Source organism: Oncorhynchus tshawytscha, linkage group LG09, assembly GCF_018296145.1.
Source record: "Oncorhynchus tshawytscha isolate Ot180627B linkage group LG09, Otsh_v2.0, whole genome shotgun sequence".
NCBI lineage: Eukaryota > Metazoa > Chordata > Actinopteri > Salmoniformes > Salmonidae > Oncorhynchus > Oncorhynchus tshawytscha.
This window is the reverse complement of record NC_056437.1, coordinates 49,784,246-49,856,334: the sequence shown is the minus strand read 5'-3', so window position 1 is coordinate 49,856,334 and position 72,089 is coordinate 49,784,246. Positions and strand designations below refer to the sequence as shown.

Here is a 72,089-nt window from a genome sequence, read left to right as displayed (position 1 = left end):
TCACACGCATGAAGAAACTCACGCAGGGGCGACGGTTAGAGATATTTGAAACTCACGGGTGAATAGGTTAAGAATTTCTTTAAAGTATTTTTACTAAAGTAGTTTACACTACTGCCTAATTGTAGCCTAACCAATATCGAAATGGAGATTCAGTGAAAAGAAAAATCTGACAAATATTGATTCATCAAGAGACCCCACGCTTGTCTCAAAGCAGTGCGAAATGATGCTTCAATAGTTGACCACACGCGTGTAGGCTATTGCTTCAAACGTTTTAGAATAATTGAATGGCTTTGGGAGTTTCAATAAGCAATAGTTTTGGCCGTTCAATTGCATTAGCCTACTTTATTTCAAAATCATTCAGAGATATTCATTGTTTATGGATCGATTAACAAAAATGCATGTGGTGGCTGGGCTATGCAAAGAGATGGGTGATTCAAGTGGCATGCCTGGCAGAGTATTAGAACTGCCGAAGTATAGTGGTACCTGTCGCTGACTAGCAACCATCAAGAATCAGATGTTTTAGGCTTAGTTGTAGTTCATATAAGAACGTCAGTCAATTGAAATCAATTCATTAGGCCCAAAACTATGGATTTCACATGACTGGGAATACAGATATGCATCTGTTGGTCACCAATCAAATCAAATCAAATTTATTTATATAGCCCTTTGTACATCAGCTGATATCTCAAAGTGCTGTACAGAAACCCAGCCTAAAACCCCAAACAGCAAGCAATGCAGGTGTAGAAGCACGGTGGCTAGGAAAAACTCCCTAGAAAGGCCAAAACCTAGGAAGAAACCTAGAGAGGAACCAGGCTATGTGGGGTGGCCAGTCCTCTTCTGGCTGTGCCGGGTGGAGATTATAACAGAACATGGCCAAGATGTTCAAATGTTCATAAATGACCAGCATGGTCGTATAATAATAAGGCAGAACAGTTGAAACTGGAGCAGCAGTACGGTCAGATGGACTGGGGACAGCAAGGAGTCATCATGTCAGGTAGTCCTGGGGCATGCTCCTAGGGCTCAGGTCCTCCGAGAGAGAGAAAAAAAGAGAGAATTAGAGAGAGCATATGTGGGGTGGCCAGTCCTCTTCTGGCTGTGCCGGGTGGAAATTATAACAGAACATGGCCAAGATGTTCAAATGTTCATAAATGATCAGCATGTTCGAATAATAAGAAGGCAGAACAGTTGAAACTGGAGCAGCAGCACGGCCAGGTGGACTGGGGACAGCAAGGAGTCATCATGTCAGGTAATCCTGGGGCATGGTCCTAGGGCTCAGGTCCTCCGAGAGAGAGAAGGAGAGAATTAGAGAACGCACACTTAGATTTACACAGGACACCGAATAGGACAGGAGAAGTACTCCAGATATAACAAACTGACCCTAGCCCCCCGACACATAAACTACTGCAGCATAAATACTGGAGGCTGAGACAGGAGGGGTCAGGAGATACCAATACCTTTAAAAAAAAGGTAGGGGCGTGAAACAGAAAACCAGTCAGTATCTACGCTTTATGTTGGTTATTTCCTTTATTTTGGAAGTCACCTGTTGATTAGAAATATGATTTCTTTCTGTGTGATATACTGTAAAAGGAGAGTACGCAACTTACAACTTATGTGAAGAGTTTTAGAGTTATCATGCTTGATTTAATGTGTCCAAGGTCCCCTACGGTACATTGAAGCAGAGGCAGTGTCTGTGTCATAACTTCCAAGTCCCTTTCTTCTCTCTCTCAGCCCCGGCCACGTGTCCCCCTCAGCTCGGGTGACTTCATGTGTTCGGAATGTGACAAGGTGTTCCCCCTGCAGTGCATGTTGACGCGCCACCTCAAGTGCCACAGCATGGTGAAGAGACACCCCTGCCACTGCTGTGGCAAGGGCTTCAACGACACCTTTGACCTAAAGAGGCACATGCGCACTCACACAGGTGAGGCATGCAATACTCACAGACACACACAGGTGAGAGGTGTGAAAACAAACATCTACACACACACACACACACACATGCGTGCGCACACACACACACACACACACAGCTGAGGAACTTGCAAACACGCACACACACAGGTGACAAGCATGCAAACATATACAGTGCTGTGAAAAAGTATTTGCCCCCTTCCTAATTTCTTATTCTTTTGCACATTTGTCACACTTAAATGTTTCAGATCATCAAACAAATTTTAATATTACACAAAGATAACCCAAGTAAACACAAAATGCAGTTTTTAAGTGATCATTTTATTTATTATGGGAATAAAGCTATCCGAACCTTCATGGCCCTATGTGACAGTAATTACCCCTCCTTGTTAAATCATGAATTTACTGTGGTTAATCACATTGTTTGGAAAGCTGAGTTCAATTTCACTAGCCACACCCAGGCTTGATTACTGCCAGACCTGTTGAATCAAGAAATCACTTAAATATAACCTGTCTGACAAAGTGAAGTAGGCCAAAAGATCTCAAAAAGCAAGACATCATGCCACGATGCAAAGAAGTTCAGGAACAGATCAGAAACAAAGTAATTGACATCTATCAGTCTGGAAGGGGTTACAAAGCCATTTCTAAAGCTTTGGGACTCCAGCGAACCACGGTGAGAGCCATTATCCACAAATTGAGAAAATTTGGAACAATGGTGAACCTTCCCAGGAGTGGCCGGCCTACCAAAATTACCCCAAGAGCGCAGCGACGACTCATCGAAGAGGTCACAAAAGAACCCACAACAACATCTAAAGAACTGCAGGCCTCACTTGCCTCAGTTAAGGTCAGTGTTCATGACTCAACCATAAGAAAGAGACTGGGCAAAAATGGCTTCCATGGCAGAGTTTCAAGGCAAAAACCACTGCTGACCAAAAAGAACATAAAGGCTCGTCTCACTTTTGCCAAAAAACATCTAGATGATCCACAAGACTTTTGGGAAAATATTCTGTGGACTGACGAGACACAACTTTTTGGAAGGTGTGCGTCCCGTTACATCTGGCGTAAAAGTAACACAGCATTTTTTTTAAAGAACATCATATGGTGGTGGTAGTCACAGTCAAATATGGTGGTGCTAATGTGATGGTCTGGAGCTGCTTTGCTGCTTCAGGACCTGGACGAGTTGCTGTGATTGATGCAACCATGGATTCTACTCTCTACCAAAAAATCCTGAAGGAGAATGTCCTGCCATCAGTTCGTGACCTCAAGTTGAAGCGCACGCAGGTTCTACAGCAGGACAATGATCCAAAACGCAAGTCCACCTCCGAATGGCTTGAAGAAAACAAAATGAAGGTTTTGGAGTGGCCTAGCCAAAGTCCGGACTTGAATCCGATTGAGATGCTGTGGCGTGACCTTAAAAAGGTGGTTCATGCTCGAAAACCCTCCAATGTGGCTGAATTAAAACAATTCTGCAAAGAAGAGTGGGCCAAAATTCCTCCACAGCGATGTGAAAGACTCATTGCCAGTTATCGCAAACGCTTGATTGCAGTTGTTGCTGCTGAGGGTGGCACAACTAGCTATTAGGTTTAGGGGGCAATTACCTTTTCACATAGGGCCATGAACGTCCGGATAGCTTTTTCCCTTAATAAATAAAATCATCACTTAACTGCATTTTGTGTTTACTTGGGTTATCTTTGTGTAATATTTACATTTATGTGATGCTCTGAAACATTTAAGTGTGACGTGCAAAAAACTAAGAAATCAGGAAGGGGCAAATACGTTTTTCACAGCACTGTACACACACGCACACACTAGTGGAGGCTCCTCAGAGGAGGAAGGTGAGGACCATCCTCCTCTGTGAATTTAAATTTTAAAACATTTAGATAAAACTATACTAAATACAGTGCCTTGCGAAAGTATTCGGCCCCCTTGAACTTTGCGACCTTTTTCCACATTTCAGGCTTCAAACATAAAGATATAAAACTGTATTTTTTTGTGAAGAATCAACAACAAGTGGGACACAATCATGAAGTGGAACGACATGTATTGGATATTTCAAACATTTTTAACAAATCAAAAACTGAAAAATTGGGCGTGCAAAATTATTCAGCCCCTTTACTTTCAGAAGTTCTGTGAGGATCTCTGAATGATCCAATGTTGACCTAAATGACTAATGATGATAAATACAATCCACCTGTGTGTAATCAAGTCTCCGTATAAATGCACCTGCACTGTGATAGTCTCAGAGGTCCGTTAAAGCGCAGAGAGCATCATGAAGAACAAGGAACACACCAGGCAGGTCCGAGATACTGTTGTGAAGAAGTTTAAAGCCGGATTTGGATACAAAAAGATTTCCCAAACTTTAAACATCCCAAGGAGCACTGTGCAAGCGATAATATTGAAATGGAAGGAGTATCAGACCACTGCAAATCTACCAAGACCTGGCTGTCCCTCTAAACTTTCAGCTCATACAAGGAGAAGACTGATCAGAGATGCAGCCAAGAGGCCCATGATCACTCTGGATGAACTGCAGAGATCTACAGATGAGGTGGGAGACTCTGTCCATAGGACAACAATCAGTCGTATATTGCACAAATCTGGCATTTATGGAAGAGTGGCAAGAAGAAAGCCATTTCTTAAAGATATCCATAAAAAGTGTCGTTTAAAGTTTGCCACAAGCCACCTGGGAGACACACCAAACATGTGGAAGAAGGTGCTCTGGTCAGATGAAACCAAAATTGAACTTTTTGGCAACAATGCAAAACATTATGTTTGGCGTAAAAGCAACACAGCTCATCACCCTGAACACACCATCCCCACTGTCAAACATGGTGGTGGCAGCATCATGGTTTGGGCCTGCTTTTCTTCAGCAGGGACAGGGAAGATGGTTAAAATTGATGGGAAGATGGATGGAGCCAAATACAGGACCATTCTGGAAGAAAACCTGATGGAGTCTGCAAAAGACCTGAGACTGGGACGGAGATTTGTCTTCCAAGTCTTACAAGACAATGATCCAAAACATAAAGCAAAATCTACAATGGAATGGTTCAAAAATAAACATATCCAGGTGTTAGAATGGCCAAGTCAAAGTCCAGACCTGAATCCAATCGAGAATCTGTGGAAAGAACTGAAAACTGCTGTTCACAAATGCTCTCCATCCAACCTCACTGAGCTCGAGCTGTTTTGCAAGGAGGAATGGGAAAAAATGTCAGTCTCTCGATGTGCAAAACTGATAGAGACATACCCCAAGCAACTTACAGCTGCAATCGCAGCAAAAGGTGGCGCTACAAAGTATTAACTTAAGGGGGCTGAATAATTTTGCACGCCCAATTTTTCAGTTTTTGATTTGTTAAAAAAGTTTGAAATATCCAATAAATGTCGTTCCACTTCATGATTGTGTCCCACTTGTTGTTGATTCTTCACAAAAAAATACAGTTTTATATTTTTATGTTTGAAGCCTGAAATGTGGCAAAAGGTCGCAAAGTTCAAGGGGGCCGAATACTTTCGTAAGGCACTGTATATTCACGTCACCCAAAAATGGATTAAAACACACACACTATTTTGCAAAGAAGGTCTACAGAAGCCTTGACAGCACTCTGGAGGGTAGCACAGTGGTGTAGCTGGAGGACAGCTAGCTTCCACCCTCCTCTGGATGCATTGACTTAAATACAAAAGAGCTCTTGCAGCATGAACTTTAATGTTGTCCACCCAATCAAAGGACCAGATAATGAATCTAGCACTGAAAGGAGTAGCTACAGCTAGCTAGCACTGCAGTGCATAAAATAGAGTAGATGACTCATAGAGAAAGACAATAGTTGAACAGTTTTGAACAAATTCATTTCTTCCAAAATGAAGGGAGAGAGAGAGAGAGAGAGAGAGAGAGAGAGAGAGAGAGAGAGAGAGAGAGAAGAGTGGAAAAAAAGACACGTTTGGACACACTCATTCCAGGGTTTTTCTTTATTTGCACTATTTTCTACATTGTAGAATAATAGTGAAGACATCAAAACTATGAAATAACACATATGGAATAATGTAGTAACCAAAAAAAGTGTTAAACAAGCATATAAAAATGGATTATTAAAACAAGTATTGCATTAGAACAACATAGCTAGATCTAAAACAATTGGATTGTATTTGAAAATCACTATTAGTTCAAGATTAGTAACACTAATCAGGCATTTTATGATAAACAGCCCAACTCATTTTGCTCCTAACAATTCTGGGCTCATGGTTCAAGCTTACTAAAATGGTTATTCAAAAAGTTTTAAACAGCATTTATAAAATATGTCATACATATAAGGATATGTGAACCGTTAAAAAGTGCCACCCCCTCCCCTTATTTCCTCTCACCTCCTTGCCTCTCCTCCACTTCACTCCCTTCCAAAACTCTTCCCACTCCACTCCTCTCTCACCTTTTCAAATCAAATCAAATCTAAATGTATTTGTCACATACACATGGTTAGCAGATGTTAATGCGAGTGTAGCGAAATGCTTGTGCTTCTAGTTCCGACAATACAGTAATAACCAACAAGTAATCTAGCTAACAATTCCAAAACTACTTTTCTTCACTCCCCTTCACATACTGCAAGTCCCATTGCTCCAGTGGTAGCTCAATGGTTTCCAAAGTGCTATTTTATGTACCTCCAAGTAGACAGAAGGGTTCTTCTAATGGTTGGATGAACTGGATGATGTCTCAACATGGCATTCACTTTTGAGCGAGGAGATTTGGAATTTCCAATGTTGGAATCTTTTATTTTTACATTTTCCTTTTCTCTTTTTCCAAGGTGGCTTGATGTTTCTTGATCTCTGTCTTTGTATTGTTGGTCTTTCTTTCAAATCAAATCAAATCAAATTTATTTATATAGCCCTTCATACATCAGCTGATATCTCAAAGTGCTGTACAGAAACCCAGCCTAAAACCCCAAACAGCAAGCAATGCAGGTGTAGAAGCACGGTGGCTAGGAAAAACTCCCTAGAAAGGCCAAAACCTAGGAAGAAACCTAGAGAGGAACCAGGCTATGTGGGGTGGCCAGTCCACCTTGACGTCTTTGCCTAAAACACAGTAAGCACTATAAGTATTGTAATCACTGTTAGTATTGTAATCAATCGACCAATCAGTTAATCAATCAGTAATTCTACTCATTCCAGGGTTTTTCTTTATTTTTACTATTTTCTACATTGTAGAATAATAGTGAAGACATCAAAATGGAATCACATATGAATCATGTAGGAACCAAAAAAGTGTTAAGCAAATCAAAATATATTTAAGCAATAAGGCCCGAGGTGGTGTGGTATACTGGCCATGTATCACAAACTGAGGTGCCTTATTGCTATTATAAACTGGATTTCCAATTTAATTAGAGCAGTAAAAATACATGTTTTGTCATACACGTGGTATACGGTCTGATATACCACGGCTGTCAGCAAATCAGCATTCAGGGCTCGAACCACCCAGTTTATAATTTATATTTGAAATTGGTAACTCTAATGAACTTATCCTCTACAGCAGAGGTAACACTGGGTCTTCCTTTCCTGTGGCGGTCCTCACGAGAGCTAGTTTCATCATAGCGCTTGATGGTTTTTGCGACTACACTTGAAAAAACATGACTGCCCACCTTGTCTTAACGTAATGATGGACTGTCGTTTCTCTTTGCTTATTTGAGCTGTTCTTGCCATAATATGGACTTGGTCCTTTACCAAATAGGGCTATCTTCAAAACTGTCATCAAGGCAAAGGGTTGTTACTTTGAAGAATCTCAAATATAAAACATATTTTGATTTGTTTATCACTTTTTTGGTTACTACATGATTCCATGTGTTATTTCATAGTTTTAATGTCTTCACTATTATTCTACAATGTAGGAAACAAAGAAAAACCCTGGAATGAGTAGAAATCAGGGACACAGAAAATAGAAAATACAGTAACAATAAATACAGTAATCATGGAAAAAAAGGATGACAGATATTTAAAAAGTAGGACTATAAAATAATGAATACATATGTTGAATATTTTATGACTTAGAAATATTGTAGAAGTGGATAAATAGCACGCAGGGACATGGCAAAAACACCTACATCCACTGAAATCAAAATGCATAAAATCCCCTTTTGAGAGTCATATCTTTCTTTTTTTATGGTAAAGGACACCTAACTTGATATTTTAAGCCCTTTGGAACGAAACATTTTAATCTAAATGAGAGGTGTTATTTCCTGGGGACAGAAAAGGCACCGCATAACAGGAATGACCCAGCCTGCCCATGGAAGAAAATTTAAAAAATGTTCGCAACAGAGGCATTTGGAATGTTATGAATTTCGAGATATGCATTATGAAATAAAACATGTTCAAACAGGGGTGAGTTCATTTTGAGCACCTGTCCCCACACACACCCTCCTCACCCTCTCTCCCCTCCCGCCAGGTATCCGTCCGTACCGCTGTGAGCTGTGTGACAAGGCCTTCACCCAGCGCTGCTCCCTCGAATCCCACCTGAGGAAGATCCATGGTGTTTTCCAGCAGTATGCCTACCGCCAGCGTCGCTCCAAGATCTTCGTGTGCGAGGACTGCGGCTACACATCCAACCGGCCCGACGAGTACTTCCTCCACATGTGCCAGTGCCACCCGAGCAGCCAAGCCCTGCGCCGCTACTACCGCCACCAGGCACATGAGGGCGCCAACAACATGCTCTCTCAACACAAACCCAGCCCCTTTTTTATTTATACTACAGCTGGGTATTATATGGGTTGATTAATACTCCGGAGTGAAGTTTCACCTAGGTACAGATATAGGATCAGCTTCCCATTCCCCAGCCCACATCTTAACCATTAGTAGGGAAGATGCAACATTTAGATTAGCGTCTACAGGCAACTTTACTTGTTTCTGCCTTAGCCAATTCCTTTGTTGTTAACTTGTCACAAAGTAGAGAAAGTCTAGCACCAAGGCTAAATGCATCACAAGCATTTCGCTACCCCGCAATAACATCGACTACACCCGCAATATCATCTGCTAAATATGTATATGTGGGCCTCCCGGATTTCGCAGTGGTCTAGGGCACTGGTAGCTGTGCTACCAGAGACTCTGGGTTCGCGCCCAGGCTCTGTCGCAGCTGGCTGCGACCGGGACGTCCGTGGGGAGACGCACAATTGGCCTAGCGTCGTCCGGGTTAGGGAGGGTCTGGCCGGATAGGGATATCCTCGTCTCATCGCGCACCAGCGTCTCCTGTGGCGGGCCGGCCGCAGTGCGCGCCAACCAGGTTGCCAGGTGCACGGTGTTTCCTCCGACACATTGGTGCGGCTGGCTTCCGGGTTGGATGCGCGCTGTGTCAAGAAGCAGTGTGGCTTGGTTGGATTGTATTTCGGAGGACGTATGGCTTTCGACCTTCGTCTCTCCCAAGTTTTGTTTATCACTTTTTTGGTTACTACCTGATTCCTTCCATATGTGTTATTTCATAGTTTTAATGTCTTCACTACTATTCTACAATGTAGAAAATAGTACAAACAAAGAAAAACCCTGGAATGAGTAGAAATCAACGGGAGTTGTAGCGATGAGACAAGATAGTAACTACTAACAATTGGATACCACGAAAAGGGGGTAAAATTTAAATAGAATAAAAATGTGTATGTGACCAATAAAATGTCATTATATAAAAATGAAAACATCAGTGTTTAAGTGTGACCATTTGAAAAGCACTGCCTACGTAAATGACTTGAACAGTAGAGAGTGCTGCTGCTTCCACCTAAGTACATAGAATCAATTGAGAATAACACCCCATCATACTGTACACTCCCAACACACACAAGTAGTTCATAAGTTCATGGCTGTGACTAGGTGACAGTTCCACATGATGAAGGCCTACAGGCCAGACTCTTGTCCATCATTGCTTTCTCCCTCGTCTGCCTTGATGTCTCCCCTGCTGCTAAGCAGTTTTATTGACGGGCACAAACAAATGTTTTTATCTGTTCAGCCCTACAACGCCATCTCGGTGGAATCAGCTGGAACTCTTTGTCGAGTGCATGTGCGGGGTCCCATATGACCTTTCTGGCCTGTGGGAGAGACAGGTACAGTTCTAGATACCAGTAGAGTTTGAGGGAAAGTGAGGAGGGTCTGACTGAAACAAAACTTGTCAAATTGGAGGTTTAATTTCACTGCATCCATAGTAACTAAAGTCAAGCTCATCTGGGGTCCAACATAAAACATTGTCAAACAAGTACTTCCAACCACACCTGCACACTGTTTTAATAATAATAATAATGTATATACAAACAAATACACATTACACACTACGGTATTCATACGTTTTCTGTCTGTTTGCTACATTCATGAGCCGCTTGCCTGTAACCAGAAACCACTCCTAACAAGAATGGGCAATATGGTTTTGAACTAGAACGTGAAGTTGAACAATCCTAAAACTAAAGCATTCCTCTAAAGCCCTCAAACTCAACTCTGGACCTCCCTCTAATCAGGGACTGAAGCTCTCAATCAGGGACTGAAGCGCATAACTAGAGGCTAGTAGTGAGGCATCATGGGATTGGTCTTGTTCTGTAACCACTATGGTTTTGTAACATTTTATTTTGCTTGATGAGGTAGATTCCCCAAATGTTTTAATTACCTATGTTTCCTTACCAAGTTTTATTGTGTTTAACCGGAGAGTTCACCCTAAAAAATATATATATTGTTGGTTTCCTTACAATGAAAGTAGTCTAAACACAGACTACAATCCACACTTTGGGATTATTTACCAGCATATTTTAATATTTCAGGCCCATATCATCTCTAAGTATGTGAAAGAGATTGTAAAGCTTAATGACATGACCACTAATATGACTCTTTTTACAGTTATTAGTGTTTGCTGGCAGTGGCTAGGTAAACAAGTCTTAAACAGGGTCTTCCTTTCGTGTAGCGGTCTTCATGAGAGCCAGTTTCATTATAGTGCCTGAATGTTTTTGCGACTGCACTTAAAGAAACTTTCAAAGTTCTTTACATTTTCCCTATTGACTGACCTTCATGTCTTAAAGTCATGATGGACTGTCATTTCTCTTTGCTTATTTGAGCTGTTCTTGCCATAATATGGATTTGGTCTTTTACCAAATGGTCTACTGTATACCAACCCTACCTTGTCACAACACAACTGATTGGATCAAACACAGGAAAGGAAAGAAATTCCACAAATGTACTTTTAACAAGGCACACCTGTTAATTGAAAGGTGACTACCACATGAAGCTGGTTGAGAGAATGCCCTTTGAAGAATCTAAAATCTAAAATATATTTTGGGGATTTGTTTAACACTTTTTTGGTTACTACATGATTCCATATGTGTTATTTCATAGTTTGATGTCTTCACTATTATTCTAGTAAAAATAAAGAAAAACCCTTGAATGAGTATGTGTGTCCAAACTTTGACTGGTACTATATATATAGAGATATATAGATAGAGAGAGAAAATACACAGTGAATAACAAATATTAATCACAGTTAGAAAATAACATGGCTATATACAGTGAGTCTAGTACTGAGGCGATGTGCAGTGGTACGAGGTAATGGAGTTAGTTATGTACTGTAATATAGGTAGGGGTAAAGTGACTAGGCAACAGGATAGATAATTTGATAGTAGCAGCAGCGTATGTGCAAAAAAGCCAGTGAGTTAGTGAAAAAACAGGTCAATGCTCCAGAGTGACGCAGTGGTCTAAGGTACTGCATCTCAGTGCAAGAGGCGTCACTACAGTCCCTGGTTTGAAACCAGGCTGTATGACATCCGGCCGTGACTGGTAGTCCCATAGGGCGGCGCACAATTGGCCCAGCGTCGTCCAGGTTTGGCCGGGGTAGGCCATCATTGTAAATAAGAATTTGTTCTTAACTGACTTGCCTACTTAAATAAAGGTTTGATAAAAAAACATGCAGGTAGTCTGGGTAGTCATTTGATTAGCTATTTAGCAGTCTTGTGGCTTGGGGGTAGAAGCTGTTCAGGGCCTTGTTGGCTCCAGACTTGAAGCACTGGTACTAATTGCTGTGCTGTAGCAGAGAGAACAGTCTGTGGCTTGAATGGCTGGAGTTTTTGACACATTTTTGGGCCTTCCTCTGACACAGCCTGGTATAGAGGTCCTGGATGGCAGGGAGTTCGGCCCCAGTGATGTACTGGACCGTACGCACTACCCTCTGCAGCGCCTTGCGGTTGGATGCTAAGCAGTTGCCATACCAAGAGGTGATGCAGCCAGTTTAGATACTCTCGATGATGCAGCTCTAGAACTTTTTGTGGATCTGGGGGTCCATGCCAAATATTTTCAGCCTCCTGATTGGGGAAAGCCATTGTCATGCCCGCTTCACCGCAACTGTGTTGGTGTGTTTGGACCATGATAGGTCCTTAGTGATGTGGACACAGAGGAACGTGAAGTTCTCGACCCGCTCCACTACAGCCCCGTCAACGTGAATGGGGGCACGCTCAGCCCCTTGGTTTCCTGTAGTCCCCGATTCTTTCCTTTGTCTTACTAACGATGAGGATGTTGTCCTGGCACCACACTGTCAGGTGTCTGACCTTCTCCATATAGGCGGTCTCATAGTCGTCAGTGATCAGGCCTACCACTGTCGGGTCTTCTGCAAACTTACTGATGGTGTTGGAGTCGTGCGTGGCCACGCAGTCGTGGGTGAATAGGGAGTCCAGGAGGGGACTTAGCACGCTCCCCAGAGGGGCCGGGTGGGTTGTTGCCTACCCTCACCACTTAGGGTAGCCCTTCAGAAAGTCCAAGATCCAGTTGCAGTGGGAGGTGTTCAGTCCCAGGGAACTTATCTTCGTGATGAGTTGAGGGCACTATGGCGTTGAATGCTGAGCTGTAGTCAATGAATAGCATTCTCACATAGGTGTTTATTTTGTCCAGGTGGGAAAGAGCATTGTAGAGTGCAATAGAGATTGCATCATGTCAAATCAAATCACATTTTTGCGGGTGTAGCGAAGTGCTTGAGTTCCTAGCTCCAACAGTGCAGTAATATCTAACAATTCACAACATTACACACATATCTAAAAGTAAAAGAATGGAATTAAGAAATATATTAATATTAGGACTAGCAATGTCAGAGTGGCATTGACAAAAATACAGTAGAATAGTATACAGTATATACACATATGAAATGAATAAAGCAGTATGTAAACATTATTAAAGTACTAGTGTACCATTATTAAAATGACCAGTGATTCTGTGGATCTGTTGGGGCCGTATGCAAATTAGAGTGGGTTTAGGATGTCTAGGATGATGGTGTTGATGTAAGCAATGACCAGCCTTTCAAAGCATTTCGTGGAAGTGTTATGGGTCAATAGTCATTTAGAAAGGTTACCTTGGTATTCTTGGGCACAGTGTCGGCTTGAAACATGTAGGTAATACAGACGGTCAGGGAGAAGTTTATATTGTCACTGAAGACACTTGCCAGCTGGCCAACGCATGCTCTGAGTACATGTCCTGATAATCCGTCTGGCATTGAGCGCTTGTGAATGTTTCATGATTAACTACTTATGGTGTGATTGTGGCAACGTACAGGAACTCAAGTCCTTCTGTTCTCCTGATTTGGTATAACTTACTCTCAAATTTCGACCACATTAACTCATTTTCAGGCCTGCATATTCCACCTCAAGCCGACACCGTGACAGCTCTCAAGGAACTACACTGAACTTTGTGCAAACTGGAAACCCCATATCCCGAGGCCACATTGATTGTAGCTGGGGACTTTAATAAAGCAAATCTGAGGAAAACGCTACCGAAGTTTATCCTACTGTTACAAGTTGACAACTTTTACACTTACACAATTACTATTTGGACCTAGGGATGAGTCAGGGGGTTTCTTAATTACTGTTCTTTTGGGTGTCATGCATCCTCCATAGTGACTGCTGTACACAAATGGTACAGCCATACCTCTGTGTAGTCACTTTTTAAGTATCTATTGTCCCTTTGACGTCAGTCTCTCAGCATGGCTCTTTTCACACAGAAAAAGCAGTAAAAACACAGAAAATCCAGACACCACTGCTCCCCACTAATTTGCAACTTCTGGGCCTGTATTAATAAAGCGTCTCTGAGTAGGAGTTCTGATCTGGGATCAGTTTTGCCTTTTAGATCATAATAAATAAGATTAAATGGACAGGTGGGGGCCAGATCACTCCTACTCTGAGACAATTTACGCATACGGGTCTTGAATCTTTCACAATATTCCGTTTGGAATACCATCAAGGTTTAGCGTTGCATGCAATGTGACTGATATGAAACAGCTATCATTGTGGCAAGGAGTTTGTCCTGACCTAAATGGCCAAGAAAAACTCCTGGCCTTAGTGATATTGCGTGCACATTAGCTGACAGAAAGCAACTGTGGCTACATATCACCAGTGATATCCTACATGAGTTCACATCCTATATCACCCACATTATATGTCACCATCATTCACGTCCAGAGCTGGGTTTTAATACTTGGGGAATTACTTTCAAATACGTTATATGTGCTTGTTTGAGCTTGCCTGGCTTAATAAACCAATAGAAAAGTCCCAAAAAGTATATTATGTATTTGAACCCAGGCCAGTTCATATCCTACATCAACTACATCCTACAAAATCAGTCAGATTATCCGACATTTCATGCTGGGAAAGTCGTGGTGCTCCTTGTGGTAGCCCACGTTAAAGGTGATATAGTCGATGAGTACGTCTTGATTCTGCTCAGGTACATGTAAATGTTCGTAAAGTTTCAGGAAACTAGGCATATGTCACAGGCCACTACTTCACAGGAGAGCTGTTTGAACGTAAACTTAAAAAATATATATAAATGCCTTTTCTGGCAGAAATGCCTTCTCGAACATGTGAATTTTCTTGTGCCCTAACAACAAACTTGTATACCATCTATAAATACGAATAAAATGGTTAAATTACGAGCCTAGTCGGTTTAGCCACAGAAAAAGAGAGCAACCTTACCGCTAGCCATGATTGGCTGAGATAAAAAGTGGGCTGGACATGCCAACAGGCGAGTTTGGATTGGTCTGCCATATTGATGCTTCTGTCTATTTGAGCTGGTCAGTATGTGTAGGTAATCCTATCTAACGCAGCTTTAAAAAAATGTATTGCGTAGTAAAACTTAACAAAAGACTCCACTATGCAAGTATCCATTTCACTGCAACAACTGTTTCAGAGCACTCTTATCTGAGCGTGCCAGAGCGCAGAATAAATGATGAATTTATGAACGCTCAACACCCGTTGAATATTGCTGGTGTCAGTAAACGTCGACAAAATTGTGTAATTAAATTGTTGCCAGGAGCACAGTTACAGTGTTAGTTTCAAATAAAAAACGTCTGTTGAAACAAAGACCATTCCTTTGCTGAATCTTGAGAGCGCAGAACTGAATCTTCTCCCTTGATTTACAACATGGCGTTTCACCGACAGAGTGTTTCACCGAGACGTGGCTGGAATATGTTCCAGGATTCATCCAATGGCATTGAGGAATACACCACCTCAGTCATCGGCTTCATCGCATCGAGCTAAAGGCTAGAGCTGCCACTTTCAAGGAGCCGGAGACTGATCCGGACGCTAATAAGAAATCCCACTATGCCCTCAGACGAACCATCAAACAGGCACAGCAGCAATATAGGATTAAGAATGAATTCTACCACACCGCTCTGATGCTCGTCGGATGTGGCAGGGCTTGAAAACTATTACGGACTACAAATGGAAACCCAGACGCGAGCTGCCAAGTGACGCGAGCCTACCAGACGAGCTAAATGCCTTTCATGCTCGCTTCGATGCAAGCAACACTGAAGCATGCACAAGAGCACCAGCTGTTCTGGATGACCGTGTGATAATGCTCTCGGTAGCCGATGTGAACAAAACCTTTAAACAGGTCAACATTCACAAAGCTGCTGGGCCAAACGGATTACCAGGACGTGTACTCAAAACATGCACGGACCAACTGTCAAGTCATTTTCAACCTCTCCCTGACGGAGTCTGTAATACCTACATGGCTCACATCAACAGCATCCTCCCGGACACCCTAGACCCACTCCAATTCGCATACCGCCCCAACAGATCCACAGATGACGCAATCTCAATCGCACTCCACACTGCCTTTTTTCACCTGAACAAAAGGAACACCTATGTGAGAATGCTGTTCATTGACTACAGCTCAACGTTCAACACCATAGTGCCCATGAAGTTCATCACTAAGCTAAGGACTCTGGGACTAAACACCTCCCTCTGCAACTGGATCCTGGACTTCCTGACGGGCCGCCCCCAGGTGGTAAGAGTAGGCAGTAACATGTCTGCCAGGCTAATCCTTAACCTTGGGGCCCCTCAGGGGTGTGTACTTAGTCCCCTCCTGTATTTCCGGTTCACCCATGACTACGTGGCCAAACACAACTCCAACACCATCATTAAGTTTGCTGACGACACAGTAGTGGTAGGCCTGATCACCGACAATTATGATGAGACGGCCTCTAGGGAGGAGGTCAGAGAACTGGCAGTGTGGTGTCAGGACAACAACCTCTTCCTCAATGTGAGCAAGACTAAGGAGCTGATCGTGGACTACAGGAAAAGGCGGGCCGACTAGGCCCCCATAAACATCGACGGGGCTGTAGTGGAGCAGGTCGAGAGATTCAAGTTCCCTGGTGTCCACATCACCCAGATGTATAAATAGTTTGTGGTCCAAACATACCAAGACAGCCGTGAAGAGGGCACGACAAATCCTTTTCCCCCTCAGGAGACTGAAAAGATTTGGCATGGATCCCCAGATCCTCAAAAGGCACACACCTGTCTATATAAGGTCCCACAGTTGACAGTGCATGTCAGAGCAAAAACCAAGCCATGAGGTTGAAGGAATTATCCATAGAGCTCCGAGACACAGATCTGGGGAAGAGTACCAAAAACGTTTTGCAACATTGTAAACGTGACATTTCAGATTTTCTTTTAATACAAATTTGCAAAAAATGTAAAAAACAGGTTTTTTTTTGTCATTTTGGGGTATTGTGTGTAGATTGATGAGGGGGAAAAACTATTTGATACATTTTAGAATAAGGCTGTAACATAACAAAATGTGGAAAAAGTCAAGGAGTCTGAATACTTTTCAAATGCACTTTATTCATTGGGGACCCAGAGGAGAAAGAGGGACTAAGTGGTTCTTCCCTCATAGGATGGCTGGGGGAAGTCCTGAACTTTCCTGAGACGGATATTAAAGACCAATTCATTTTGACTTCCACATGGTTGGCAGTTTTCTTCCTAGTATTTCTTTGCAAGTATTCTTTATTACCTCAGCACCTACATTTGTAAGGATGTGCGTATGACCACAAACTTTTCTATAGAAGGTTCTAAAACTGTCATAAATAATGCAATGTGCCAAACTGTGATGTAAATGTGCATTATATGTACTGGTGCATCAAAATCCTTAAAAAAGTTGCCAATACTATGTTTCATAGGAAACATCTTGAAGATTTCAGAAATGTATAATGTGCTGGGCAAATATGTTGGATAGATGTCGAAACAGGTTACAGAAGAAGGAATTCTGAATTCATCATACGCACAGCAGTGTTCTAGAATATTGTACAGTTGACTTTCCTACTTTTCAAATTCTCAGTAAAGCTGAAGCAATTTTTTCAACTGTCAACACATTCAAATGAATCAAGGACGCATACTGGAGGCGCATTGGTTGGGGATTATGGGGAGGTGCATGTTCGGGTTGTGCATCCCCATGGATGGTGGTCTCAGAGCCACGTAGCCATGTTACAATGGGAAGCCGGACTATTATCCACATTTTAAGCTCTTCCCTGCTCTTCCAGGGGCAGTCTGGAACTCAGTAGAGAGTTTTGCAACCAAGGACAGACGATTCTTACTCACTACGTGCTTCAGCAGTCTGCATTCCCATTCTGTGAGCTTGTGTGGCCTACCACTTCTTGGGTGAGCCGTTGTTGCTTCTAGAGGTTTCCACTCCCCAATAACAGCACTTACAGTTGACCGGGGAGGCTATAGCAAGGTATACATTTTTACGAACTGACTTGTTGGAAAGGTGGCATCATATGACGGTGCCACATTGAAAGTCATTGAGCTCTTCAGTAAGCCCATACTACTGCCAATGTTTGTCTATGGAGATTGCATGCCTGTGTGCTTGGTTTTATACATGTCAGTAACGGGTGTGGCGGAAATAGCCGAATCCACTAATTTGAAGGGGTGCTTTTGCACATACTTTAGGCCATGTATTGTAGTTGTCACAGCAAAAAGTAATTATTCCCTTAAAAATATGCATGTTTGACAATGCGTTTCATAATTTTTCGACCACATAGGGGCACTATAGGCTATGTCGCACTTCATTCATGAGCCAAGCGAGATAGATCCATAATAAAGATTTTATTAGTATAATTCCTATGGTTTCCAAAAGATTATTAAATATGTGCAATTAAACGTTAAGGCATCTCAGTAATACAATATATATATAAACTGAGTATACCAAACATTAGGAACACCTTCCTAATACTGAGTTGCACCCCGCCCCCTCCCTTTTGCCCTCAGAAGAGCCGCAATCCGTTGCGGCATGGACTCTTCAAAGTGTCGAAAGCGTTCCACAGGGATGCTGGCCCATGTTGAGTCCAATACTTCCCACAGTTGTGCCAAGTTTGCTGGATGTCCTTTGGGTGGCGGACCATTCTTGAAACACACAGCAAACTGTTGAGCATGAAAAACCCAGCAGCGTTTCAGTTCTTAACATAAATCGGTACGCTTGGCACCTACTACCATACCCCGTTCAAAAGCACTTAAATCTTTTGTCTTGCCCATTCACCCTCCGAGTGGCACACATACACAATCTATGTGTCAATTGTCTCAAGGTTTAAAAATCCTTCTTTAACATGTCTCCTCCCCTTCATCTACACAGATTGAAGTGGATTTAACAAGTTACATCAATAAGGGATCATAGCCTTCACCTGGATTCACCTGGTCAGTCTATGTCATGGAAAGTGCAGGTGTTCTTAATCTTTTGTATACTCCGTGTATAATGCCACCTCTTTTAAACAAAACGAAGTCACAAATGTATGACATTTTATCGTACCCAGTGAGTGACAATCGTGCTCTTCCTCATGCACATCTCAAGTATTGCTCAAATACAAAAGGCCTTGCAACCTACAGTACACAGTGCATATATTGTAGTATACAGCCCCACGATGAAGGTGTCATAATACCCATAACCCTAGAGGTCAAACAGGTAAATATATTGATTTAAGTCACTTTGTCCTAGAGAGATTTACACATCTATCCAAACATCACGCCAGGGTAAGCCTGCACAAAACACAGCCCTTATAAGTGTTTCTAAAATCCCCTACGGGAAAAATGAATGGTGGAAAAAACGATTGGAACCATTTCCCTATTTGACGGCTAGGTTTTGTGGGTATTATGACTCATACTGTGGTACTCTATACGGTTTCTCTCAAAATCCAGTATAATTCTCTTACATGCCTCAATGTCCAAAGGAACATTTTAGGCCTATATGATTTAAAATGGCTTACCAAACAGCAAGGAGTATATACAAAAGCATGTTGACAGCATAATAGCTAGCACAGGACACATAGTTTGGGATTCAAACCAATAGCCTTGTGTTTTTTACTTGGCTATACTGGACTTATGTCCCATAGCTCTCCAACATATATCCTTAGTACACATCATCTATAGTGTAACCTATCTCTGGTCAAGGTGATTATGGCACTTAGCCTTCCTGTTTGTAGGAAGGCTCACTGTCAGCAAGCTGCATGTAACACCCTGGACCAGACCTAAATCCTAACTTTACAACGCCAGAAAGCGTTAACAGACACACATGCCTCAGATCTCTCCATCCTTAATCTCGTTCCCAGACACTTCCACCCAAAAGGCAGAGTTGCAAAGAAAAAGCCATATCTCAGACTGGCCAATAAAAAGAAAATATTAAGATGGGCAAAAGATCACAGACACTGGACAGAGGAACTCTGCCTAGAAGTCCAGCATCCCAGAGTCTCCTCTTCACTGTTGACGTTGAGACTGGTGTTTAGCAGGTACTATTTAATGAAGCTACCGGTTGAGCACTTGTGAGGTGTCTGTTTTTCAAACTAGACACTCAAATGTACTTGTCCTCTTGCTCAGTTGTGCACCGGGGCCTCCCACTCCTCTTTCTATTCTGGTTAGAGACAGTTTGCGCTGTTCTGTGAAGGGAGTAGTACACAGTATGAGATCTTCAGTTTCTTGGCAATTTCTTGCATGGAATAGCCTTAATTTCTCAGAACAAGAATAGACTGATGAGTTTCAGAAGAGAGGTCTTTGTTTCTGGCCATTTTGAGGCTGTAATCGAACCCACAAATTCTGATGCTCCAGATACTCAACTAGTCTAAAGAAGGCCCGTTGTATTGCTTCTTTAATCAGAACAGTTTTCAGCTGTGCTAACATAATTGCAAAAGGGTTTTCTAATGATCAATTAGACTTTTAAAATGATAAACTGGGATTAGCTAACACAACGTGCCATTGGAACACAGGCGTGATGGTTGCTGATAATGGGCCTCTGTATGCCTATGCAGATATTCCATAAAAAAATCTGTCGTTTCCAGCAACAATAGTAATTTACAACATTAACAATGTCTACACTGTATTACTGATCAATTTGATGTTTTAATGGACAAATTTTTTTGGATTTTCTTTCAAAAACAAGGACATTTCCAAGTGACGGTAAACTTTAACGGTAGTGTATATTAAATATTCATTATTAATATACGCCTACTGTATAATAGCTAGCAAATGAATGACCTAACTAACGTTAGCCTGTCTAGCTGGAACTTCTGAAGGAGAATGTTTTATTTCTACAATTTCCAAAAGATAACCAAACAAAAACATATTTACTTTTTATGAGACGTGTTTGTGCCATCATGTGCATTAGTAGCACAATTTCTAACTTATTTGCATTCGTTTTTACTTACACTTTTATGTTGACTTCTCCATTGATGTTGTTTTTAAGTTTTCGCTGACTTTTCTTAGCGGATGTATAATCGTCGCAAATTGAATTATGGGGAGTTTCAGGCCCTGGAGTGAGCATAATTGTACACTCGCAAAGCCGACTTAAAACGAGAGCTGACGGGCTTATGTTGCAAATTTCCCTTGCTTGGCTAAACATTTGGACCACCCTCCAAGATGGCGATGGGGATTTCCCCAAGGGCTTAAGACGAGGGCAAGTGGACGAGGGTATGTCTTTTAAGTGTTTCGACCGCAGCCCAGGTCTAACGGTCGTCTCGGGCCGAACTGCATGTGCAGGCTGTCAAATCAAAGCCACCCCTTCAATATAAGTTGTCAATTTCACAAGGTTGGATCAGTAACATGTTCAACTACTTAAGACATTGACTCGAATCTAGGTTGTGCCTTTAGATTGAGAAAATGAACAATCATTTTCTTCTCAAACACCAACCCCCGGCCTGGTCTGTTTGGTCTATTTCGCAAGCATTCCCGGAAGTCTCGTGATGGTTAAGTCTCGTTGATATCCCAGGCTTATATGCGCTGTTCCCAATAGCCTGGGGACAAGGTTACTCTATCCTTAACCTTCAGTCAGCGCTCACTCAATATTGTACTGTAGCTGTGATTTATGTACTCCAAACAGGCTTATCTAAAATGCCTTTAAATCAGAGCCTCTAGTCTAGTGCAACAAATATCTCTCAGACAACTCAACACAATCCACTCTTAGAAGCATAGATACAAAGTACAATGGAGAACTCAAACAGTAAATAACCATTAGATGGTGCTGTTAATAAGTCATGCCACTAATATTGGGCAAAATGCATCAATGTCCAGGTGGGCTGGAGAGAGTTGGCTTATGGAGGATGCTGATTGGCCCCCCTGGCTGTCACTCAAACCAGCAATGTCTTTTTTCTATGGTGTCTTCTTTGTTTTCAGTGTTCACTTTTACCTCTGTCCCATTGGTAGTTTAGGAGATGTCCTTCATTTGATTATTTACATCTCCTCATTCCTTCTAGTGACAGTCATTAGCTTTCCCATGTCTGTCCAACTTCCTGCAGGTTTCCAGTTCTGCTGTCCCCATTGCTCTCAGTTTATTTATGCCCCAGTACTCTGCTCAGTGCCATGAGTAGCATTGTCTTTAGCACCCACCCACCCACCATACTCAAAACTCTCTCATTCCAAGATACTGTAATAGGACTCCTCGGTGGAATAGAGAAGTCTGTCATTCCCCACTATAGTGAGGGTGGGGGTGGGGGGGTTCAGGAGATTTCAGCACAGCAGTGTCTGTCCCAGGCTTGGGGCTCTCCCCCCTCCGCACACACTAACAGGTAGGACTCAGTCCTCTCCTGTGGCCAGCGCACCTGAGAGAGAGGATGAGATGAAGAGAGAGGAGGCGAGAGAGGGAAAGGAGAGGGAGAGAGGGAGAGGGGGGCATACAAGGGGAGAAACATGAGGGAAAGGGAGAAGAGAGGGAGAGAGAAAGGTGGAGACATTGTGGTAAGGATGGGGAGAGAGTGCAAGTGAGCGCAGAGAAGGAAAGATGCAGTTAGTAAGGGAGGGATAGAGAACATGAAGAGGAAACAAGTCATTTTTTCATCAAGCATATATCACTAAGGATTTACACCACTTGTGTCCCAAATGGCACCCTATTTCCTATATAGTGCACTACATTTGACCAGACCCCTATGGGTCCTGGTCAAAAGTAGCACACTAAATAGGGAATAGGGTATAATTTAGGATGAAAGCATTGTTTCTAGTCCCCATGTAGATGTTGCCATTTCCTACCCTGTGGAAGAGCAGCAGGTGGCGGTGGAGAGGGATCACCAGCGGGTAGTGACAGGCAGGGGGTGATCTTTTTCCCTGAAACACACTCACAGTCAGCCACTGAACAGGATTGTAGGCCGTGGTATAGATGCAGCCTTTTTTTGTGTGCGAGTCACAGCACAGCACAGCACAGCATGCCGCACTCGTCTGGGACAAAGTCCGTGAAAGGAAAGCAGACAAAATATATTAATTATTTCCCTGGGGATGATGAAGACACGTGGCATTGGTAAATTCAATTGAATGCAGCAAAATATTTTTCCCCAGGCAATGTTGACCCATGCGAGTGTGGCATGCTGTGCTGTGACACACGCAAAAAAGACTGCATTTGTAACATTTTATTTGGATAGTACCCTACAGATGGTTTACAGGCCACATTTATCCAATCTCAACCTACCCCTAACACCATCAAAGGGTACAGACCAGCAAATTGTATCAACCATCTATAGAGGACCATCCAAATAAAGTGGGATACATTGCAGGAGCATAAATAGGGGTTGGTGTCGATTGTGAGGGAGGAAAGAGCTTGTTTTCTTCTCTTTACTTTATATCCTCATGAAAATGTACACACACTCTGTATATACCGGAAAACAAGGCTAATATTACTTGATAAAACAAGACGTTTCCAAACTGACAGAGCAGACAGCCAAACATGTGTTTTGTATGCCCTCAGAAAGCCTTTGATAATCTCAGAGGGGGAGAGAGAGAGAGAGAGAGAGAGAGAGAGAGAAAGAGTGAGAGAGAGCGTGAGTAAGGCTTACATTGTCCAGACAGTGGGCAGGCAGAGAAAGAGACGACGGGCAGACACGCAGTTCTGTGATTGGAGAAGAGAGAGGTATATTAGAACAGCGCAAGACAGCAGGGGCCTGTTCAGGATGATGAAACGTTACAGGAACATTATAGAACAGATATGGTTGTCTGTCACCCAGAATCGGGGATTAGCTCTATCGTGTCAGCTCTATTCATGACATTTCTATTTGCAACGTTCCACAACGTTCCACAACGTTTGCCTACTGGACATGGCAAAGGACTATGTAGCGCCACTGCTGCAGGCGACTGTTTTGGGTGGGAGCGCGGCTGATGAGCCATCCGACTTTGCCATCCATGTGAAAAATAACAATTTCAACAGGAGTGATTGCGTGAGTGAATCGGTGTGTGAAAGTGAGCGAGAGAGAGAGAGACAGTGATGAAAATGAAGGGATTGGAAAAGGTGAGAGGGATTGCCAGTATTTCTTGAAAACCTTAAAAAGGTACAGTACATATTTCTTGAAAACCTTAAAAGGGCCCCTGCAGAGGAAGTTGCCGTCACACTTTTGACTTAATTCCTAGTGCGGAAATGCTGGTTTAGTTTCACCCTACGAACACCGACGTATGGCTCCTTATAAATATCGATTGATCGGGCTGTAAGTGCTGTTGTTGTGATGTGGAAACGTCTAGGAGCAACAACGGCTCAGCCGCAAAGTGGTAGGTCACACAAGCTCACAGAACGGGACAGCCGGGCGCTGAAGCGCGTTGCGCATAAAAATTGTCTAATCTCGGTTGCAGCACTCACTACCCAGTTCCAAACTGTCTCTGAAAGCACAATAACTTTTCGTCAGGAGCTTCATGAAATGGGTTTCAATGGCCGAGCGGCACACAAGCCTAAGATCACAATGCGTAATGCCCAGCGTAGGCTGGAGTGGTGTAAAGCTTGCCGCCATTAGATTCTGGAGCAGTGGAAATGCGTTCTCTGGAGTGATGAATCATGCTTCACCATCTGGCAGTCCGACGGACTAATCTGGGTTTGGCGGATGCCAGGAGAATGCTACCTGCCCCAATGCATAGTGCCAACTGTAAAGTTTGGTGGAGGAGGAATAATGGTCTGGGGCTGTTTTTCATGATTCGGGCAAGGCCCCTTAGTTCCAGTGAAGGGAAATCATAAATCTGCAGCATACAATGACATTCTAGACAATTCTGTGCTTACAACTTTGTGGCAACAGATTGGGGAAGGCCCTTTGAAGGTTTCAGCATGACAAGGCCCCGTGCACAAAGCAAGGTCCATACAGAAATGGTTTGTGGAGATCGTTGTGGAAGAACACCTTTGGGATGAATTGGAATGCTGACTGCAAGCCAGGCCTCACCACCCAATATCAGTGCCAGACCTCACTAATGCTGTTGTGTCCTCGCAGCAACGTTCCAACATCTAGTGGAAATCCTTTCCAGAAGAGTGGAGGCTGTTATAGCAGCAAAAGGGGGACCAATTCCATATTTATGCCCATGATTTTGGAATGAGATGTTCGACGAGCGGGTGTCCACATACACTACATTACCAAAAGTATCATGTAATCCTACTGTATGTTCCTTATTATTAGTATTATAAAATTCATGCAGATACTGTATTACATTGTTGATGTGTATGGAGTGCAAAATAACTAGTTAGCTTGTATTCTCCGAACAATAACACCAGTGTTCCCGTAGCACTCACATCTATAGCCATGAATTGCTTTGAAAGGCTGGTCATGGCTCACACCAACACCATCCTCCCAGACACCCTGGACCCACTCCAATTTGCATACCGTCCCAGCACATCCACAGCTGACGCAATCTCCAGGGAAGCAAACTGGTGAGGGCCCAAAAAGGTGACACGTTTTTTTGCACTGAATCATTTAAAAAAATCCCTGCTAAGGGGAAATGCAGGTTTTAACTAATTAAACAACAAAGATTATGATCTACATGATCAGTCTCTGTGTGTAAAATAAAAGGTGGTTAATGTGAACCTAACTCACAGCTAAACATTTTTAAAGAAAGCAAACCAATGTTATTTGTTGCTGAGACTTTACTGCAAATGAGACTCAAGTCTTGAGAAAAAACAATACACTAATATTGCAGTTAGCCATGACAGCCTTTATAATAGAACGCTCTAAATATTGCACTTGGGGAAAAAACATCTTAAAGTAGAAATAGAATGAAACAAACAGGCATTCTATTTTTTCTCTATTATAGGGGCCGCTATAGTAGACATCGATGCACAAGGCTACATGTGCACAAGGCCACGGCTGCAAAAAAAACGTTAACTGAGTAAAAAATGTAATAATCCCCCCTCACTCACACACAAGTGTTTCTGTCAAGTTCAACACAACAAAAGCAATAGCTTTAGGCTACACTGCACATTATTACATTGTACACTTTCTGCCTGTGGACATCTGTTCTACAATGTGCCAGCGGAGCATGATACCCTTTGTTGGCAAAATCGATCTCTTTCAGGCAGAGAGTAGAACCTGGCTTACCCCTTTTTATCCACTGTATTGAACAAGTGAGAATGAAGGAAAGTGTGTTGTGTTCCTTTCAACTCTAGTGGCATCCAGGTCCAGCTCCAACTACACTTGATCCCTGAATCCACTTGTTTATCAAGCAACGTCTCATTTTCACCTAATTCTCCCATTCAGAAAATTAACAACATACTGTAGAGGGAAACCATTAGTTCTAAGATATGTGTTAGTTCGTTAGCTAGTTAACTATTTAACATTTCACATAGATTGCCAGGGTCCAGTAAGCAACAAACACGTTATAACTTGAGGAACGGCAAGGAGTCAGTGGCTTGCGAAATGTATTCACCCCCCCTTAGCATTTTTCCTATTTTGTAGCCTTACAACCTGGAATTAAATTAGATTTTTTTTAGGGGGTTTGTATCATTTGATTTACACAACATGCCTACCACTTTGACGATTCAAAATATTTTTTATTGTGAAACAAGCAAGAAATGACAAAAAAACTGAAAACGAGCATGCATAACTATTCACCCCCCCAAAGTCAATACTTGGCACATCTAGCCACTGGGATTTTTGCCCATTCTTCAAGGCAAAACTGCTCCAGCTCCTTCAAGTTGGATGGGTTCTGCTGGTGTACAGCAATCTTTAAGTCATTCCACAGATTTTCAATTGGATTGAGGTTTGGGCTTTGACTAGGCCTTTCCAAGACATTTGAATGTTTCCCCGTAAACCACTCGAGTGTTGCTTTAGGAGTATGCTTAAGGTTATTGTCCTGCTGGAAGGTGAACCCCCATCCCAGTCTCAAATCTCTGGAAGACTGAAACAGGTTTCCCTCAAGAACTTCCCTGTATTTAGCACCATCCATCATTCCTTCAACTCTGACCAGCTTCCCAGTCCCTGCCGATAAAAAACATGATGGGATGTATTCTCGGGGTGATGAGAGGTGTTGGGTTTGCGCCAGACATAACGCTTTCCTGTTTGGCCAAAAAGCTACGTTTTAGTCTCATCTGACCAGAGTACCTTCTTCCATATGTCAAATCAAATCTAATTTTATTTGTCACATACACATAGTTAGCAGATGTTAATGCGAGTGTAGCGAAATGCTTGTGCTTCTAGTTCCGACAATGCAGTAATAACCAACAAGTAATCTAGCTAACAATTCCAAAACTACTACCTTATAGACACAAGTGTAAGGGGATAAAGAATATGTACATAAAGATATGAGTGAGTGATGGTACAGAGCGGCATAGGCAAGATACAGTAGATGGTATTGAGTGCAGTATATACATATGAGATGAGTATGTAAACAAAGTGGCATAGTTAAAGTGGCTAGTGATACATGTATTACATAAAGATGCAGTAGATGATAGAGTACAGTATATACATATACATATGAGATTAATAATGTAGGGTATGTAAACATTATATTAGGTAGCATTGTTTAAAGTGGCTAGTGATATATTTTACATCAATTCCCATCAATTCCCATTATTAAAGTGGCTGGAGTTGAGTCAGTCTGTTGGCAGCAGCCACTCAATGTTAGTGGTGGCTGTTTAACAGTCTGATGGCCTTGAGATAGAAGCTGTTTTTCAGTCTCTCGGTCCCAGCTTTGATGCACCTGTACTGACCTCGCCTTCTGGATGATAGCGGAGTGAACAGGCAGTGGCTCGGGTGGTTGTTGTCCTTGATGATCTTTATGGCCTTCCTGTGACATCGGGTGGTGTAGGTGTCCTGGAGGGCAGGTAGTTTGCCCCCGGTGATGCGTTGTGCAGACCTCACTACCCTCTGGAGAGCCTTACGGTTGTGGGCGGAGCAGTTGCCGTACCAGGCGGTGATACAGCCCGACAGGATGCTCTCGATTGTGCATCTGTAGAAATTTGTGAGTGCTTTTGGTGACAAGCCAAATTTCTTCACCCTCCTGAGGTTGAAGAGGCGCTGCTGCGCCTTCTTCACGATGCTGTCTGCGTGGGTGGACCAATTCAGTTGGTCTGTGATGTGTACGCCGAGGAACTTAAAACTTTCTACCCTCTCCACTACTGTTCCATCAATGTGGATAGGGGGGTGTTCCCTCTGCTGTTTCCTGAAGTCCACAATCATCTCCTTTGTTTTGTTGACGTTGAGTGTGAGGTTATTTTCCTGACACCACACTCCAAGGGCCCTCACCTCCTCCCTGTAGGCCGTCTCGTCGTTGTTGGTAATCAAGCCTACCACTGTTGTGTCGTCCGCAAACTTGATGATTGAGTTGGAGGCGTGCGTGGCCACGCAGTCGTGGGTGAACAGGGAGTACAGGAGAGGGCTCAGAACGCACCCTTGTGGGGCCACAGTGTTGAGGATCAGCGGGGTGGAAATGTTGTTGCCTACCCTCACCACCTGGGGGCGGCCCGTCAGGAAGTCCAGTACCCAGTTGCACAGGGCGGGGTCGAGACCCAGGGTCTCGAGCTTGATGACGAGCTTGGAGGGTACTATGGTGTTAAATGCCGAGCTGTAGTCGATGAACAGCATTCTCACATAGGTATTCCTCTTGTCCAGATGGGTTAGGACAGTGTGCAGTGTGGTTGAGATTGCATCGTCTGTGGACCTATTTGGGCGGTAAGCAAATTGGAGTGGGTCTAGGGTGTCAGGTAGGGTGGAAGTGATATGGTCCTTGACTAGTCTCTCAAAGCACTTCATGATGACGGAAGTGAGTGCTATGGGGCAGTAGTCATTTAGCTCAGTTACCTTAGCTTTCTTGGGAACAGGAACAATGGTGGCCCTCTTGAAGCATGTGGGAACAACAGACTGGGATAGGGATTGATTGAATATGTCCGTAAACACACCAGCCAGCTGGTCTGCGCATGCTCTGAGGGCGCGGCTGGGGATGCCGTCTGGGCCTGCAGCCTTGCGAGGGTTGACACGTTTAAATGTTTTCCTTACGTTGGCTGCAGTGAAGGTGAGTCCGCATGTTTTAGTTGCGGGCCGTGTCAGTGGCACTGTATTGTCCTCAAAGCGGGCAAAAAAGTTATTTAGTCTGCCTGGGAGCAAGACATCCTGGTCCATGACTGGGCTCGTTTTCTTTTTGTAATCCGTGATTGACTGTAGACCCTGCCACATACCTCGTGTCTGAGCCGTTAAATTGAGATTCTACTTTGTCTCTATACTGACGCTTAGCTTGTTTGATTGCCTTGCGGAGGGGTTACACTGTTTGTATTTGGTCATGTTTCCGGTCACCTTGCCCTGATTAAAAGCAGTGGTTCGCGCTTTCAGTTTCACGCGAATGCTGCCATCAATCCATGGTTTCTGGTTTGGGAATGTTTTAATCGTTGCTATGGGAACGACATCTTCAACGCACGTTCTAATGAACTCGCACACCAAATCAGCGTATTCGTCAATGTTGTTGTCTGACGCAATACGAAACATATCCCAGTCCACGTGATGGAAGCAGTCTTGGAGTGTGGAATCAGATTGGTCGGACCAGCGTTGACCAGACCTCAGCGCGGGAGCTTCTTGTTTTAGTTTCTGTCTGTAGGCAGGGATCAACAAAATGGAGTCGTGGTCAGCTTTTCCGAAAGGAGGGCGGGGCAGGGCCTTATATGCGTCGCGGAAGTTAGAATAGCAGTGATCCAAGGTTTTTCCAGCCCTGGTTGCACAATCGATAAGCTGATAAAATTTAGGGAGTCTTGTTTTCAGATTAGCCTTGTTAAAATTCCCAGCTACAATGAATGCAGCCTCCGGATAAATGGATTCCAGTTTGCAAAGAGTCAAATAAAGTTCGTTCAGAGCCATCGATGTGTCTGCTTGGGGGGGAATATACGGCTGTGATTATAATCGAAGATAATTGCCTTGGTAGATAATGCGGTCGACATTTGATTGTGAGGAATTCTAAATCAGGTGAACAGAAGGCCTTGAGTACCTGTATGTTGTTATGATCACACCACGTCACGTTAACCATGAAGCATACGCCCCCGCCCCTCTTCTTACCAGAAAGATGTTTGTTTCTGTCTGCGCGATGCGTGGAGAAACCAGTTGGCTGCACCGACTCCGATAGCATCTCTCCAGTGAGCCATGTTTCCGTGAAGCAAAGAACGTTACAGTCTCTGATGTCCCTCTGGAATGCTACCCTTGCTCGGATTTCATCAACCTTGTTGTCAAGAGACATTGGCGAGAAGGATGCTAGGGAGTGGTGCACGATGTGCCCGTCTCCGGAGTCTGACCAGAAGACAGTTCCGTTTCCTCCTTTTACGAAGTCGCAATGACAGAGGTCAAACATTTTTGTAAGGGTTTTCACACTTGCAGATCTCCTCTAGAGCAGTGATGTTTTGGGGCTGTTGCTGGGCAACATGGACTTTCAACTCCCTCCAAAGATTTTCTATGGGGTTGAGATCTGGAGACTGGCTAGGCCACTCCAGGACCTTGAAATGCTTCTTACGAAGCCACTCCTTCGTTGCCCGGGTGGTGTGTTTGGGATCATTGTCATACTGAAAGACCCAGCCACGTTTTATCTTCAATGCCCATCTCACGATACATGGCCCCATTCATTCTTTCCTTTACATGGATCAGTCGTCCTGGTCCCTTTGCAGAAAAACAGACCCAAAGCATGATGTTTCCACCCCCATGCTACACAGTATGTATGGTGTTCTTTGGATGCAACTCAGCATTCGTTGTCCTCCAAACACGACGAGTTGAGTTTTTACCAAAAAGTAATATTTTGGTTTCATCTGACCATATGACATTCACCCAATCTTCTTCTGGATCATCCAAATGCTCTCTAGCAAACTTCAGACGGGCTTGGACATGTACTGGCTTAAGCAGGGGGACGTCTGGCACTGTACTGGTAGTGTGTTACTGAAGGCACTTTGGTCCCAGGGGACACGTCCCCCTGGCACTGCAGGACTAAAATTTGAGTCCCTGCTCTATCACTGCTCTAGAGGAGATCTGCATGGAGGAATGGGCCAAAATACCAGCAACAGTGTGTGAAAACCTTGTGAAGACTTACAGAAAACGTTTGACCATTGTCATTGCCAACAAAGGGTATATAACAAAGTATTGAGATAAACTTTTGTTATTGACCAAATACTTATTTTCCACCACAATTTGCAAATCATTTCATAAAAAATCCTACAATGTGATTTTCAGGATTTTTTTTCTTCTCATTTTGTCTGTCATAGTTGAAGTGTACCTATGATGAAAATTACAGGCCTCTCATCTTTTTAAGCGGAGAACTTGCCCAATTGGTGGCTGACTAAATACTTTTTTTGCCCCACTGTACCTACTAGCAGTGCTTAGCCTTTTCCACTGGGGAAAGAAAAGAAAAAATAACTGACGAATTACATAATTATTTTGAGTTTCATTACTCACGCAACATTCTTCCCTTCAAGCAATGACCGTTTAATAAGTTCAATCACCTCGTCACCACTGTAATATTTGTGTTGTGGAGAAATGGCCAGGCAGGAGACGGGAGTACAGTTAGTTTTCATTTAGTCAAAACACCTCGTGCTCTACAGTTCCCGGCACCCCAGTGCGCATGTGCATTTCCTATTAGGTGTAGTAACATAACACTGCCGTAATGCATTACTGCTTAGTAACAGCACAGTAACTAATATAAACAGATGTAGATCCCAGATACTACACTTTGAACACCTCTTTTTTTATTTGAAGGATTATTTCATGCTGATGAAAGATAAGGGCCATATGTTTCGAAAGCCACATCGCAAGTGATTATTATTTGACGTTTCTAGACAGCGTTGGGATTGTAATTCACATGAGGCAGTCTTGGGCGAAGCTAATGGCTGAAAACTGTAGGGAGAAGGCAGAATACCGCCTAGAGTTTTCGAGAGCTACTGTGATGGTTCTAGCTTGCTTAGCCTACAATATGTGATGGGTTAAAAAATATTGGAGAACTTGGCTACAGGAGCAGAAGAAAACTATTTTTTATGAATGGAATTATGTCACCTCTGTGTGTGTGTGTGTGTGTGTGTGTGTGTGTGTGTGTGTGGGGGGGGACTTTTTCCACATTGAGCACCTACCCCACCAAAGGTCTGCCCCACCAGCCATCCATCCATTAGAAACCTTCCCCGGAGAGGAGGAAGACCCCCTAACACTGCTTCTTTATAAAGCTCATAATGCTGTATTGATTTATTGTCAGGGAGGGCCAATGACTGCATACCAGACCTATTTTTAGAGGGGATATTTATCGTTTTGTTCTGGCCAAAGGTTCCAACATAAGCAGATGCTGCTCCTGCTATGCAACACTCTTTTTTCACAGTATGTGGCTCATATGGTCTGGAATTCCTACCATCTCACATTTGTCTTGATATTAGACACTGCTGCTTGTGAAGAGATGATATATCCAATAGATGTCTATAGAAGGAGTTAATGCTGTACACATCAAATGTAAGAGAACTTACTGAAAAAGGGGGGGACTAGTTGGATGTGTCCAAAAATAAATGTTCATTTTAGTTTTCCGTTGCAAAACAATTTAAAACTTTTTCAGTTGTGTGCCTTAATAAACACAAGCCAGACCTTATCTTACTGAACTTGACGAGAGAGGCCACAGGTTCAAAATGATCTGTCAAATGGATGGAACAGAAACCCAAGGAAGGATGATAGAACAGGCAATGATTCAGGTATTTTTTTTTAAAGAAGAAATGAGGAGGGATGAGTGCTGGGTCTCTTGCCTGTCTCCTTGGAGGACTTCAGGCCCCCGATCTCCACCCTTAGACTCTCCATCTCCTTCTCCAGATCTCCATTCCTCTTCTCTGCCTCATGTAGCCGTCTATGGAGATATGTGGATACAGTCAGCTCTGGTATTGGCTATGAATATTTACCTAAATATAAAATTACATCATGACATTATGGATACCTCTATAACATACATGTACATTACCTAAATGTCAGAGCTGTCAAGTCTGAAGGGAAAGGTGAGGGAGGCCCATTTTTAGCAGTAGAGCAATACTGCAATAAATGCCTCTTATCAACGTGTCTGTCTGTCTGTCTGTCTGTGCACACTCAGGGTTCATCTAACCTGTGCAGGTCCTCATCAAGTCCTGAATTCTGGTCTGTCTCCTCCTCGTCCTCCTCTATCGTGGTGTGAGTGGACTCTGCAGTACCCTGCTCCAAGGCTAGGGGGAGCTCAAGAAGGGCAGGCAGGCTGTCAGTAGATGTCAGAGCGTCTCTGAGCTGCCACATCTGACTCTGAAATCCCACACCACCCCACTCAGTGTCAGAAATACACATCATGGTAAAGGTAAACATATCAGTTCCCCGAAAAGAACAATCTCGTAGCCGTTAATATCTCTTGCATGCCTAACTCTCTGATGCATGCCACAGAACACATCAGACATTCAAGATGCAGCAAGCTCAAGAAGCACTAAGCATTTGTGTCACAGCTGACTGGCACACTTGAGATGAGGTTAACTATAGCAGTTAGTATTCCTGAATAAACAAACTGACATGTACATGTGTAACAGAGCTACAGCTAACTAGCTACAGCTAACTAGCTAGCGATTCCGTATTCCGGCTACATGAGAACACTCAAATTGACTTAACTAGCCTAGCTAGTGGTTAGTATTTAGTTTAGTTTTGACTATTACAACTCATCTCAGCTAGTCGCTAGTGTGGATAGTCAACCAACCAGCTTATCCTGGAAATTGAGGTTTGGCAACCCTTGATGCCGCTGGTGGTCAATCTCCATCATGATGTCACAACTGCGGTCCAAGGCACCTGTCTGTCTGTAAGAGATTGAGAAATTGGCGGAAACAAACATAACTGTTTCGACACCGTTTTGTATGATACCCCATTCATTTGAGGGACGTTTATACTGAGACAGTATATGATATGAATGTGACCTTGTAGCTGTGTAGGAGTAGCCAACGAAAGCCAGGTGAACACCGATAGGGGCCCTGTCCATCACGTCACTCAGTGTTTCCTGCAGGACAAAAGACAGCATTACATCTAGTGTGCTTTATATGCATGTCAGGTATGGGCAATTCCATGCCAGCGCAGACGGATAATATTCTTGGCATCTCAGATTGTTATGGCAATTCTCACATAGAAACTTCATTGGAAGGAAGGATGTTTGACATGCTCTTATACATTTGTATCACAAACCATTTAAGGCACTTTTAAGGCGTATACACACCTCCTGTAAGACTTTATGATCTGTAAACTACATGATACAGACATCATCTTGGTGTAATTACACTCTTTATAGTGTGATCAAATTCAGTCCTGTCCCCCCCTACCCCCCCCGGGTGTATATTTAGTTTTTTGACTTAGCATAACACAGATGATTCAAATAGCTGAATGTTTAGCTGAATGTGCAATTCTAAAGTAGTGCTGTGATTGGTTAATGACCTACTGTATAATGTCCATTCCTATGTACAGTACCAGTCAAAAGTTTGGGCACACCTACTCATTCTAGTTTTTTTTGTGTTTTTTTACTATTTTCTACATTGTAGAATAATTGTGAAGACATCACAAATATGAAATAACACATGGAATCATGTAGTAACCAAAAAAAGTGTTAAACAAATCAAAATATATTTCATATGGGAGATTCTTCAAAGTAGTCACACTTTGCCTTGATGACAGCTTTGTGATACAAATGTAAAAATCATGTCAAATATTTTCCACCTATGCTGGCATGGAATTAACATTATACGTTCTCTAAGGTCCCTTCTTAGGCTTGCTTCTGGAGCCACGTCATATTGGAGCCAGACCACACTATCTATATTATTCCTAGCTGTCTATTTACCACCACAGAATGAAGCTGGCACTAAACCAACTCTAAACCAACTCTATAAGGCCATAAGCAAAGAAGCAAAATGCTCACCCAGAAGCGGCGCTCTTAGTGGCCGGGGACTTTAATGCAGCAAACTTAAATCAGTTTTACCAAATTTTACCAGCATGTCATATGTGCAAGCAGAGGGAAAAAAATCCTAGACCACCTATACTGCACACACAGAGATGCGTACAAAGCTCTCCCCCGCCCTCCATTTGGAAAATCTGATAATTCTATCCTCTTGACTCTTGCTTATGAGCAAAAACTAAAGCAGGAAGTATCTGTGACTCGCTCAATGTGGAAGTGGTCAGATGACGCAGATGCTACACTACAGGACTGTTTTGCTAGCACAGACTAGAATATGTTCCCGGGATACATCAAATGGCATAGAGGAGTACACCACCTCAGTCATCGGCTTCATCAATAAGTGCATCGACGACGTCGTCCCCACACTGACTGTACGTACATATCCCAACCAGAAGCCATGGATTACAGGCAACATCTGCATCAAGCTAAAGGCTAGAGCTGCCACTTTCAAGGAGTGGGAGACTAATCCGGACGCTTATAAGAAATGCCGCTATGCCCTCAGATAAACCATCAAATAAGAAAGGCGTCAATACAGGACTAAGATTGAATCCTACTACACCGGCTCTGATGCTCGATGGATGTGGCAGGGCTTGAAAACTATTACGGACTACAAAGGGAAACCCAGACGCGAGCTGCCCAGTGACGTGAGCCTACCAGATGAGCTAAATGCCTTTTATGCTCGCTTCTAGGCAAGCAACACTGAAGCATGCATGAGAGCACCAGTTGTTCTGGATGACTTTGTGATAACGCTATTAGTAGCCGATGTGAACGAAACCTTTAAACAGGTCAACATTCACAAAGCCGCTGGGCCAGACGGATTACCAGGACGTGTACTCAAAGCATGTGCAGACGAACTGGCAAGTGTCTTCACTGACATTTTCAACCTCTCCCTGACCAAGCCTACCTCTTTCAAGCAGACCACCATAGTCTCTGTGCCCAAAGAAGCAAAGGTAACCTGCCTAAATGATTACCGCCCGTGGAACTCACATCGGTAGCCATGAAGTGCTTTGAAAGGCTTGTCATGGCTCACATCACAGTATCCTCCCGGACACCCTAGACCCACTCCAATTCGCGTACCGCCCAAACAGATCCACAGATGATGCAATCTTAATTGCACTCCACACTGCCCTTTCTCACCTGAACAAAAGGAACACCTATGTGAGAATGCTGTTCATTGACTACAGCTCAGCGTTCAATACCATAATGCCCACAAAGCTCATCACTAAGCTAAGGACTCTGGGACTAAACACCTCCCTCTGCAAGTGGATCCTGGACTTCCTGACGGGACACCCCCAGGTGGTTAGAGTAGGCAACAACACATTTGTCACGCTGATCCTTAACACTGGGGCCCCTCTGGTATGTATTTAGTCCCCTCATGTACTCCCTGCTAACTCACGACTGCATGGCCACGACACAAGTGTTAGGCCTGATCACCAACAACGATGAGACGGCCCGCAAGGAGGAGGTCAGAGAACTGGCAGTGTGGTGCCAGGACAACAACCTCTACCTCAATATGAGCAAGACTAAGGAGATGATCGTAGACTACAGGAAAAGGCGGGCCGAACAGTCCCCCATTAACATCGGCGGGGCTGTAGTGGAGCTGGTCGAGAGTTTCAAGTTCCTTCCCACCAATGAACTATCATCGTCCAAACATACAAAGACAGCCGTGAAGAGGGCACGACAAAACCTTTTCCCCCTCAGGAGACTGAAAACATTTGGCATGGGTCCCCAGATCCTCAAAAGGTTTTACAGCTGCACCATCTCGAGCATTCTGACCGGTTGCATCACCCCCGGGTATGGCAACTGCTCAGCATCTGACAGGAAGGCGCTATAGAGGGTAATGCGAACGGCTCAGTACATCTTTTGGGCCATGCTTCCTTCCATCCAGGACCTATATAATAGGCGGTGTCAGAGGCAAGTCCATAAAATTGTCAGAGATTCCAGTCACCCGCGTTGTAGACTGTTTTCTCTGCTACCTCACGGCAAGCTGTACCGGAGCGCCAAGTCTAGGACCAAGAGGCTCCTCAACAGCTTCTACCCCCAAGCCTTAAGACTGCTGAACAATTAATAAAATTGCCACCGGACAATTTACATTGACCTTTTGTACACTGCTGCTACTCACTGTTTACAAATTACCTCAACTAACCTGTACCCGCTCACACTGACTAGGTACCGGTGCCCCCTGTATATAGCCTCGTTATTCTTATTCTTATTGTGTTATGTTTTTATTATTCGTTTTTGTTTTAGTCTACTAGGTAAAAAAATGTCTTAACTCTTCTTGAACTGCACTGTTGGTTAAGGGCTTGTAAGTAATCATTTCACGGTAAAGTCTACACTTGTTGTATTCGGCGCATGTGACAAAAAGTTTGATTTGATATTCTATGGAAGTTGCTCCATATTAGGCCCCTTTACGTTTGAATGGATTGTATATAGATTGTATGTCGGCTTTTTGGATTAATACCATTTCACTGAGGCAGTCGTCCAACACGTCAAAGTTGGAAGTGTCAGTGGCGTTGGAGACTTCAGGTTCGAAGGGTGCTGGAATTTCATGCAGGGAGCCCCAATCTAGTCCACAGAAGAAAGGGTGGCCCCTGAAGTCTCCAGAGCCCCCAGCCCCCATACGATCCTCCCTCTCACAGATGAGCCCCATGATGAGGGAACGGGCCATGTTTGAAACCTCGGGGCCAGATGGGGGGAACTCAAAGTGCTCCTGGAGGGACATAATAGTTAGTTCCTTATAGTTCAAGCTTGCAGCTCTTCTTCACAATTCTTTCGGTTTGAGCTCAATATATACATTTTTGCAGTCTTTGCAGATGTATAAGAAGATGCTCACAAAGATTACTATGGCCAAATCCCAAATCGACCTCTACGCTCTATGCACTTGTGTAGACCTGATTGGATTTGACAGGTGTAAGCAATATCGTAATAGCTCTACCTTGCCCTCTGATAAGTGGAAGCTAGGTGGAAGTTTCACAATATTGCTTATACTAATCAAATTATGTAAGATCTCCACAAGTGCATAGAGTGTAGGGCTTAGGGGTCGATTTGGGATTGAGCCCTATTGAATATTAGCTATTTTTAAACACCCCTTCCTCCTCGGATTTCCCACCACTCTTGGCACCGATATGCACAGATACACATGTACATTTTCTGATGACTCTTCAACATGTTCTCCTGTTCAATTTGTGAAGTGACCTTCTCTCAGTCGCCATCCTACCTGGAAGTTCATGATCTTGGCATAGGTCTCTGAGATGGACTCTGCGTAGAAGGGCGTGGTCCCCTGCAGCATCTCGTAGGCACAGACCCCCAGGGCCCACCAGTCACACTCAGGGCCATAGCCTCCCCCTCCCTCCACCGCACGCAGGATCTCTGGGGACAGGTAGTCGGGTGTGCCTACTGCCAAGGACGAGTGCACCTGAAAATGCACAGTGACATGTCAACACACACGAATGCATTGACAAAAGTAGGATTCTATCCTTGGGATGCAATATGTTCACATTATAGAAGAGAGAAACCTTCCCTCACAGAAAGTAGTAGTTCTAACTCATTAGTAGCAACAGAAGTCACACACTGTCACACTATAACACACAGAGGAGTACACCTTTGTGTTACCGACGTGGTTTAGTGAGTAAGTAACCCTACCTGAGCCCTAAAGACTTGCTTTAGTTCCCTGAGCCTTGTCTTTAGCTCAGAGGGCTAACACAGCCTTCCCACTGGGCACAAACTGGTTGAATAAACATTGTCTCAATGTGGTTTGTTAACGTATTGTGACGTAGATTCTATGTGGAAAATATATTTGATTTGAAAAAAATATTTGAGGATGGAATTTCAACCACAGAATTATGTTCAAATAGACAAACCTTGTATAAAATGTTGAATTTTTACATGCAAAACGTTTTCAGATCTTGGCTAGGCAATACCTCCTCCTGGAGAATTGATCTACACTATATATACAAATGTATGTGGACACCCCTTCAAATTAATGGATTTGGCTATTTCAGGTGTATAAAATATAGCACACAGCCATGCAATCTCCATAGACAAACATTGGCAGTAGATTGGCCTTACTGTAGAGCTCAGTGACTTTCAACGTGCACCGTCATAGAATGCCACCTTTCCAACAAGTCAGTTCGTCAAATTTCTGCCCTGATAGAGCTGCCTCGGTCAACTGTAAGTGCTGTTATTGTGAAGTGGAAACATCTAGGAGCAACACTTCAACCGTGAAGTGGTAGGCAACACAAGCTAAAAAGTATCTATACTGGATAATTCTAGCGTGGCAGGCTAGCTAGCTACAGGCTAGCTAACATTAGCTTTCAAGTCGGATTTGAAAGTTAGTTTGTAGCTCATAAAAGTTTTCTGTATTGTCTAGGGCAAACCTAAATAATGGATGCAGCTACTGTATGGTGGTAGCTAACTCATGTCTAAGTCTGACTAATACAGTGAACTTTGTCCTGCCCTGAACTAAGCAATTATTGGAAAGACATTATTCAGATCTTATCACAGGTCACTAATATGACGGTACCACAAGATCCTTCCCTTATTCTTCTCGGAGATGATTGTGTTCTACCAGTTAATATTTGTAGCAAAACCAGATTCATTAAATTGGCAATCATTGCAGCCAATAAATGCACAGCTATTATATGGAAGAGTGACACTCCGCCAGGCAAGCAGATGTGGCTAAAATAACTATCTTCCTATATTCCGTCTGAAAAAAAATTCATACAATTTATGTAATAAACCCTTTGAATTTACTGATGTCTGGGGGGACTTTCAGCAGTTTCTAGAGATGTCACCTTAGCTGCCTCATTACTACTCATTAATGTATTATCATCATTTGTTTTTCTGTTGAATCATTTATTTTCTAGCATGGAATGTGAAGGCCATTCTGTTTTTGTTTTTATGTTAGTCAGGGAAGCTAACTAGGAAAGCTAAGTAGAGGGGAGGGAGGGGGGTGTTCCTGTGTTGGTGAGGGAAGGGTTTGGCACAATGTGTCCCCATGTAGCATGGTGTTTTGTGTAGGTGGAAGGAATAACGGGGCATTATCTGTGTCATATTTTGATGATTGTTTAATTGTAAAAAAAGAAATGTCAATAAATATATTATTCCAAAAAAAAGTTTGGGGTCACTTAGAAATGTCTTTGTTTTGAAAGAAAAGCACATTTTTGGTCCATTAAAATAACATAAAATTGATCAGAAATACAGTGTAGACATTGTTAATGTTGTAAATGACTATTGTAGCTGGAATATCTACATAGGCGTACCGAGGCCCATTATCAGCAACCATCACTCCTGTGTTCCAATGGCATGTTGTGTTAGCTAATCCAAGTTTATCATTTTAAAAAGCTAATTGATTATTAGAAAACCCTTTTGCAATTATGTTAGCACAGCTGAAACTGTTGTCCTAAATTAAAGAAGCAATAAAACTGGCCTTCTTTAGACTAGTTGAGTATCTGGAGCATCAGCATTTGTGGGTTTGATTTCAGGCTCAAAATGGCCAGAGAAAAAAAATAACTTTCTTCTGAACTCGTCAATTTATTCTTGTTTTCAGAAATGAAGTCTATTCCATGCAAGAAATTGCCAAGAAACTGAAGATCTCGTACAACGCTATGTATTACTCCCCTCACAGAACAGAGGAGTGGGAGGCCCCGGTGCAGTGATGATGTTCAAAGTACTCCAACATACAGAATAAACCAACAGACCACTTTAGCTACAATAACATTCTAAGTAATGGTTACAGATGCTTTTTTTTCTTGCTCTGACTGTGATGTTGTTGTTGTTTATCTACCTTAGCTGAAGTCACTCTGGATAAGAGCTCCTGCTGAATGACCCCAAAAAATCTTGGTCAACCGAGAGTCATCTGTTCTTTCGACCAATCGATTGGTTGAAATTTTTAAATGTGTATTTTTCTATAATAGAAACACCCTATGTTTGAATAAAATCAACTATATGTAGGCTACTGAGCTTGTCTGATGCTTTAAGCACTGATATTAAAAATGACTAAAGAGGGAGACAGAGATTAATATAGCCTATCCAGAAAAAAAAAACCTGTTCCAACCCACCTCCTCCCACTTTCGCAGATTCCGCCATTAGGCTCCTAAAAGTTGTCGGTAATAGCCTACACCAGCTGTGAGCAAGCTTTTCCATTTGGAGTGCCAAGTTATACCATTTCTACTGATCTGCATGCCTGTTATGATTTTCATATGCATATTTTTGTGGAACAGTTTCATTTCATTTCTAATAAAGTCTTCATATCTCAAAATCAATGTAATGTGGTTAAACAAAACGCTATCTAAATGAAAGTGACACATCTAAAAGTAGCTTCTATTGCCATTGCCAATATTTAAAAATAGCCTTCATAAACCAACAAATAAAAACATTGCAGCCTGCAGGTCGAAAATATCCCGATGAAAATAAATATCCTATGAATCCCACTGGCTACGCATGGCCAGTCTGCAAGGAACTTAAAACATTATATCAACTATGAACTTGGTCCAGCCTGATCGTGCCAGCAAATTTGCAACATTGTATAAAATATTCTGGGCCCTCAGAGTGTCCTACACCAGTGAGCTCCAGACAGACAGAGACAGCTGTAGGATATTTGCACAAGGGATAAGAAGTAATCAGGTAGGCCTATTTTATGGCGTTTCCACCGGATCAGAGCATTACATGCTGAGTGGTTATCAAAAGGGAGAGAGCTAGTAGGCAAACTATTTTCATTCTCAATGGATGTAGAAACAGACTTTGTTTACTTGCTGTTTGAGGCGAAGAAAAAAAGGACTTTGAGAAGATTTTTTTCTATTGTGTTATTGACTGTACGTTTGTTTATGTGTAACTCCTGTGTTGTTGTTTTTGTCGCACTGCTTTGCTTTATCTTGGCCAGGTCGCAGTTGTAAATGAGAACTTGTTCTCAACTGGCCTACCTTGTTAAATAAAGGTTCAATTAAAAATTAAAAAACACAGTGATGGTGAGTCAAGACAATCAGAAATTGTATCAGATCCCCAAATGGGCACATTTATAGGTCTACATCTATGCGCAGGCCAGGTAGCCTAGGCCTACTTCTATACCTAATCAGAGTACTCTACTGTGCTCTACTGTACTGAGCTGTACTGTGCTGTCCAAACCTGTGAACATAGATGTCCCAGACCAGACCAAATCTGAACCAATTATAGACATCTATTTTTGAGCTGAATCAAGGACGGTCTGGGTCCCCTGATGTGAAATGTATAGTGGGTAGAATCATTTTGGTTGTGAAGTGTTATCAAAAAGCGTTGTCCTTTCTTTATAGTAACATGCAATTTACCACTTGGCTGTCTATTGTATCCCCCTGTCACAGGACCTCTCAGTCAACACCACCTCATAAGATGAGAAAGTCAATTGTTTATGAGGATTGCCTGCTGCAGTTGTTTGAGAGATGTCAATTTTGCAGCCGAACATACAACATAGAGATGACCAGCAAAGGACCCTCAGCATCATGCATCATGTCCTCGCTGTGAGCAGGGCAGACACTTGAATCAGGTTGGTGACATTTGACTTGGTCAAAAGTCAAAATCGTTTCGAGATTTGTCCCAATTCACCTTCATGACTCAGCCTGGTGAACCAGCCCGATTGCTGCGTTTACCATTCTATTTCATATGATATCTGAGGTGAAATAGAAAGGTGAGTGCAGCAATCAGGTTGGTTCCACCATTTGAATCATAACCACCGTTGATAATGTAATCAGTGTTTTGTGCGTGTGTTTGTGTGACCGAGCAGTATCTTTAATCTCGGGCTCCTGAGTGGCGCAGCGGTCTAAGGCACTGCATCTCAGTGCTTGAGGTGTCACTTCAGACACCCTGGTTTGATTCAAGGCTGTATCACAACCGGCCAGGAGCTGATCTGAGCTGCCATGCCCATTAATGGGGCACTAGCAAAGACCTTACCTCCAGCCTCACCTCCTGCCTGCTCACGAAAGGTGATCGATGGTGAGAACAGAATTAGGTTTGTTTAGACTGACCTGTTCAAACTTCAACATAGACACCTATCCTGACTGCTATAGGTAATAGAACAGTGACTGTGTATATGTTCATAGATGCATCTATCAGCCAGTACTTGGAGACTTGCAAGATGATGTGATGGAGTCCTGACCAACAGACAGGCTTGATACTGACGTCTCTGAATGGAGAAAGACCTGGCACTCAACACATTCACAATGAGGGACAAAAGGTGATTACTAATAATACAGTACAACAGAAAAGTCCAGTATTTGCAACATCCTTTCCGTCACGAGTTGACGCTGGAGAGACGAAGCATGTACGGGGAGTCAAACTTTTAATATATAACAGGCATGGAACGAGACAGAAACAGCGTCAGCATAAAAGAAAACAAAGACATAAACAATCTATGCAGAAGCGGGAAACAGAGCTGGGGAACTGACAAATATAGGGGATATAACAGATAATGAGTGAGTCCAGGTGAGTCTAATATCACTGATGCGCGTAATGAGGGAAGGCAGGTGTGCGTAATGGATGATAGAGTGTGTGATGCAGGGCAGCCTGGTGCCCTCAAGCTCCGGGGGGGGGGCTTGATACAGACGGGCTTGATACTGATGTCTCAAAATGGAGAGAGACCTGGCACTGACTAGACTAGTATTCTTTTTTTTATTATTGAATTGAATGGTATCAGTCAATATGGGGAGGGGGAAACCCTGTGTATTCTGCACCAGGATCAGGAAAATCCTGTTGTATATGGTACACCACACATGAAGGTATGACCGCTCTGACATGTTTGCCAAGGTAACCCCATTACCAACAGACAAGATGCCGATAGGCACAGTATCTGTATCTATACCATAGCACCATGTTATTTAACACATCCATGGCCACATTGAGGTTACTGTAACTATACTTGTCTTATGTAATCATATGAAGCGTGCATGTTCTAGATAGCATGCATAGGTCGTTGCAGGTCTGTAGAGATCTTCACAATTGCTGTAATAATCTGCACAGAATCTCAAACGGCATTGATCGCTGGCATTGATCGTGTACTTTTAATGTAATCTCAACTGCAATCCAGGTCATTTTGGTTCTGCTATTAAATGAAGCACAGTGACAACACAATCTGTTGCATAAATAAACAATTTGACATCGTATTTCCATTTGAACGTTGCTGTGCTTTCAAATAGGTAAAAGCGCAGTGATAAACATTTGGGTGACAATTACACCAAAAATGTGACATTGTTTTTCCATTGGAATTAGGTTGTGCTTTTAGATGGTTGAAAGCATAGTGATAACGCATTAGAAATTCAACAAACTATTAGTTGTCTTTTTGAGTGGGTGAATATAGGTTGTAATCTCATTAATCAATGTCTCAAGGAAATGCCCAATTATCCACATTGAAATGATGTGGTGTGCCCAGTGGCTTGTGACAGTAGACCCAGGTTCGATACCCTGTCTGTAACTTTTGCACAGCAATATTGTTAACAGTGGAGTGAATTGTGAGTGTTTTGCAGCCCTTTGGGGCCTCTCACCATGCCATCCTCCTGGACCCTCAGACAGGAACCAAAGTCCCCCAGCCTGATGTGGCCCTCTGCCGTCAGAAGGATGTTGTCAGGTTTGATGTCCCTGCAGAAGGGAGTAAAAGATGCCAATCTCTCTATGTCCTTTCAAAGGTCTTCCCGTTCCCAGGCCATCTATATGGGATTGCATAACTAATTTTGCCATGGTTCTTGGAATGCTGCACTCATTTGAGGTGCATGGACCAAAAATAAACCATTAGATGCAGTCCATGGTCCACACTCCAAAAAATTGTGTTTTCAAGTTATTGTATGCTGATATATTCATCCATTCTATAGTCAACAATGTTCTCTGAACTTCCCTTGTAGGTGTTCCAAAGTAAGGAACAATTGTCCTAGTCGGTATTAAATAGACAAGCGGCGACGCCCACCTGTGGGGCAAACAACCTGTGGTTGCCTTGTTTACCCCATTGTCCTACAATGAAAAATTTAACCTTTTTCAAACGCCATTTTCTTGTTCTCTGCTTTTTTAAGTCAGTTACAAAACTACATTTAAGAAAAGAACACAAGAAAACGGACTATAATGCTTCAAGTAGTAAGTGGAGTTACAAACACACTACATTATACAAGTTAAATGTCTTACCTGTGATAAAATGTTTTCCACACACATAGCTACGTCTAGCCTACTTGAAAACCGGGTCCCCACAATTTCCCACTCTTGCACACTGAATACCCTGAAGCCACAGGGTTTCTCTACGTGGGAGTTTTGCGAAATAAATGATTGTTTTCCCCAATTTGTGGGCGTGGTCAAGAGGAATTCCTTGTTATGACATGAATACCAACTCGCAGTATGTTCCCTGTTTTCTGAGTGTTCTTTCGAACATTCCTTCCAGAAACATGACTGTTTTCAGAACTTTAGGGGGGGCATTCTAGGAACACCACAAATGATTTGCTGGATGGTGTCGTCTTTCCGGGTGTCTCTGACTAACTAACCTGTGCACATAGCCCATCCTGTGGATGGAGTCAATGGCCATGACCATCTCAGCCAGGTAGAACTGCGCCATGTCCTCAGGGATACGGTCGCCAAACTTACTGAGCAGGGTCAACAGGTCACCACCCACATAGTAGTCCATCACCAGGTACTGAGAGGGAGAGAGAGATATTGTGCAAGGGGAGAGATAGTACCAACAAAGAGTGTGGACGAGAAATGCATTCATTTTTCCTTGGTGTATTTTGAGGGAAAGAAACTGAGGGCAGCTACATTTACACTGAAAAGACAGTGTAGCTTCAGTCAAAGTACACAGGGGGTTTCCCTGAAATGGCACTGATGAACAGAACAGACAAGAATCTGCCACTGACGTGACCCTCGTAACTGAGTGCTTGTTACTGATACCCACCAGATAATTGTCATCCTGGAAGGCGTAGTGCAGCTCAGTGATCCAGCGTCGATCGCCCTTCAGCAGAACCTCTCTCTCCTCTTGGTAACAAGCTGTCTACAGGACATACACACAGACGCAACACAGAAAGAAGGATGACGTCACCATGCTGTTTTACAGTAGAAGCCAGAAGCAACAAAGGGAGGAAGTCGGTGCTGACACAAAATGTGTCCGTTATGTGAATAGTGAGAATACAGTATACTGAAAAGTTCCTGTGTGTGTGTATGTGTGTTTATGTTTACCTCTCCTCGCTTCAGCATGTCCCACTTATTCATAATCTTCAGGGCGTACACTTGCTGTGTGCTACGCATCCTCGCCACAGCCACCTATAAATACGGCGCCACAAACATGTCACAACGGAGACAAGATTCAATTGTCCAATGTGCACCTTGACCTTGTGCGGTGTCCTCTCACCTCACTGAAGGTCCCTCGACCAATCACCTTCAAGATGTGGAAGTCATCCCTCTTGATGCGCGTCTTCTTCACCTGCCTCACCAGGGGCTCCACTGTGATTAGAGGATAGAGAATTGTTATTGGACAAGAAAGGAAAGAGGGTGTTGGGGAGAAAAATGTCATGCTAATCAGGGCCAGCATTTTTTTGTTGATGGTGTTTTGTATGGAGAAAATGTTTTATACATCACATGTCCTTTAAAAGCAAGCCTGACACACACACTGTTAACAAGAAGGCCCCCGGGCATGCTGGCAAGAATCGTTCATTTCCTTTTACCTTTCATACAAACACATGCATGTGTATTTCTGTGACTCAGTTGGTAGTGCATGGAGCGTGCAATGCCAGAATTGTGGGTTTAATTCTTGCTGGGGCCACCATCTGAAAAATGTATGCACTTATGACGGTAAACAAGCCCCCACTTCCCCTTTAAGACACTGGTGGTCTGAAATAGTCTAAGAGTGTGTCTAAGAATAGCCACCACCGTTTAATACTTTTTTAAGGCAGGTTTTTCAGCCCCATCATTTTTACTTTTTTTCTCCCATGCCTTCTTGTGTGGGGAGGAATGCGTGCAAGACCAAGGCAACATTGTAAACCCTTTCAGTGGAGAGAGAGCTTCTTGTAGAAACAACATAATCCTGCAGAGTCCTGTTGCTTCCTTGATTGGATCCCAAATGGCCCCCTATTCCCTATACATTGCCTTAGGAAAGTATTCAGACCTCTTGAGTTTCGTGATGTTACAGCCTTATTCAGCCTTATTCTAAAATTGATTTTTTGAAATCTCAACAATCTACAGACAATACCCCACAAAGGACTACGATTGAATCCCACTACCCTGGGTCTGACGCTCATCGGATGTGACAGGGCTTGCAAACTAATATGGCCTACAAAGGGAAACCCAGCCGTGAGCTGCCCAGTGACACGAGCCTACCAGACAAGCTATATTCCTTTTATGCTCGCTTCTAGTCAAACAACACTGAAGCATGCGTGAGAGCACCAACTGTTCGGGACAACTGTATGATCACGCTCTCCGTAGCCGATGTGAGCAAGACCATTAAACAGGTCAACATTCACAAGGCCGCAGGGCCATACAGATTACCAGGACGTGTACTCAGAGCCTGCGTGGACCAACTGGCAAGTGTCTTCACTACCATTTTCAACCTCTCCCTGAACGAGTCTGTAATACCTACATGTTTTAAGCAGAACACCATAGTCTCTGTGCCCAACAAAATGAAGGTAACGTGCCTAAATGACTACCGCCCCATAGCACCCACGTCGGTAGCCATGAAGTGCTTTGAAAGGCTGGTCATGACTTACATCAACACCATCATCCCGGAAACCCACCCCAAATTTGCATACCTCCCCAACAGATCCACAGATGACACAATCTCAATCGCATTCGACACTGCCCTTTCCCACCCGGACAAAAGGAACACCTATGTGAGAATACTGTCCATTGACTACAGCTCAGCGTTCAACACCATAGAGCACACAAAGCTCATCACTAAGCTAAGGACGTGGGACTAAACACCTCCCTCTGCAACTGGATCCTGGACTTCCTGATGGGCCACTCCCAGGTAGTAAGGGTAGGCGACAACACATCCGCCATGCTGATCCTCAACACAGGGGCCCCTCAGGGGTGCCTGCTCAGTCCCCTCCTGTACTCCCTGTTCACCTATGACTGCACGGCCAGGCATGACTCCAACACCATCATTAAGTTTGTCGATGACACAACAGTGTTACGCCTGATCACCAACAACGATGAGACAGCCTATAGGGAGTAGGTTAGACACCTGGCCGTGTGGTACAAGGACAACAACCTCTCCCTCAACGTGATCAAGACAAAGGAGATGATTGTGGACTACAGGAAAAGGAGGACCGAGTACGCCCCCATTCTCATCGACGGGGCTGTAGTGGAGCAGGTTGAGAGCTTCAAGTTCTTTGGCGTCCACATCACCAACAAACTAACATGGTCCAAGCACACCAAGACAATCATGAAGAGGGCACGACAAAACCTATTCCCCCTCAGGAGACTAAAAATATTTGACATGGGTCCTCAATCCTCAAAAGGTTTTACAGCTGCACCAGTACATCACCGGGGCCAAGCTTCCTGCCATCCAGGACCTCTATACCAGGCGGAGTCAGAGGAAGCCCTTAAAAATTGTCAAAGACTCCAGTCACCCTAGTCATAAATTGTTCTCTCTGCTACCGCACAGCAAGCGGTACCGGAGCGCCAAGTCTAGGTCCAAGAGTCTTCTAAACAGCTTCTACCCCCAAGCCATAAGACTCCTGAACATCTAATCAAATGGCTACCCAGACTATTTGTATCACCCCCCCCCCTATTCTACGCTGCTGCTACTCTCTGTTATTATCTAATAATAACTCTACCTACATGTATATATTACCTTACCTCAATTACCTAGACACCGGGGTACCAGTATCCCCTGTAAGCATTTCACTGTAAGGTGAAAACCTGTTGTATTCGGCGCATGTGACAAATAAAATGTGATTTTATTGCAAGATTGATTTGATGTAGTTCTATTTTACTTTGATTTTTTTGTTGAGAAGGAGATGTGAATCCAACATATTAATGATTAACTTGAAGATTAAATTTTAAATCAATCAACACTTAAAACCATAGGCCTATATATGTATTGCCTATTTTAGTCAAATTTTGGCTTGAATTGAAACAATAGCTGTTGATGACTTTGCAAACGCTATATACATATACATATATATATATATATATTTAGGCCTAAATAGTCAAATTTATGACATATGACTTATAAAGTTTGTATCTGTTAAACCTACCCTTTGGAGAAAAAATTATAGCAACAGTGACTATATTTACTTATTAAAGCTGCAACATAACTTTTTGGGCGACCTGACCAAATTCACATGAGAGTTATAGATCTGTTACTCGCATTGTAAGCAAGTCCAAGAAGTGGTAGATATGTTCTATGTGCGCTATTTCTATTCAGCCTGGCAGCCCGCGGGTGGTTTTATTTGGCACCCCAAGTTTTCTGAACAAAAACATTTTTGTAATTATTTTTTTGTTATTATAATTATTATAACTTTTGGGACATAAGACTGTAAAAACAACAGGAAATGAGCTCCAAGTGATTTTAATTTAAGAAATCTGTTCCCAAGTATTCCCACGCATAATAGAGAGACATGTGATAGTATACAAATGTAAGCAAGGTTTGAAATTATTACGTTAAAGTCAAACATTATATCTGTTTGGGCTTCTTGCAGTCAATTTGTTGTCTACAAAACATTTGTAATTATAAACTGAGTGGTTCTAGCCCTGAATGCTGGTTATTGATCCCTGCTCCAGGAGGTGCTGCCCAGCCTATTGTTTTTTAAATCTTCTGATAGTGGATATAGTGTTGAAGATCTGACATTGTTTCAGAGGTACAACTAAAACATATTTTTACAAGGTTTTTATATGTTGAGAATTCATTATAATGGTGACATAATCTTGTGGTTGAAATTCCACCCTCAACACAACAGTTTACATTGATTACTATGCGAAACTGAGCCTACGCATATGGCGAAAAACAACAGTAAACGGGATAAGATGTTTACATGCCACAGTATCCCCTCTAAGATCAACGTATCCCAGGCATCTTATTCTGGTTATTGTAAACGGGATATAATAACAGGATATTGGTGTGCATGTAATTGTGGTCAATGATAGAGTTTCTAACCTTACTAATAGCTCATAGGGGTTCCAACATCCTGAACCCACCAGCATTTGATTTAGCCAGCCTGGAGTGTCAGATGTGCCGTGTTTGCAAATGTTCCATTGTGCCAGGCAAGCTCATCAATCACAGTGTAGGATCCCAATAGCCTCTAACTACCTCTCAGAGAATGGCTATGGGTGAAGTATACCCTGGAGGCTGATCTTGGGTCAGTTTAGCATTTTATGCAATAATGGTTCAGGTTAAGATTGGCAGAGAGGAAGTTGATCTTAGATCTGTTCCTATGGGAAACTTCACTCTGGAGTGTCAGAGAAGGTGTCCCTGTCAGCAGGACATGCTTGGTTTAAAGAGATGATGACTGTATTGCCACAGGAGAGGATGTGAGGTCAGAAATCATCCTTCTCGATTTCCACCCATCCTGATCAGCTGTATCCTCCACACACACACACACACACACACACACACACACACACACACACACACACACACAACCAGTGACATGCGGTGAGGTCGGTGACTGGGTAGGAACTGGCTATTATCAAAGCCAGATTTACTCACAATAAACCTTGATGAAGCCCAAGTTAACCATACATATTGACAAACAATTCCCAACCAATTTAGCAAAGATACGCAAGCAATTGTCTCTGATGGTGGCATATTTCATATCACCCAACAAAATGACACACTGCTCAACTCAGCTCAGCTGTAGACCGATGTAGCATCCAAAGTTACAACCAATAGTTGGCACTAAAAGACCAATACATGGACACATTCCATCCGAATAGGTGGCAAAGCAAACTCCATTCACAATGGATGTACAATTCTGTCAATGCACCGCACACACAATAATATTATTATGTAAAATGTTATTATGCACACATACTGTACATAATAAATAAGGTTCAAAGGAAATGTCCATATCTACAGTTAACAGTTCAAAACGTTGCAAAAGGGACTCAACAAAATGAAATTCAGGCTTTTGATAAATCAAACGCATCAAAGGGATGTTGTCTATTCCCATGTTCATTCAACAGTAGCCTAGGGAAATCCATTTAGGCCTACCTTTACTTGCAAATGAATTCCATTCATCTGTCATTCAGGGTGAACCTCTCGGTGATGGCATTGTAGAAGTCACGGACATGGCTCTGCTATTATTTTATTCTGCATGCACACAGCAGGCCTATGCTTGTTTGGGAGACACATGTCCAAGGCCTCCTTTGGTTCCATTTACACACACACACAAAAAGTTACACACACACGCACACACACACACACACACAAGCAGTAGCTGGTAGCACAGTTCTCCCACACTGCACACATGTAGGCAGCTCCAACCATTAGGGTATCCAACTGGTCGGGAAGCAGAATCCTCCAACTAGCCATATCCATCTTGTAGAAGCCAAGGCTCTGGCCCGCATTTAGTGGCGGGAGAAGCCCCATTTCCATTACATCCACAAAGCCAAAGTAAATGTCCAAGATGTGTAAAAGTCCGGGTAAAAAGTATTAATTGGTAATGACATTTCAGAGTGGACAATCCAGTTCTCACTGTTCGACTGCCCGACAGCTAGCAGTGAGGGAGATGGTGATTGCTTGTCATGAATAAAGTCACGTCTTGTAGAGCTTGTGTATGCTGCCGCTATCTAGTCTTATCTTTCATTATAGTTGATGTTCCACTCTTCAAACCCTCGAAATGGCGCGTTCGATATTTCCAACTTGGAAAATCGTTTGAGGTGCAGTATAGTGTCCATTTGTCAGGTTGTTTTTGCTAGCAAGTTAGCTAGCTTCACCTTCATTCTGTTCAACAGATGCGAGTGCCACATTATGTAGACACGCCAACATGTGTAAAGAGCTTACCCCAGATTTCCCACACAACATGTTCAGGCAATACCCATGTGCAAATAAATATGAAATTGTCTCAATGCAACGAACAAAGCTACTTCAAGCTAGGCAAATGAGCCACGCCTATGCTGACTCTATCCATTAACATTGATTGGAGTCAGGAATGGCCGCACGCATCAACGATTTGAATGGATGAAAAGGATGGCGTGAATATCCTGCTGCCTTTCCTGAGGTTTTGATGTAGTTTTAGCAACAACAACAACATTTTAGCATATAAACTACCAGAATCATTGAGACAAAACATTAGAAAACAAAAAATAATGAAACATTTTTATATAATAAAATGTTTCATTTGGCTTCTCATAGTAGCTTACTTACAATTAGATTATCACAGGGTACACACACACCAGATAAACAAACCCTAAGGACACACACCAGATAAACAAACCCTAGGGACACACACACACACACACACACACACACACACACACACACACACACACACACACACACACACACACACACACACACACACACACACACGTTGACAGAGAACAGGGCCCTGATGGAAAGTATGGAGTGGGATGAGATTCTTTCCTCTCCTCTTCCTGTCTGTGTTGTTTACCACAGTCCTTTACTGGTGAAATTGTGCCAAGCCATCCAACTGTCTCACACAGATGTAGGATCTTAATTGTATCACTTGTTGATGGGCATTTTCCTGCTAACTTGTAGTGTATTCAATATTTTAAAAGGCTTCTAAAAGTTAGTAATTTCCACTTCAACATTTCAGACTTTATTTGCCCTAAATGAAAATGTATCAACCCCTGGAAAAAAAGTACATGAATTATAATACACATAATAATTCACATTTCCTGCTGCAGAATTACATTTCTGCTGTAGCAAACTGGCTCAAAGATCCTACATCTGTAAATGTACATGTCTTTCCTCCAGGGAGAAGGACAGAGACAGGAAAAAATTAGTGAGACAGGGAGCCGAAAAGAGAGGGACAAAGAGAGAGAAAGAGAGAAAGAAAAAGAGAAAGAGAGAGAGCGAGAGAGAAAGTGAGAGAAAAAAGAGAGCGTGAGGGAGGAGGGGTGGGAGTCCTGTTGCTATCTTGTTGTGTACATTTTTTGGAAAGAAAGATTCTTAATAACTTAAAATAAGTGGAGGAGCTGACTTGATAAGGTTGAGTGACATATGGGTAAGTCAGGTGACTTTTTACAGCATCTACACAGCATCTATGCAACCCCTTCTCTATTTGGCACCTTAAAACACATATCCTGATTTGTTGGGAGATAACATAATAACCCAAAATAATGATGCAAAATACTAATAGCATGAACAGGATAAGGAACTATCCCAAGTTGAAAACTCATATAGCTCCTCTGTAGCTGCTGACACAGTCATTCCAAGAGATGTAATGTTACATGATTAATGTAATACACTTGTCGGCAGCTATGACATTGCATTCTCAAAGCGGGAGCAATGAAAAGCTGAAAGGAGGGTGATTGAGCCACAGCCTGTTCCTGTGCATGTTGACTTTGGCCATGTCCCCATCGAAAACTCATTCTGTTATGAATGCCATGTAGGGAGTGACCAGACCAGACCAGAACCCTGCCAGAAAGAGAGGGATGGAGAGAGAAAGAGAATGAGAGAGAGAGAGAAAGAAAGAGAGAGAAAGCGAGCGAGAGAGAGAGTGCGAGAGAGAGAGTGCGAGAGAGAGAGAGTGCGAGCAAGGGAGAGAGAGACAGAGAGAGAGGGGGGCATACACACAGATCCAGACAGAAAGATGCACAGTGAGAGAAACAAAGAAAGAAAGGCAGACAGACAGACCGACAGACACACACATGTTATGTTAATCTAACCTCATAGGGATTTAAAATGTATTTCCATTCAAAATCCTAATCCTAACCCTTAAACCTAACCCTAACCCTCACCCTAACTATAACCCTAACCTTAAATCATAAACCCTAACTCCTAAATCCTAACCCTGAACCTAACCCCTTACCCTTACCCGAACCCTAATTCTAACTATAACCCCAATTGTAACCCTAAACCTAACCCCTAAACTTAAAATAGCCTTTATCCTCTGAGGGATGTAGGAAATGTCCACACGGGGGAGAATTTTCCTTGATTTACTATCTTTGTGGGGACTTATGGGGATTTCAGATCCCCACAACCAACCAGGGTCTCCTTGACTCTCTGCCTGACTCTCTGCCTTGCTGACTGTGTTAAGCAAAGATTAACTGAGGTCTAACCCACTCAGCCTACACTAATCCCACAAACTGGTCAACGTTCCACATCTGACACTCTACAGTACACTCATCCCTGAGCAAGACTGGACACATGCTAAGACCAAAATAGGAACCTCCATCTCTGTGACATATGATATCCCTCGGCCACTGGACTAAATTGCACAAACACAGAAGCAGGAGGACATGAGCGATTGCATGCACACGCACGTACACAACGTTTTGTGCACACACACACTCACTCAGTCGCATCACATATTTACGAAGCATTTTGAAATACTGTACACTAAGAGTTTATTCAAACGAGCACAGGAGAAATTAAGTTTGAGCACAGATCTGACAAGATGTGGATTGGTGATCCTCCTCAGTGAATGTCATAAAATTGTTATCCTTTTTTAGATAAAACTATACTAAATATAATCAATTGACACCAAAGAACTAATTAAAACACTATTTCGCAAAGAAGGTCTACAGTAGCCTCAACTCCATGGTGTAGCCGGAGGACAGCGAGCCTCCATCCTCCTCTGGGTACATTGACCTCAATATAAAATCTAGGAGGTCTCATGGTTCTCGCCCCCTTCCATAGACTTACACAGTAATTATGACAACTTCCAGAGGACTTCCTCCAGCCTATCAGAGCTCATGCAGCATGAACTGACATGTTGTCCACCCAATAAAAGGATCAGAGAATTAATCTAGTACTGACAGCATAAGCTTTAGCTAGCTAACACCTCAGCACATAAAATGTAGTGAGTAGTTGACTCAAAGAGAGAGAAAGACAATTGTTGAACAGTTTTTAACAAATTAATTTCTCCCCCCCCCAAAAAAGGAGAAGCTAGAGAAAAATTGATAGAGAGATTTCTGCATTATTTTGGACTTTCAGTATCACTTACTTAGCAAGCAAATGCAGCAAGCTAGTTAGACCTACTGAAACACCCTTATGGCTAGGTTGTAGCCACCTCAACCTAGGCTAGGTAGTAGCCACCTCAACCTAGGCTAGGTTGTAGCCACCTCAACTTAGGCTAGGTTGTAGCCACCTCAACCTAGGCTAGGTTGTAGCCACCTCAACTTAGGCTAGGTTGTAGCCACCTCAACCTAGGCTAGGTAGTAGCCACCTCAACCTAGGCTAGGTAGTAGCCACCTCAACCTAGGCTAGGTAGTAGCCACCTCAACCTAGGCTAGGTTGTAGCCACCTCAACTTAGGCTAGGTTGTAGCCACCTCAACCTACGCTAGGTTGTAGCCACCTCAACCTAGGCTAGGTTGTAGCCACCTCAACTTAGGCTAGGTTGTAGCCACCTCAACCTAGGCTAGGTTGTAGCCACCTCAACCTAGGCTAGGTTGTAGCCACCTCATGATGGGTATAGGGAAAATGTCAGTATCATGTAGTAGCCAAAACCTATCGCTGTTACATTGAACTGGGTGAATGGAACATGAATGAGAGTCATCCAATATGCTGTAATAGAAATAAGGCCAGAGGAAAAAATCTTCCTCCCTCATCTTAAACGGCGCTCACCGCCACTGTATTGTACAGTATATATGTGGAACCATTCATGTTACAGTATACATGCATACACATCTTTTTTCATTGAAATATCATGGTATATACAGTCTGGTCCATATTGGTATCCTTGATAAAAATTAGAACAAAATACTATAAAATAATAATACAAATACTGAGCTGTGTTGTGTGCCGCAAAACAATTTGAACATATTATTATATACTAATACAATTTTAAAAAGAAAGAGATTTTGTAATAAAAAATAAAAAAAGGTTAAGGGTCAAAATTATTGCCACCTCTGTTTTCAATATCTTTCAATACCTCACCTTGAAGGGATAACGGCACTGAGCCTTTTTCTAAAATGTTTTATGAGATTGGAGTACACATTGGGAGGGATCTTAGACAATTCCTCCATAAAGAATCTTTCCAGATCCTTGATATCCTTCGTCCGGTCTTATGGACGGCCTTCTTCAATTCAAACCACAGGTTTTCAACAGGGTTCAAATCCGGAGACTGATTTTGTAGTCAATTAATAGTTTCAGAATTGGAGGATAAACGATGAAAGGTTGAAAAGAAAAGTGTGAAGATGTGAGGAGTTCTTTTCACATACTCTATGTCCAACAGTGAGGCCAATGTTCCCAATAAAACAGTACTCAGTTTTAGTAGCCGGGGGGGGGCAATCAGCAAATAGTCCTGTGATTTCCTGCTGTAAAGTGTGTGTGTGTGTGCGTGTGTGTGTTTGTGACTGCTGGTGGGCTTAACAGGCTGACACCAGCTGAAATATCATGGGGGCTCACGAGGGCTGGAAGAAGGTTAACAGAGGGGTGTTGGCTTACATGACCTTGTGTTTTTACTGCAGTCTTTACACTGTAAGGACACTTTATTCTCCTGCCCTTAGTAGAACACAACATGACTCAGTACGCTACTCTGGGGAACACATCACATGCACTCACCACAACCAAGGGTTGACTGCTTCTATAAACATAGAACTAGTCGTAATGCTGTCCATTTTAGGGACTTTACACTTTCTAATCAAAGTTTGTCCAATGTTTTCAGACTTCTAAAGTAGTCTAATGTCAAGATGAAACCATATCCCACAAAAGGTTTCAGATACACAAAGATCATGTCTCCAAAACATGCACATTTTTTTGAGGGGTATGATCTTTGTACATTCACCATTCATTCCTGATTATCCAGAGTGATGGTAGGTAGCATCCAATGTAATGTAGACATGTTCCGAAACATATTATTATTTACCATTCCTTTCAATTAACGCACAGCATCATCTAAAACACAACCTAAACAAACTGCAAGTGCATTCAACAAGTTTGTAGAGTCACAAGGTTGATGTAGTCGTTGCGTGCTAGGAATATGAGACCAAATACTAAACTTTTGACTTCATTTAATACACTATAAGTCAATTTGTCCATGGCTCTAATAACACCTTCTAATGGGGCGACTAGATATATAAAGTGCTTTCATTTTTAAACAGTAAAACATATAGGTATGATAGCCTCAAATAAAATTGACATTCTGTACTGTCACCTCATATGAAACATTTGGTCTCAAATCCAAAATGCTAGAGTATTAAATGCAAAGTTTTAGCTTCATTCTACAAATAAATACGCAGGGGAGTGTAATCGTTTTCTTTCAAATACTTTGTGCTTAATTTAGTTTACCCCGGGGCAATAGAACCTATGGATAATCCCAAAAGGGCAAACTCGGCCCACCCGGCATACATGTAAGCAAATTGAAACACAGGCAGGTTTCTAAATCAGTAAGTACACATGTAAGGTTACATCTACACACACACACACACACACACACACACACACACACACACACACACACACACACACACACACACACACACACACACACACACACACACACACACACACACACACACACAGTGTTAAGTTAAGGCTTTGTAAGTAAGGGACTGACCCCACTGCAGGAAGCCCGCAACGTACTTCTCCCTGGCAAGGGGTGAGAAGCGGAACTCTTGGTACACCCCCACTAGCAGGTCCAACAGTGTCTGGAGTCCCACCGGCCCTGGGGCCTGGAGTTCCAACAGCAGTAGGTCTGAGTCACGAGGCCCAGGGCTCGCCGACATGCTGTCCAGCAGGCGTTGCAACTCCCTGAAGTCAATGGAGACTGGAGGCTGGTGGCTGGTTCTGGACTGGAGGTCTTCTAGTCCCCTGTTTGTTTGACACGGTGGCTTCCTGTAGTTTACACTGCCCTGTCTTTTTCTCTCTTACTCCCTGTCTGTCACTCTCTTTCTCCCTCCCTCTTTCTCTCTCTCTTGATCCCTCTCTCTTTCCTCTGTTCCACTCGCTACTCCACTCTCATCTGTTCGTTCGTCACGCTGTACAGTGTGTGTGTGTGTGTGTGTGTCTCTCTCTCTCTCTCTCTTACCCTTTGGCCCCCTCTCTTGGTTTCTGTTTTTGTCTCACTTCTACCACTTCTTAATTTTTCTCTTTCAGTCTATCTGTCTTTCTCTCATCCTTCTCATTCGTCAATACTTGCCTCCCAAAACTTCAAAGTTCAGAATCGTTCACCTCTTTCACAGAATTGTAGCTCCATGTTCTAGAACTGTATGTGACCAAACCAAAACCTACACTACTCTGTACTGCAGGTACTGCAGGTACTGTACATGCTTTATTGTCTCCACAATTCTCACACGACTGTTACAAAACTGTCCACGGTCCATGAGCTATTTTGGTCCCTCAACTTTTGCAGATCCCTCCATCTCACCTCTCGCTCATCTTCTGTCTGCACAGCCCTCCTCCCTCCCCTTTTCTCTCCCTCCTTCACTCACCCTTTTCAGGGGCACAGTGGTTGTCCACTTTTCTTGTCAGGCTCACTGGCTCTGAAAATCCTCCACTCTCCGTCTGTCCATACGTTTATTCTCTTTGTCTGTCTGTCCTTCTCTTCTTTCCCCGCTGTCTGTCGCTCAATGTGTGCCTGTAAGCTTTGCTCCCTCTTTCCTCTCTCTCTCTCTCTCTCTCTTTCTCTCTCTTCACAACTTTTCTGTTTTGACTTCTCCACTGAACTGCCCCCTTCCTCTCTTCTCCTGTTGATGCACCACCGCTCCAGCCTCCCTTGCCTCAAATCGGCCTCTCATTGCCTTGAACTTGTTCTCCATTTTATTCCAATATTTCATTGTTTTCATAGCAAATTCTACCGAACGCGTGATTTATATTGATGTATGTTTCATTTTAGCACCATATTGATATGTGTGTTTGAATTGTGTTTGTGACAGTGTGGGGCTTGTGTGGGTGCAAGCCGGCATGTTGTGCACACATATTATGACAGTGTGTTGCTTGTCTATGTGCGTTTGCCCTGATGTACATCCGTATTTGCTCATGCACTTAGGCATGTGTGCATGTAGAGCACACGTGTGCCTACTTACGTTCCTATGTCTACGTACATTGGTCTTTTGCCGGTGCACATCTAGCATGTCGGTGTGTGCACAGCGTGTTTGTATTAAGTGGTTCCCCTCGGTAGCCTCCACTGATGTGTGCATAGCATATCTTAGACTTAGTGAATGTGTGTGTGGTGTCCATGTGAGTGTCTGTGTTTGTGTATGGGAGCCACAGCATAACAACATGGTAGTGTGGTGCAGACAGTGTAAGTGGAATGTTTTCCTAAGGAAGTGGCACTCTGGGACACGCCAGGGCACAGCACAGAAGGCTGGGCAGCTAGCTTCACCCTGGTCAGACCCAATTCTGATCTACGGTCAGTTTTAGCATTTCCATTTCAATTCAGTGATCTCAGAAAGTAAACTGAAATTCCAATTCTAATCCCAATGTTTTCAGTTGACAAAATGTCACTTTACCTCCTGGGATAGTTGAATTCAAATGGAATTGAGCCCAACCTTGGTTGGTGCTCACACAGACACCACACAGTTAAGTGAAGTTGCCTCTAGATGCTGACCTATGATCTGTTTTTACATTTCAACCCAAATAGTTATGGTTAGGATTAGGGGAGGGTAATCTGACAAGTTCTACCTAGGAAAAAAGATAAACCCAAACATGCTTCAGCCAAGAATAAATTTAAAAAAGGGGGGGGGGGATCAGGTGCTCAACTGAGGGACTTGAAAATCAACTGAGGGACTTGAAAAGAGTAAATAAAAGAGAGCACTCAGTAAGTCTGATCGATTTATTGACGGGAGAAACAAACAATGAGCTTATGTTTCGACATGAATCGCCTTCATCAGAGCGCTCTGTCTAGGGACAGGGTGGGAGCTCATGCACAGATACAGACAGAGTTTTGAAAAGAGGAGTTAGTGCTCTGTGAGAGGTTTGAGTGACACGTCTAAACACGCGAGCCACAATGCCACAGTACAGTATGTAGCTGGGACGGTAGAGCCGATGAGTTATTGGAGGTGTCCCAAGTGGAACTCTATTCCCTACATTGTTCACTCCTTTTAACCAGGGTGCACTCTATATGACTATATAAAGGGAATAGGGTGTAATTTCGGATGCATCCATTATCAAGCACACACTGTGAAACATTGTGTCTATGTCTAATGTATAACAGGAGACAGTAGTGCTGTTCAGTCACTATAGAGCACCCCCACACACAGAATAGAAGAAAACATAAGAAAAGAGAATAGATATTTAGAATAAAATAGAATCTTTATGTCCAGTACAACAGAAATGTGACATTTTGCTGACACAGCACCAATCACAAACATACTGTACACACATGGCAGGCTGGGAGTAGCACACAGTTAGCTGCGCAGTGCAATGCCCCTGGGGTGGGTTTGGTGTTCAATGTCTTGCTCAAGGACACATAGGTACTAATTGGCACCTGACATCTGGTCAGATTTTGAAATCTTGTCAGTCCTGGGATTCAAACCTGCAACCTCCTAACCTCTCTAACCTCTATAATCATGTTACATACAGTCGTGCCAAAAGTTTTGAGAATGACACAAATATACATTTTCACAAAGTTTGCTGCTTCAGTGTCTTTAGATATTTTTGTCAGATGTTACTATGGAATACTGAAGTATATTTACAAACATTTCATAAGTGTCAAATACTTTTAATGACAATTACATGAAGTTGATGCAAAGAGTCAATATTTGCAATGTTGACTCTTCTTTTTCAAGACCTCTGCAATCCGCCCTGACATGCTGTCAATTAACTTCTGGGCCACATCCCGACTGATGGCAGCCCATTCCTGCATAATCAATGCTTGGAGTTTGTCAGAATTTGTGGGTTTTTGTTTGTCCACCCGCCTCTTGAGGATTGACCACAAGTTCTCAATGGGATTAAGGTCTGGGGCGTTTCCTGGCCATGGACCCAAAATATAGATGTTTTGTTCCCCTGAGGCACTTAGTTATCACTTTTGCCTTGTGGCAAGGTGCTCCATCATGCTGGGAAAGGCATTGCTCGTCACCAAACTGTTCCTGGATGGTTGGGAGAAGTTGCTCTCGGAGGATGTGTTAGTACCATTCTTTATTAATGGCTGTGTTCTTAGGCCAAATTGTGAGTGAGCCCACTCCCTTGGCTGAGAAGCAACCCCACACATGAATGGTCTCCGGATGCTTTACTGTTGGCATGACACAGGGCTGATGGTAGCGCTCACCTTGACTTCTCCAGACAAGCTTTTTTCCGGATGCCCCAAACAATCAGTCCTCAGCAGTCCAATCCCTGTACCTTCTGCAGAATATCAGTCTGTCTCTGATGTTTTTCCTGGAGAGAAGTGTCTTCTTTGCTGCCCTTCTTGACACCAAAAGTCTTTGCCTCACTGTGCGTGCAGATGCACTCACACCTGCCTGCTGCCATTCCTGAGCAAGCTCTGTACTGGTGGTGCCCCAATCCCGCAGCTGAATCAACTTTAGGAGACGGTCCCGGCGCTTGCTGGACTTTCTTGGGCGCCCTGAAGCCTTCTTCACAACAATTGAACCGCTCTCCTTGAAGTTCTTGATGATCCGATAAATGGTTGATTTAGGTGCAATCTTACTGGCAGCAATATCCTTGCCTGTGAAGCCCGTTTTGTGCAAAGCAATGATGACGGCACGTGTTTCCTTGCAGGTAACCATGTTTGACAGAGGAAGAACAATGATTCCAAGCACCACCCTCCTTTTGAAGCTTCCAGTCTGTTCGAACTCAATCAGCATGACAGAGTGATCTCCAGCCTTGTCCTCGTCAACACTCACACCTGTGTTAACGAGATAATCACTGACATGATGTCAGCTGGTTCTTTTGTGGCAGGGATGAAATGCAGTGGAAATGTTTTTGGGGGGATTCAGTTCATTTGCATGGCAAAGAGGGACTTTGCAATTAATTGCAATTCATCTGATCACTCTTCATAACATTCTGGAGTATATGCAAATTGCCATCATACAAACTGAGGCAGCAGACTTTGTGAAAATTAATATTTGTGTCATTCTCAAAACTTTTGGCCACGACTGTACATTGCAACAAGTTTGACAATTCAATCACATGTACTAGTGCCCCCATGTGGCCAAAAGTAAGAATGACCTATGAATTGAACTGTATTGGGCTGAGAAACTCTAAATTAAATCAAATCTAAATTAAATCAAAGATTATTGGTTGCGTACACAGATTTGCAGATGTTATCTCAGGTGCAGTGAAATGCTTGTGTTTCTAGCTTCAACGGTGCAGAAAATAATACCTAGCAATACAAAACAATACTCACACAATCAAAAAAGTAAAAAGAAAGAAATGTATATGCATACTGAGTATGTAAAACATTAGGAACACCCCCTTTTGCCCTCAAAACAGCCTAAACTTGTCGGGGCATGGGACTACAAGTTCTCAAAAGTGTCCCACAATTGTGTCAAGTTGTATGTGCTTTGGGTGGTGGACCATTCTTGATCCACACGGGAAACTGTTGAGCATGAAAAACCCAGCAGCACTGCAGTTCTTGACACACTCAAACAGGTGCACCTGGCACCTACTGTCATACCCCGTTCAAAGGCACCAAAATATTTTGTTTTGCCCATTCACCCTCCAAATGACAAACATACACAATCCATGTCTTAATTGTCTCAAGCCTCGAAAATCTTTGTTGAACCTGTCTCCTCTTCATCTACACTGATTGAAGTGAATTGAATAACAGGTGACATCAATAAGGGATCATAGCTTTCATCTGGATTCACCTGGTCAGTCTACAGTATGTCATAGAAAGAGCTGTTTTGTACACTCAGTGGATATTAGTGCACTATAAAGGGAATAGAGTGCCATTTCAAACACAGTTATCTTGGGGAGTCCCTGTGTCAATCGTATGATGTAAAATATAAGGAGAGAGTGTTTAATTAGCTGGGTCGTATTCACTAGTACCCAAAACAGAGGGAAACAAGCTGAAACGGGGAGGGACTACCTGAACTTGTCCAATAAGAAACACGTTTTATTTTTCAGTTTATTTTTCAGTACTACCTTGGACTATCTGTCTGCGGTGGCCATTTGCCCCGTGGTCTCTATGTGTCCAACCCCGTGCAACCATACAGTCACCATGATGTAACTGGCTCTTTTTTAATTGAAGGTGACGTTAAGCTGGCCAGTCGGTAAAGCTGGCTTGGGATTGTGTGCGTGCATGAGGGTGTATGCACATACTGTGTGTGTGTGTCAGTGTATGAGAGACAGAGAAGAGAGAGGGATCGAGGTCCAAAGAGAGAGGGATAAGTAAAAGAACCGAACAGGAGAAAAGGCATAAATAAGACGCAAAAGAGCATTAGACTTGGTTTCGGTATTTGGGTGACGTTCTGATTGATTTGGTCTCAGTACAGCCATTGCCAGGACTCTCCATTGGAAATGAGCTGCACTCCTGCCAGCCGGTTACCCCCTCCCCACAGGTAAGAGCCGAAGTAAGGTGAAGTTGCCCTTAGACGCTGATCTTGGGTCAGCTTAGCATTTTCCCCACTAATGGTTAAGGTTAGGATAAGGTCAGGATTGGGGAGTGGAATTTCTGTACAGTATTTTCATAAATTCATATCAGGTTTTGGCTTGGCTGACCTATTTCTTGTTATTTACATTCATTTTGTCAATAAAGCTCATGAATGCAACTGTTTATGTCAAATGGTTTTGAATTCTACTTGTAGCTCTGGTTGTTCTGAAAAGCAAATGGTAAAACACTTCATGGTGATGCTAAAAGGGCTGGACATGCAGATCAATTCAAATAGATGTTTGCTTGGGTCCTCGGGCCTGATGAGGTTAACCTAAGGTCCCTATTTCTGGTGTCCAGGATAGCGGTCGGCCGTCGCTGTAAAAGAAACCGACCCCCCCCCCATTGAACCCATCCTCAGATTAGCACTGACAATGTAAACAGCATCTATGTTGTTCGACTTCGTGCCCTTGTTTTCTGTCCATTTCTGCCTCACCCCCTCCCCTTGCCTGTCCCCTCCCCCCTCCCTCCCTCCCTCCCCTCCCGCCCTTCGCTTCCTCTATCCCTCTGAGGGGTGAGCAGGTACCGGGTGTGCAAGCCCGTTACCTCGTTAAGGTCTTACTGTGGTGGAGGATTAGCTAACGAAGAGGAGGAGAGACTTCCTCCCTCTCATTAAAGCTACAGTCTGTGAAACCGGCCGCCCCACCAGTTATTTTTGTATAGTTGAGGGATGGGGCTGGGAAATGTAACCACACAAACTCATAGACAGTGCTCTAGATGCAAGGGTCTGACAGTCCATGACATCTACATGATAGTTTTATCCATGTTTTGAAGCGGTTATTTGTTTAGAATATATTTTTACAAACAATGGAGTAAAAGACATGTCTAAGATCAGAAAGTATTTCTGAGTTAAATTCTTCAAGAATCAATGTTATATTTAAAAGCACCAAAAATGTATGTACCAATCCCAGATCGCCGCCGGCAACAGCAGAGCTGAGCTGAGCTGCCATTGGAGTGTGTCTGTCAACACTTTGGCTTGACTCTCACCTGTTCGCTCTGACTTCTGGCTATAATCTGGCTAGCCATGATTAACATGTTGCCTATCAGTGCAGTGGAGTGTCTGTATAAGAATAGACCGAGGTGCTGTGTCTTATTTCATTTAATCTATGTTGTCTGTTCAATCGAGACTGTGCTATCAGACACAAATTTCAGTCCCAGTGACTTTTTGTCTGTAGTCCTTAGGCTATGTGGCCCCGTTTAATAATGTACAACGAATTTGGCATAACGGTTGTATTACAATGGACAGCCTTTCTGTACAAAAATGACGACAGGTTTGCGGAGACAGCACAAAATAATTCTGTATACATTTTTGTGCTGACCAATTCTGTAGCTTCACAAACATATCAGTTGTGTCAAATGTGTTGTACATCAGTTGTACAGTGTGTACAGGGCCTATGGAACTAATCATAAACACACGTGAATTGGCAGCCCCCACAATAATTATAATAAATATCACAATTATATATCACCACTGTGTTTGTATTACTATCTCTACAGTCCCTTCAGAAAGTATTCCAAACCCCTTGACATATTCCACATTTTGTTGTGTTACAGCCTGAATTCAAAATGGATTCATTTGAAATGGTTCTACCCATCTACACACAATCCCTCATAACGCCAAAGTGAAAGCAAAGGTATAGAAATGTTTGCACATTTATTGAAAATGAAATACAGAAATGCCTCATTTACATACATTTTTACACCCCTGAGTAAATACCTTGTAGAAGCACCTTTGGCAGCGATTACAGCTACATGTATGAGTCTTTCTGGGTAAGTCTCTAAGAGCTTTGCACACCTGGATTGTACGATATTTGCACATTATTCTTTCAAAAATTCTCCAAGCTCTGTCAAGTTGGTTCATTGCTAGACTTGCCATAGATGTTCATGCCGATTTAAGTCAAACTGTAACTAGGCCGTTCAATGTCATCTTGGTAAGCAACAGCAGTGTATATTTGGCCTTGTGTTTTAGGTTATTGCCCTGCTGAAAGGTGAATTTTTCTCTCAGTGTCTGTTAGAAAGCAAACTGAAACAGGTTTTCCTCTAGGATTATGCCTGTGCTTAGCTCTATTCCGTTTATTTTCATCCTAAAAAAAACTCCCTAGTCCTTGCTGATGACAAGCATACCCATAACATGATCCAGCCACCACCATGCTTGAAAATATGAAGAGCGGTACTCAGTGATGTGTCGTATTGGATTTGCACCAAATATAACACTTTGTATTCGGGACATAAAGTAAAAACAATTGCCACATTTTTGGGAGTTTTACTTTAGTGCCTGCAAACAGGATGCATGTTTTGATTTTTTTTAAATTGTGTACAGTCTTCCTTCTCTTCACTCTGTCATTTAGGTTAGTATTATGGAGAAACTGCAATGCTGTTGATCTATCCTCAGTTTTCTCCTATCATAACCATTAAAGTCTGTAACCATTTTAAAGTCACCATTGGCCTCATGGTGAAATCCCTGAGCGGTGTTCTTCCTCTCCGGCAACTAAGTTAGGAAGGACGCCTGCATCTTTGTAGTAACTGGGTGTATTGAAACACCATCCAAAGTATAATAATAACTTCACCATGCTCAAAGGGATATTCAATGTCTACCTTTTTTTTTACCCATCTACCAATAGGTACCCTTCAATGCAAGGCATTATAAAACCTCCTTGGTCTTTGTGCATGAATCTGTGTTTGAAATCCACTGCTCGACTGAAAGACCTTACAGATAATTGAATGTGTGGGGTACAGAGATGAGGTAGTCATTCAAAAATCATGTTCAACATTATTATTGCACACAGAGTGAGTCCATGCAACTTAAGTGACTTGTTAAGCACATTTTTACTCCTGAGCTTATTTAGGCTTGATAACAAAGGGGTTGAACACTTATTGACTCAAGACATTTCAGCTTTTCTTTTTTAGTTCACTTGCAAACATTTCTAAAAACATAATTCCACTTTGACATGATGGGGTATTGTGTGTAGGCCTATTGTGTGTAGGCCAGTAATTTAATCCATTTGAAATTCAGGCTGTAACACAACAAAATGTAGAATAAGTCAAGGGGTATGAATCATTTCTGAAGGTACTGTACATATAGAAAAGGCCCCCAATTGTCCGGTTGAACAGTCAGAGGCCTACTTGCGCACATTAGGAAAAGTTCAAATTCAAGGTTAAGTTTAAGCATGAGCCAATTATATTCATGCAATCAAAGGCTACATGTTAGCTGTTCCCATTACAAAAGCTTGCACATTTAGACCTCTGCTAACCTCAGAAAGTATGGCCCCCCTGTGTTTATTTGGGACATGATGTCACCTGAGCGGTGCGCTTCGATCCATTTTCCATTACATCAGAAAATGGGACCTACTTAAAGCTACAGTCTACGATGTGAAAAACAAAACAAAAAAATATCCAACTGCCACTTGTTTTGGTAAACAGCTGGAGAAATGTAACCACACTCAAATTCATAGACAGAGCCATGTGGATGCAAGGAATGACCATGGCCGCGATTCAATCAAAGGCACGTTGTCAACAAGCACAATGAAATGGACTCCAACTTCTGTATTTTCCTGTGTGTATGTACAGTATACTTGTAAGCAAGGTTAAATGATATCTGTGCACTATATGGATGTATCTTGATCTACCGTGTTTTACCAGTGTGAATGTGGTGACTGCCCCAGAGGATTCAGCAGATCCAAATCAGAGGAGAGGGAGCAGAGTCTACCAGGTACTGACGTACACTCGCACACACATGTAATAATCTGTCAATGTCAGTAAATTACATATATGACATTGACATCTCTCCAGTAACACTTTCTATGCAATAATTTCTTACTCTGATACACAAGAATGAATGCGCACACCACGCACGCACGCACACACGCACACACGCACACACACACACACAAAAACAGAACTACTGCACTCTTAGACAAATTGGTTCCAAAAGGGTTCTTTGCAGATGGATAGGGTTCTACCAAGAACCATTTTCACCTAAAGAGCCCTATGTAGAAGACAAGGGTTGTTTGTAAGGCAAAGGGTTTTACCTAGAACCTTTTTCATCCTAAGAACTGTTTTTGGAAGAATGAATCACCAAAAATGTAATTATACAGATGATTAACCAAACACAAGACAGTATTCATACCTTGGTTTTTGTGGTGAATGTGAATGAAAAAAACATGTTTTGAAAATGGTTTTTATACACATACCTTGTCCAAAATGTAGAGGCCTTTGGGATGTCCATTGAAGAGGTAAAGGAGGAGGTAAATGCGGTCTGCGTAACATACCAATACCAATTGACAGACCTATGCATGCCTCCTCGTATGTATATGTGCAGACACAGACACAAAAGTGAGCAGTTCAGTCATCTGCACCCAATACAGCTAGCCTTCAACATATTCTTATAGCCTACAGTACATATTCTTATAGCCTACAGTACATATTCTTATAGCCTACAGTACATATTCTTATAGCCTACAGTACATATTCTTATAGCCTACAGTACATATTCTTATAGCCTACAGTACATATTGTTATAGCCTACAGTACATATTCTTATAGCCTACAGTACATATTCTTATAGCCTACAGTACATATTCTTATAGCCTACAGTACATATTCTTATAGCCTACAGTACATATTCTTATAGCCTACAGTACATATTCTTATAGCCTACAGTACATATTCTTATAGCCTACAGTACATATTCTTATAGCCTACAGTACATATTCTTATAGCCTAGAGTACATATTCTTATAGCCTACAGTACATATTCGTATAGCCTACAGTACATATTCTTATAGCCTACAGTACATATTCTTATAGCCTACAGTACATATTCTTACCTCTTTGTTGATTGATATCCATTGAATTGTATCCAGTCTATGTTTTGGAATCATTTGCATAAATATGAAAAGATAGATGGTATCATCCTAAAACAATATCAATTTAGATTATACAAGCCAAATTATATTAGACAAGCCTTACCTTAAATTGAGGAGATCTTTACATTTTTCAGTTGTGCCTTCACCTGCTGTCCTTTCAATTTCAAATCCAAACGTTTCAGTTGGGCAGTTAGGTTTCTGCAAGAACCCCCACCAACTAAGGAGGTTCCTCGATGAACCCCACCTCCTGTGGGGTTCTTGAAAGGACCTTTTGGGGGTCATTTTCAGTGCCAAAAACCGTAAGGTTCTTCAAAGAACTTTGAGGATCTTAGAAGAACCCTTAATGAACCCCTCATTTTTAGAGTGTACCAAGGTCATCAGTTCTGCTTTATGTATACTGTATGTATATGTTCAGGTGAAATTTTTGTGTTGTTCTATATTGCTGCTACCTTCGCCTCTGGACAGGTTGTCCCTGTAAATAAGAATTTGTTTTTTAAATTGACTTAAAGTACCTGTATAAATACTGCTCTCTTTCTTTCCCCTCCCTTCCTGCCTGCTCTCTCCCTCCTCTTTCCCTCATCCTATCTCACCCCGTGCCTCTTCTCCCTGCCACCCCTCTCACACCCTCTCTGCCCCAGATCTTCCCTTGCCCCCTGACTCCCATGGCCATAGAGTCAGAGTCAGAGTCTTTTGCCGAGGATCCTATTCACTGCAGGGGGCGGCTGCCCTCCATCGTGGTGCAGACTGACGAGGCAAGTGAGATCAGGGAGCTGCTCTGCTCCCAGGGAGCAGATGAGGAGAAGGAGGAGGACCCCTACAACAAGCAGAGCTCCCAGACAGAGAGCTGCATCAGTGGGGACAACCAAGAGGATATGGTGGTGCCGCAGGGGTAAGAACCAGAGCTAAAACTAAGAGTGACGAAGGCCCAATGAGGGAAAGCCGCAAGGCATAGGCACATGTGTTAATCTGAGAGGACCAGATACTGTTGGTGTAAGCACAACGGCAGGTTGAGCTACCACCATAATTATTGCTAGAACCTATCCAATTATTTCAGATCAGCACAAGTGCTAGTGTGGATGCTTGCCCTCAACCCCCCCCCCCTCTCCTCTCTCTATCTCTCTCTCTCTCTCTCGCAGAAGAAGAAAGAGTTCTATTGCAGCTCAATCCCTCAGTGTCGCCCGTTTGACTCCTCCCCACTCGACCCTCCACGAGACTGCCCCACCCAAGCCTGAGGAGATGAGCCAAATAGGAGCAGAGCACAAACAGTGACATATCTACAGAACTCTTTCTGACATCATCCTCATCATCAGAACTCTCTCTGGACACACACCCTGTGGATTTTTACCTCTCTGATATGTAACCAAAAATGACATGTTTCAAGATGACTGGAATGTGTTTTTATCATTTAATGTGTTTAATAATTGTTTACTGTTAAAATAAAGATTTAAAATGCCATATATTATCGAAACGGTAGTTCCTCTCCCTTTTGGGAAACTAGAAAGAATGTGTACATACAACAGAAATACCCGTAGTTTTCAGACTGTATTCAAGACACAGCTCTGTTGCTATGTGACAATATGGAAACAAGCAAGTGGCTGGGATTGGAATGGCATCCTATTCCGTATATAGTGCACAACTTTTGACCAGAGCCCTATGGGTCCCGGTCAAAAGGAATGCACTATATAGGGAATAGGGTGCCATTTGAGACACATCCTAGGTCTGAGCGATACTAATATAGAGTGCAATGGGCTGTTCAGGGTGAATATTTTCCAATCTGACCCACACCTCTCCCCGCGGCAAATACTATTGTTCAGTTAAAGAATATCAACATAGATTTACAAACCAGCAGCTTGCGACTCTGGCGTCTACCCAGCAAACTGTTGTTATGACTGTTACTGTAGCAATGGTGTTCTCTATTGGCGTCATGGAACAAGCAGATCACAGCGTTATTCGCTACCTAAAACAAATAGGCGCCATACGAACACTAAAGTTGAGGTACAAAGTATTTTACACAATGGCTGTGGTATGGATGTGATACAATTGCTATTTTTGTGGTCCAAATGAGTTTGTCTGCACACAAATGTTCACACAACCATTGTGCTGTCTCCGCAACAGTTGTGTAACACTTTTGTCAAATTGGTTGTACTTCAGTTTGTGCAAACAGATTTTGTCACAGTTGCCCCTGCATCTCCCCGGTGATAATATGGGAGACACGTGTTAGGATTTTTTTGAGACGCAAAAACGCTGGACTGTAAAGGTAAAATCGTAGAAACCACTTGTTTGGAGCAATTATTGATTGATTTCACGTAGTCATATTTTGACCTACTATACTCTTTTGATAGCTTACTATAAGTATGTTTTTTTGTGAGCACATGCCATTGTTTCGGACATTCACATGAGGATGTGGCACAGAAAGGAAAACAATTGAATAAAGTAACGTAGCTCATTAATATTCACCTCTTTGATTAATCACAAAATGTTATCTTGTAACTGTGGCACCATAGATGTGCTCCTATGTCTTTCTCATTGGGTGGAAATTCCTTTAAGGGTTTTTGAATATTTTGCAAGGCCAGGCACCATCAAACGGTATGAGTGTGAGCAATCGCAAATTACTCTGCATTGATGTTTAATATTCCATCCACAGTATGAATAAAGAACACCTAATTGAATACTGGTCTGGCACAGTCTTTCCCTTTGTGAGACAAGAGCTCCGAAACTCAAGAAAACACAGCGTTTCTAACTGTGTAGCTTTATCCCATCCAGATCGTGGAGTATTTGGATGACATCTGGATCTTTATTACACCCTCTCCTGTGTTTCTCATGTCATGTCGCTGTCATATGGAGAATGACTGAGGAAATAAAGACATAGAAAAAAAAAAAGAGTAGTTCAGGGTTAGAAAGTCACACACAAAGTCGAATCCAATATCTTCCTTACCTGATTTTATATATTTACTACATGCAGAAGCCAGCAGCAGGCGGGAAAAAAGCTTTTTGATGTTTTGGTCAAAGCTTTCTTCAGTGTGTGCATGACTATGACATGTTACCTCAAAGACGTTTGACCTAATAGAGCTGGTTAGCTGGTTCAGGTTTTTTTCCAAACCTCCCACAAGGGTTGGGGTCAATTCCCTGTCAAATTCAGGAAGTAATCAGATCTTCTAATTCCAATTGCTTCTCTATGAGTTTTAATTTAAAAAAATCTGAATAATGAGTTTACTTCCTGAATTGACTGAATTGAAATGGAACTGACCCCAACCCTGCATCCCACTGACCTCAGTGAAAGTAAACTAGCTCAAGACTATCTGAGGAGAATCTTATTCCGGACACATGCTTTTTCATCTCGTTATTCCCATTAATTTTTCAGCGAATTTCATACGCAATAAGACAGGAAATCAGAAATTAACAATAGAATGGGAAATGTAAAAACAAAAGTATAAAAACAATCTAATAACAAAGATATGTATCTCACAACAACTTAAGAGGTGCCTGTTTACCTGCCAACCTCTACATTTCTATCGCAGCATTGTACTGACTGCTTAGTCTAGAGGAAGTACACAATTAACACACACAGGCAGATGTTTACCAGAGCCTGGAGCTCTATACTGATGAGGATGTTAGAGCTCATCAGTTGGAGGAGGAAGTGTGTGTCCCATTCTACTCAGCTGTGCATCCTCAAAGTGTCAAATTCCAGCTTATCAGGAGGTTTTCGCATATATGTGTATAAACGAGTAGGGCTTAAACCAAGACATAGGCCCGGGATTCAGTCAAAGACGCATTGTCGACAAGCGCATGACTTTTGAAGGAAATTTATGCTTGAACGACATCCACACCGTTTACCTGCGAATGCTTTCTCAGCGAAATTGAAGTC

At 42.7% G+C, this 72,089-nt stretch overlaps 2 protein-coding genes across 3 annotated transcripts; one reads left to right on the top strand and one right to left on the bottom strand.

Moving 5' to 3' along the window:
* Positions 1–1,634: 1,634 nt before the first annotated feature.
* On the top strand, positions 1,635–9,385 carry LOC112259373 (transcription factor Ovo-like 2). The gene is made up of 2 exons (XM_024434081.2): positions 1,635–1,918; positions 8,321–9,385. The coding sequence occupies exons 1-2, from the start codon at positions 1,765–1,767 to the stop codon at positions 8,644–8,646; spliced, it is 480 nt and encodes a 159-aa protein (XP_024289849.1). The 5' UTR covers positions 1,635–1,764; the 3' UTR covers positions 8,647–9,385.
* An 11,475-nt stretch (positions 9,386–20,860) lies between these two features.
* LOC112258078 (myotonin-protein kinase-like) lies at positions 20,861–58,402 on the bottom strand. Of its 2 annotated transcripts, none has more exons than XM_024432181.2 (15): positions 57,387–58,402; positions 46,111–46,202; positions 45,939–46,022; positions 45,658–45,753; positions 45,254–45,402; positions 44,276–44,369; positions 37,987–38,184; positions 37,231–37,479; positions 33,748–33,827; positions 33,534–33,630; positions 32,925–33,094; positions 32,578–32,675; positions 23,438–23,490; positions 22,641–22,715; positions 20,861–22,216 (listed from the first exon to the last, which is right to left on the bottom strand). In XM_024432181.2, exons 1-15 carry the CDS (start codon positions 57,553–57,555, stop codon positions 22,115–22,117), a joined length of 1,806 nt encoding a protein of 601 aa, XP_024287949.1. In that variant the 5' UTR covers positions 57,556–58,402; the 3' UTR covers positions 20,861–22,114. The 2 variants fall into 2 exon arrangements, with proteins under 2 accessions (XP_024287949.1, XP_024287950.1); XM_024432182.2 differs by lacking the exon at positions 57,387–58,402 and adding an exon at positions 50,911–51,966.
* Positions 58,403–72,089: the final 13,687 nt, after the last annotated feature.

What these genes read in the sequence shown, in the direction of transcription:
- LOC112259373 (XM_024434081.2), top strand. Translation starts at nt 1,765, where the DNA reads ATGTGTTCGGAATGTGACAAGGTGTTCCCCCTGCAGTGCATGTTGACG. An exon ending in GCACATGCGCACTCACACAG is followed by an intron (nt 1,919 to 8,320) that starts GTGAGGCATGCA and finishes CCCTCCCGCCAG; the next exon opens with GTATCCGTCCGTACCGCTGT.
- LOC112258078 (XM_024432181.2), bottom strand. Translation starts at nt 57,555, where the DNA reads ATGTCGGCGAGCCCTGGGCCTCGTGACTCAGACCTACTGCTGTTGGAA. An exon ending in CCAAGATCATGAACTTCCAG is followed by an intron (nt 37,480 to 37,986) that starts GTAGGATGGCGA and finishes ATGTCCCTCCAG; the next exon opens with GAGCACTTTGAGTTCCCCCC. An exon ending in CTTGATGAGGACCTGCACAG is followed by an intron (nt 32,676 to 32,924) that starts GTTAGATGAACC and finishes ATATCTCCATAG; the next exon opens with ACGGCTACATGAGGCAGAGA.